This window comes from Tachypleus tridentatus, chromosome 1 (assembly GCF_004210375.1).
Source record: "Tachypleus tridentatus isolate NWPU-2018 chromosome 1, ASM421037v1, whole genome shotgun sequence".
Classification (NCBI taxonomy): domain Eukaryota; kingdom Metazoa; phylum Arthropoda; class Merostomata; order Xiphosura; family Limulidae; genus Tachypleus; species Tachypleus tridentatus.
In genome coordinates, this window is record NC_134825.1 from 99,273,153 (window position 1) to 99,339,491 (window position 66,339).

General features: G+C 33.9%; 1 protein-coding gene and 1 long non-coding RNA gene across 2 annotated transcripts; one reads left to right on the forward strand and one right to left on the reverse strand.

Moving 5' to 3' along the window:
• Positions 1 to 6,817: 6,817 nt before the first annotated feature.
• LOC143256782 (uncharacterized) lies at positions 6,818 to 56,838 on the forward strand. Its single transcript, XM_076514450.1, has 4 exons — positions 6,818 to 7,186; positions 43,886 to 44,009; positions 44,803 to 47,221; positions 56,090 to 56,838. Exons 3-4 carry the CDS (start codon positions 44,834 to 44,836, stop codon positions 56,282 to 56,284), a joined length of 2,583 nt encoding a protein of 860 aa, XP_076370565.1. The 5' UTR covers positions 6,818 to 7,186; positions 43,886 to 44,009; positions 44,803 to 44,833; the 3' UTR covers positions 56,285 to 56,838.
• On the reverse strand, positions 25,042 to 25,544 carry LOC143252962 (uncharacterized). Its single transcript, XR_013029281.1, has 2 exons — positions 25,406 to 25,544; positions 25,042 to 25,286 (listed from the first exon to the last, which is right to left on the reverse strand). It is a non-coding gene; the product is annotated as an uncharacterized LOC143252962 (long non-coding RNA).
• Positions 56,839 to 66,339: the final 9,501 nt, after the last annotated feature.

Below are 66,339 nucleotides of genomic sequence, written 5' to 3' on the forward strand. Positions count from 1 at the left end.
TGTTTGTATTTTGAATTTCGCGCAAAGCTACACAAGGGCTAACTGCGCTATTAACAAAGATTCTGTTAATTATTTAAATAAATTTTAGAGTATCAGCTCAAAGGGAAAAAAAATAAAGATTTCTAACAGAAAGTTTAACTAGGATACTAAATATTTCGAAACTCTTCGTCATGTTGTGTTATCCGATATCAGGTTTAAATTTTTCCGCAAGACTTGTTGTCGGGAAATGTTACGCAGAGAATAAATCGAACATGGATAAACAGCGAAAGACACTTTCAAAAGTGCTCGGATTATAGAGTTTCTATTTAAAATTAAATATAAGGTAGTGTTATATAATCATTTCACTAATTTTTCCAGTTTACACCATAACAACCGTTCTCAAGTAATTTGCTAATAAAAGTAGCGTCTCAACCAAGATTGTCTGTTAAATCCCAGGTGGCCTGAAAAACCATCATATTGGGTAAAGAGCCTCAGTGGTCATTCTTAATTTCACTCAATTTCTTATTTATAATAATATATAATAAACAGCTGCACAAATATGTTGAAAATTTTCCTAAATAAATAAACAATTTAAGGTGGTTATAGAATGTTAAATTTACGAATATTTCAGTCGTTACAATACTACCTCTACTTTAAAACGCGATACAAGGTAAATACAAAGTAAATGAATCGATATTAGTAGATTGTCCCTGAAGAAGAAAGGTCTACCTTTCGAAAGTGCTCGGGTTATAAGGGTTTCTATTTCAGTTTCGATATTAGCAGAATATTTGACGGAAACATCTCATGTTATAAAGTGGAGTAATACTAAATTGATAAAATAAGTACAATTTAAAATTGAACTAAACATCATAGAAACTACTGAAATTGAAAAAAAAAAACAAAGACATAATATTAAACAAGGAAGAAGGTCCAGGATTACAAATAACAAAGTAATGGACAGATATGTTGTGACTATGAGTAGTTTAAGCCTATATGGCGTTACTGATATATACATAATTATGTAAGTACATAAGTCCCTATTATGCCTTTATCGTTACCCATGAAGATGATGTCATAGAAAACCAAAAGATAGGAAGCATTTTTAAGGGCAAGCTATTATTTTTAATTATTTAATGTGTAATGAATTTAACGTTGCATTCCTTTTAATGGTAAATAAACTTAATATTTGTTTGTTTTTAGAGCAAAATTCATTTCAGCTATCTATCCATCATGGGGAGTCCAACTCCAGATTTTGGCATTGTAAATCTACAAACTTAATGCCGTCCAACAAAGGGGACCCAGCATGACCAAGTATGTTAAGACGTTCGACTCGTAATCCGAGGGTCGCGGGTTCGAATCCCGGTCGCACCAAACATGCTTGCCCTTTCAGCCGTGGGGCGTTATAACGTGACGGTCAATCCCACTATTCGTTGGTAAAAGAGTAGCCCAAGAGTTGACGGTGGGTGGTGATGACTAGCTGCCTTCCCTCTTGTCTTACACTTCTAAAGTAGGGACGGCTAGCACAGATAGCCCTCGAATAGCTTTGTGCGGGATGAAAACACAAACAAACAAACTTTTTCTTGTTCCTGGGCAAAAAGTGTTATTTCCCAATTGTTTATGCCTAAAGTAAATGGAAAAGATCTATTTTTCTCTTCAAACTTTGCTTTTGTGACTTGGGTTATGAACTTTTGAATTTACCTATTTTCCAGAACATTTCAGGTAGATTCAGTGCTGAGTAGCTGATAGAGAATTTTCTCGGACATACAAGAATTTTCAAAACTTTTTAAAATGTTGTAGAACATACAAGAATTTTCAAAACCTTTTAGAATTTTCTATAACTTTCCTTAGTAATATGTATACAGGGGCTCATCACTCACCACTTCAGTTTAGTTCTAGTTGCCTAAGTGAACACATAGACTTATCTGATTTTATCATAAATGGCTTCAAGAAGCTGCAAGCATTCTCCAGACGAATTTTGCTATGCATGTGGCTAATTTATCAAGACAAGAGCGAAAAAGTATTCTGTGACAGCATTTACTAAAATGTGTGAAGCCTACAAGGTATATTTCTGCATGCCTGTAGGAGATCAAGACAAACACTAAGCACCTTATTTTACCTGCAAACACTGCAAAAAAACTAAAAGATGAGATACAATTTTTACTTGCTTGAATAGTAAGATTTTATATTATACAAATTTTAGACCCTTTTACAATGTAAATATCCTTTGGTGCACCTCAAAGAGGAATATAACAGCATCAATACCTTGCTAGATGCCTTGAAGTATGAAGAGCATGGCTGGGAGGTTATTGGAGATTTCAAACTGGTGACATTCCTTATGTGTCTAAGTTTCCCTGTTATCTTGGCCTTTGGGACAGCAGGGACACCGCAGCGCACTACAACAGGAAGCACTGGCCACAACGGACCGAGTTCTCTGTGGGGAGGCACAATGTCAAGTGTGAGCTACTAGTGGACCTCTAGAAGGTGTTGTTCCCACCACTGCATATAAAATTGGGTCTTATGGAACAATTTGTCAAAGCTCTTGATAAGGAGTCTGCAGCCTTTAAGTACCTTCGAGACTTTTTCCCTAAGTTGTCTGAGGCAAAGGTCAAAGCTGATGTCTTTCTTGTACCACAAATAAATATCCTGGAGTGCATAGAATTCCCCAAAAGCTCAGTTGGAAGGAGAAAAAACTTGAAACAGTTTTGTCGCAGTGGTTCGGGGCTTCTTAGGCAATTACAAGGCCGAAATTTATGTGGAACTGGTTGATGCTCTGGTGAAGAACTACGGCAAAATGAGCTGCAGGATGCCCCTGAAAGTCCATATCCTTGATTCTAATCTTGATAAATTCAAGGAGAATATGGGAGCATACTCAGAGAAACAAGGCGAGCACTTCCACCAAGATGTACTGAACCTTGAACGCCACTATCAAGGAGCGTATAACGAAAACATCATGAGCGACAATATGTGGGAGCTGATACGTGAAAGTGATTTACATTACGATTGCATATCTCGAGAAACTACTTCTTCTAAACATTTTTGTTCATTTTCGTATAACTTTAGTATAAATACAAGTAAATCTTGATTTATTTGTTGTTTTATTCAGACCTTATGTGAATGAAAATGTGCAAATTTACCTGTTTTTACATAGAAAATGGGTTAATTTCTAAATTTCATTATCCAGGTCACAAAACAAAGTTTGAAGGGAATAATGGCCATTTTCTGTAATTTTACAACATAAGCAATTAAAAAATAACAGATACTATTCAGGAACAAAATTTGTGTTACATAATGTTATAATTTTAGGAAACATAGCCATTAAAGTCTGTTATTAAGCCACAGAGACAGAGTTCAATCAGACCAAAGGAACAATAAATAGCAAACCAGACATCAATCACATAGGAATTGATTGAAAGTTATGGAGCAAATTTATTTGGAAATACTCCACCTTACTCAAACGAGATTAGGATATTAGTAAATGAAATCCATTGACACATCCTAGGGTTTGTTGACAAAAAACCTTGAAGTGCGTTAATTTGCATTAGTTTTACACGACAGTTGTTAGATATGATTTAGTAATTATAGGAGGAAGTTTATCTCGAGAGATGAAGAAAGAAGAGGTATTGATGCAAACAACAGGTGAGCATAAATATTCAGCAAGAAGAAAATTGGAAATTACACTAACTGTAGGAAGCTTCTCCATACCTCACGATATGTGGGTAATAGATATAAAAGGAAAGTGCATATTGGGAACTGAATTGATGTAAAGACAAGAATGCAATGAACTAGCTTCACAGCCTACGGATGCGCACTACATACCAATTATAATATCACAGGTAGAAATTTCAGTGACTATATGGAGTGATAATCATATTATTACTAAGAAGTGGAATATTCACACCAGTAATTATTGGGAATAAGCCTTCATCTAATGATTAAGATGGAGTATAACCAAAACACTGGAATGACTTGAGGGAATTAATGGATGGAAGAGTTGTCGTGGATAAAAAAAATCGAATATGTCACACATCACTTTACCTGTTATAAAATGTAAAGTTGCTATGATATTAATGCTGATAAGACCAGATTTCATCAATATAACATGGTATGACTGAACTTCAAGATTAATTAGGTGTTGTAAAAAATCAGATGCTGCAATTAAATGAACCAATATGTTTTTTACAGAATAAAGAAGGACAGACAGTCAAATCAAGGCTCGTCCACCATTATCATCTTAAGAAGTGCATCAGTGAGAAAAAGGCCAACTAGGTACCTCCAGAAAATAATTTGAAAGTGGAAAGTCAACTTGCTGAAAAGCCAAGAATCCCTGATTACTTCTATAGGGTCACCAAGTAGTGAATTCTCTCTCACACACACACCTCAATAAGAACGTCCTCTGGTAATAAAATAGCCAGTGATGATAAGAGCTCATTCAATTTGTATATCATGGCCTCGAAAGATAAAATCACCAAAAAACTCTTAATGAATGAGGAGTTTAGGTTAATTTGTGTTTTAGAATTATCTAAGGTACTTCACAATCCAGGAAAGGAACAGTGTTGTGAACTATATTTTCAATATTATAATTTTGATGTATGCTATAAGGAGTTACTAATTTGTTTGAAGACACTAAAATTAGAAAATTCATAAGCGTAGACCTCTAATGCTCAAATATATCATGATGGTGTAATAATTAAACATTTTGCGGAATTTAAAGAATAAGAGTACGTTGCACATATGTGTAATCAGTGTGTGAAGATTCAATGAGTGTTTTAGTTCTATTCTGCTGTTAAGTTACTCGATGAGTTATTTTTTATCCTTCATAGCTGAGTAAGTTAGGCGTAGACACCATTTAGTTTGAAACATTGTTTGTGAATTACAACTTGTGTCAAAGTGAACTAGTTTATAGAAAACATCACAGAAGAAATAAATTAATTCTTTATGGACTAAACTTTGCATTATTTACACCAAATAATTTAAAATAACATATTTAATAGATTATAAATATGTGGTAATGTCCTGTACATGAAAGTAATGCCTAATTTGCAAATATCTGAGATTAGATATCATGTATAGATTATTTACATATCGTGTAAATAATTCAGATTGGTAAACAAGAGAAAAAGAGAATATTTAACGGAAAATTTGTCTCATTCACTCTGCTAAAGGTAACTACAGGAGATATTTAAACAAGAAATGTTATCTTTATAGCATGTTGTATGGCTGAATACGACTTCTATCGCATTGCCTAACTTCTTGAAACTTTTCAGTAACTGTCTTAGGTATTTTAAAATTTTCCATTAATGAGGTTAAACAGGAGAAGTTGTAAGTTTATAAATATCTTTCGACACTGAAAGTCCTTTTTCATCATAAGTTTGATAATAGTTTCCTTCAAACTTCAACTATAGTATGTGGCAAAATAGATATACGTAATATTGATCTCCTATGAGGTTGCATTAATTAGCTATGCAATAAATAACTAGTATTGTCAGAATCGCTCAGACATTGAAGTAATGAGGTGTTATTCTCATGTTTCATCTATTTCCGTTGTCAAGGCTTTCACCCTCATCACCTCTTTACAAAATTGCATGTATAGCATTTACTGATGAGAGTAATGAAAGTAGTGTAGTTAAATAAATGTAAACTTTATATATTGATTCTAGTTCTAGACAAGTCACATGAAACCTAGGTTTCTTTTAAATTGATATTTTGTTATGTATGAGTAACATATACTAATCCCTTGTTAGTCCATTTTGTCATATGTGCCGCCATGCTGGAACACGATGACGTAAATGTTTCAGTGAGTTCACACATCATCGGATTTACTAATAATTATACAAACTTCATCTCATATTATTTCATGAGTAATTATCCAGAAAAATACGATATGAATAACTTATAGATCTGCAAACTTTAATGGCGGCTTATTTCAGGCATTATGAAATGGAATGAACACGACGCACTCTTATATGTAATTAATCTTGTGCAAATTTTATTCTAATTTTACTTTATATAATGTTAAGTGGATATTTTGTAAATCTGGAACTGGAGAGAGTTGCTAACTATCTAGTATAACATTTCATTAAGTTTATGTTGGGCGCAGATAGCCTAGTTGCTTTGCGCCATAAAACGCCAAACAAACCACTCCAGTTTATGTTATTTGTTAGAGTAGCAAAATTCGCCATAAATTCTGACGGACACCAGGGTTCTAAAACCTTGAACAATTTTGTATAAAGAGCGCATACTTATAAAGCATATTGTTCACTAGCGCCCTCTAATCACAACCTGTGCTAAAGTTAATTTATCATTGTTTAATAAAACATATAGAAAAGCATTATAATGGAAATATCACACACATTAATGTATGATCACTGGTATTTTTACTATGAAGACTTGCTTCTCTTCATTTCTCTATGTCCTTATCTGGCAATTTTTTGTAGCCAAACGTATATGCTTTTATGGTGTTAAAACGATTGAACTAGATAAATTATGTTAGAATAAGAAATAAAAATCTAAGCCCTCAGTTGAGAATATATATAATTAATTTTATGTCAAAATATATGAATCTTACACCGTAAGTGAACATTTTTTATATAATCGCGTTAAGAGCAACATGTTTATTGGTTGCATGTGTTTTTGTTCATGTCACGGAGCAAACTTTCTATAATCCTACCCGGTATTCTCAACCGTTATGCCTTGTAGTTACTGAATTTTTTTTTTTTTTGTATGGTGTCACCTGCTCTAACTATTCATTTTAAGGGGCGTTTCTATTGCAAGAGCTGGCATAAACCGCTAAGAAGTAAAGGTCATTTCCTGCTCCAGTTTCACTTTCCTGGAGGTGCTAACCAGACCAGACTAATCACTCTCTCATGCGTATTTAATCAGATACTGAGCTCGTGGTTTGAAAATTCTCACACAATTTTTGAAACATTATAGTTCGAAGTGCGCGTGCTATCACGGATATAATAATTTGTATTTTTCAAAAGAAAAAGAAATAGCAAAAACTAACTTTATATACGTCTTTGTTCCAACTATTTAGAGACGAAAATGAAAATAGTCCTAGCAAAGGAATCATAGTAAACTCGGTGACGTAAATAACTATGTAACCGGTTAATTGGTTTGCCTGGCTAAAAAAGAAGAAAGTTAGTGAAACTGTTATCACTGAGTTAGAAACCTGTTCTCCATGGACCGCCCAATTATCAGTGGATTCAATGTGAGTTTTAATAGCTTTAGAACAGTTATAATCTTACATACTACATTAGCAATAGTCCATTTATTTTAATACATTCTTTATATATATATATATAAAGTTACAGCTAACTTGAAAATAGTATAGAAATGCCTTCTTTCACGTTGATAACTTATTTATAGAAACTTTGCTATCAACGATACAGAACTCACATTATTTCGAAATTACAGTTTATACAGAATTTATACAAAATAATTGAGTATATAAATAAATAAATAAATATAACATTCAATAATGTTTAATACATAATTGATCATACAGTATAGATTTTTGTCCCAGATAACCCAATCTATCTTTTCAGAAAAACCGTAATTTGTTTAAAAGTATATTTCTGCATTGAAATCAACTATTAACATAATAAACTCGCTTCGTGTATAGTTCTTCAACCTAGTTTATTTTAATGCAAAGCTACACAGTGGGCTATTTGCACCGTATTCCCGTAGGAAATTTAACTTCGGGTTTTAACGTTGTAAGTCCCTATACTTATTTTGTCTCATCGGAAGACTTCATCCTAGACCTTAGAGGTTCAGTTAAAAAAAACAAAATTTTAATTGGGGGCCTGGCTTCTTTGTATCATTAATAAATACTGTTAATTTTTCAGTGAGCGCTTATTGATTAATTATAAGCCTGCGATTTGACTAAACCAATTAAATAAATCGTTTTAAACATAATTAAAAATAAAAGAAATGTTTATTTGTTGTTGTTTTTTTAATTTCGCGTAAAGCTACACAAAAGCTATCTGCGCTAACCGTCTCTAATTTAGCAGTGTAAGACTAGAGGGAAGGCAGCTAGTCATCACCCCCCACCGCCAACTCTTGGGCTACTCTCTTACCAACGAATAGTGGGATTGATCGTCACTTTATAAAGTCCCCATAGCTGAAAGGGCGAGTATGTTTGGTGCGACGAGGTCTCAAACCCGTGACCATCAGATTACGAGTCGATAAAAGAAATGTGATATAGATAAAAACAATAATACCATTCTACATCCAAAATAAATTTTAAAAAGTAAATAGGAAAAACGATACAATAATTGACTTCGTTGACGTTAAGCACAAAGCTGCTTAACAGGTATAGAAGAAACTCGGTTTCTAGCGTCGTAAGGTTGCAAATATACCCCTGTACCACTAGAGGCGTAACAAATGATAGCGTAAAAAATAAAATATAATTCTTAAGCTTTTGATCTGAAATTTCTTTTTCATTTTTAATATGAATAACATTATGTTTTTCATTTAGGTTTATATGATATTTTTTAGTTTTATCGCAATCTATTTTGAATTTTATAGGATACCACTCCGGCCTTTACACTGATTAATATTAACTTCTGATCAAAACAAGTTTCATACATGGGTCAGAATTAAATAGCAACTCGGTAATAAGTATAGTTTATTGAATATGTTCTCGCGCGCTTCCATTTTTGAATATGATACCATTATTTTGGGATTGAAAGCTCAAAATAAACGACAAATTGCTCCTATTTACAGTAATTTGAGGCTGCATTACTCTTGAACGCTAAGTGTTGGCTAATAACTTCATTAAAGCTTCTCAGCTGTGATTTAAAAAAAAAAAAAGGTTGATGAAGTAATTGGGCAGAAGCCTTTCCATTAGTCCTAATATTTGTAAAAGCATGAAAGCTGATGAAAATCATGAATATATAAACTGTCAGGAAAAAAAAACACCAAAAATGTAAGGATATCATGTGTATTATTTTATTTTACAATCGAAAAAAATTATCACTTATAATATATTCCACTTGACCTCTGGAGCCTGAAAGTCACTTTTTATTGCTTCTTGACCTCAGAAAGACTAAGCCAACCTGAGTAATACCTACAGTCATTTCAAAGTCTGATATATATTCAAATATGGTATATAATCTAGGCTAGATGTCATTAACGTAAAGCATTTTTCATCAAATATGAATTCAATAATGTTATTGCTGTGTCATTCAGAACGATCGCTGATTATACGCAACTCTTGTTTGACGCGTCTATTGAGATATGCGTGGAACGTAACACAAGTTCAATAGCCCTTGGGTAGTTTAGTCGCATTTTTTGAAGGCTGAACACCTATATAGCAACATAAAATATTGTATTCATGTTGTGGGAGAAAAGGAAATACATTATAGCTTTTTACAAACGAATTTAAGAAGTTACAATAACATAACTTTTTAAACTTATCGTACATGGTTTTAGTGTTAATTGAATGCGATAAAAGGCATTGGAGGCAAAGTTAAACATATAAATATATTAAAAATAATCTTAAACCTAAGTTTAATGTGAATTAACAAGACGTTTAGTGTCCGTATTCTCTATTTATGGTAAAGTTACTAATGCTATCTGCTGCCGTCTCTATTTTTGAGCTATTAACCAAAAGAAAGACAGCAGGGGCGTAGCCAGAAATGGCCATTTTGGGAGGGGTGAGTTTGAGTGCTTGATGCAAGCGCCGCAGAAGCAAAGCTATGCTAGGGGGGTACGAGGGCATAAAAACATTAATCATAAATAAATATATAGGCCTATATATATAATATATAACTTAAAGTCATCAGGCCCAGCAAAGTAGGCCTACAGTCCTGTCATCAACATATAAAATATAGAGTCACTCAGGAGAGTGCAAAATATATGTATAGTGTCTATAATATGTATTCAAATATCATGAACAGTGTATGTTCAGATTCCCTGGATTTGAAGAATTAACTTCACAAATAAACACTGGGTGGCACCGTGGCAAGCTGGCAGACCACGGCACTAACCAAGTACCATTGGCGCCATCTATAATGAATCATTCATTGGCGACAATGATACTGTGAATGTGATGTTGACAAACAGAAGATGCGATAAACAATCATTTACTATACCAAGCCTGAAAAAGCTAAAGACACAACATAGGTTTTTTAAACCCATTCATGAGGCTGAACCTGATCAATCTGCTGCAGCCAATCAGGTTGAATCAGAATTGTCAGCTGAATTGTCAGAGTCATCACCGTGGCCTTCTACCAATGCTGCCACTACCACCTCAGGTACAGTTTGGGACATTATAAATTACATTTCTGATTATGTTAGCATTGGTAAACAGGTAAGTCGACTCCTCATTATATTAATTTTGTATTAAAAATCATGCAAACACCCTCCATCGTTGGCTTTCACAGTGGAAATGGCTACTCTACAGTCAACATGCAAAGGGTGCTTTCTGCAAGTACTGCTGTCTTTTTACTCCTGATGGTGCTGGTGTTGGGACAACCTGTGAGATTTCCATATACAAACTGGAAGATTGTTTGTTTGTTTGATTTTTAGAATTTCGCACAAAGCTACTCGAGGGCTATCTGTGCTAGCCGTCCCTAATTTAGCAGTGTAAGACTAGAGGGAAGGCAGCTAGTCATCACCACCCACCGCCAACTCTTGGGCTACTCTTTTACCAACGAATAGTGGGATTGACCGTCACATTATACACCCCCACGGCTGAGAGGGCGAGCATGTTTAGCGCAACGCGGGCGCGAACCCGCGACCCTCGGATTACGAGTCGCACGCCTTATGCGCTTGGCCATGCCAGGCCCAAACTGGAAGAAGGCTATTGAAGACTTCAAGGCACATGAATTAAACAGTATCACCAAGACAGCAAAGAAAAAGCTAACAATATTCTACGGGTCGTAAACACAAGTTCATCTGTGCACTTGCAGCTTGATGCAACTTACAAGCATGAAATTGAACAGAACTGGCAATATTTAATGCCTATTATTGATACTGTATTGCTGTGTGGGAGACAGAGTTTAGCTTTGAGGGGAAAATATGATTCTGGTCAAATGTTTGTTGGTGAAACTGATGAGGAGCCCATCAATAATAATGGGAATTTTCGGGCAATTTTGCGCTAGAGAGCAAAGGGTGATGTCAAGCTTTCAGCAAGCCTTAAGAATACAAAGAGGAATGCTACGTATCTGAGTCCTCAAATTCAAAATGAAATTATTAATGCCTGTAATACTCATGTATTACATGATATTAGATATTTGAATGCCAATGACAACTCTGTTGCAATGAGTGAAGATTTTTTGCAATTTATACCTGTTTATGATGTGATAGGCAGAAACTTGGCTGATGTTATCATAACCAATCTGACAAAATATGGTTTTGACATGACTTACCTGCGAGGACAATAGTACGACGGTGCTACTTCAATGAGTGGGAAATTCAATGGTGCACAGAAACACGTAACTGATAAATTCCCACTTGCACACGATGTACACTGCAGTGCCCATTCCCTAGACTTGGCAATTTCTGATGCTTGTAAAGAAGTTCCGGTGCGAAATTGCATGGAAGTAATTTTTTGCATTGTAAACTTTCTCAATACACCCAAACGAAAGCACGTTTTGGCTCTTTCGATGGAGAATAAAGCACCTGAATTGAAAAAAAAAAATTGAAAGGTCTCTGCCCCACCCGGTTGGTTGAGAGGCATGACTCAGTCATTGTCTTTTTGGAATTAATCCATACAGTTGCAAATGCCCTTGAAACCATATCAGGATAGCAAGGCAGAGATTCTGCCACGCAAGCCAATCATTTGTTGTGTTCTATATTACAGCCATAATTCATCAGCACTCTACTTAACATTGCTAAGTTGTTGTTTTTTTTCAGTTTACCTCTGTGCAGCTTACTGCAGCAACAGAACATTGATTTAGGTGTTGCGATGCATCACGCAGAAAGAGTGGAATATTTAATCACTTTCTTTCACGAATCTGTGACCGTCTGTTCAGTCACAAAACTCTCCTTAAGAACTTCATGTGCCTACTACCATCAGAATCTACCACAGAACGGTCAGAACCTACAGCACAACAATGTGACCAAATTAAAGAGTTGGTCAATATATACAAGGCTGACATTAACAGCACTTCACTAGCTGCAGTAGGTGAACTTAGGGTTTGGTACAAATCACTTGCGAACAACAGACCAAAAAATGTCATAAATGCATATGCAATGTGCAATACAGAAATGTTCCCAGTTATTTCTAGACTGTTGAAGGTATTTGCCATGCTGCCTGTGTCAACGAGCTCAGTAGAGTGTTCGTTTTCAACTTTGAGAAGACTAAAAACGTGTTTGAGAAATACCACCACTGAAGGTCGATTGAATGGCCTGGCCTCATTATACATTCACCGTGATATTGAAGTTGAACCAAACTGTGTTGTACATGTCCTGGCAAGAACGAACAGGCGTTTGAGCCTTTCAAAGGTATTCGATTGTATTTCTCTAGTTCTGACAAAACTTGTTGTATTAAAAGAGTGTTCAATCATAAATTTGCATTTGAGCATTTGTTGTGCGTGAAATTATCTGCCATGCGAACACGGATCTTTAAGAAACTTCACAGATGGCAACTGAACTTGACTAAAATGTTTGGGTCCATGGGGGGTTAACCCCAACCCCCCTCTGGCTACGCCCCTAAAAAACAGTCAACAACATTCTGTCATTCATCCTTCACACTGAATGAGGGATTGGCTGATACAATGAAAAATGGGGTTTCTTAATTATACAGTATACAATCTCAATGTATCGCATTATATTACTAAAACCACACAGTTATTTAGGTTGTGGGCTTATAGTTAACTGTAAACAACATATTTATTACTGACGAATATATTAACTTCTCAGGTCTCAAAAAAAGATGGGCCTTAAATGGCATTAAAATTTCATCCTGCAACTTGACGCTAAATTAAAAGAACATGTGAAAACTAAAAGAGATCAGGTTAGAACTCTGAGATTTATCTTTCATAACAAGCGGTAATTCTGAAGCATAATTTATTTTCTAAGCGTTATTTTGTTATTGTTTGCGACTGAAATTATCGTCATGCAAACTTGCCCAGTGAGTCAACTTAACAAATTCGCCGTGCGTATGCTAATGGTTTACTGAACAGGGAACCAGTTACTATAAAATGGTGGAGCTGTTACAAGGAAATCTCGTAGATTTATTAGAAAAAATATTTACTTATACAGACTGTTTGAAGTTGAATTATTAACTGTTCAAGTTGGATAAAGTTCTTGTTTGATGTGTGAAGTTTATTAGGTTAGTTTTATGTTTAAAACTTTAAACTATTCAAATCGTTTGAAATATGGCAGCTGGCTTTTCTATTTAGAAATGAATCCTTAGTTCGCTTAACTTGAGTGTTGTAAAGCGTAATAACGAAATATTAAACTAATAACGGAGTATCATCACGTTAGTTTGATTTCAGTATTATGTAGCTGGATGTGCTAGAAGGGTTAATGATTAATTTCAGAGTTTTACGTGGTTTGATGTTGGATTGTTAGAAAGTTTAATGGAGAAGGTCTACTTTGTTTAGTTGCAGTCTGTTATACAGTTTGATATCGCGATGACAGACATAGTAATAAGTTTGTTTGTTTTTAATTTAATTTCGCGCAAAGCTACTCGAGGGCTGTCTGCGCTAGCCGTCCCTAATTTAGCAGTGTAGGAGTGGAGGGAAGGCAGCTAGTTATCATCACCACCACCAACTCTTGGTCTACTCTTTTACCAAAGAATAGTACAGTATAACGTCCGCATGGCTGAAAGGACGTGCATGTTTGGTGCGACGGGGATTCGAACCCATGACCATCAGATTACGAATTGAGCACCTTAACTACCTAGCCATACCAGGCTCATGGGAATAAGAGAGATCATGAACTACTTTTGTTTTAGAGATTTGTATACTTTGGTACTGAAATATTAAACATGATAAAGTGTAGGTTTTCTTCTTTGTAAACATAACGCGAGTATTGTTATAGAACTTTCCTCTGAGCCACTAGAAGGCGATAATGAGGAGGATCGTGAATTTTATTTGATTTCAAAGTGAATATGACTTGATTCAAAATATATGGACAAGTGAACTGTAAAGGCCGTGAGATTTTTTGATTATAGAGTTTTATACGCCTTGGTATTGGAACACTGGATTAACTATGGAGACCATTCAGTTTGATGCCAAAGTTAGAGGCAAGGTAACACTCAACGTCCGAAGTTCATGTTCTGTTCTTACAAGTTTTTACAATTAAATATATAGTGGCAGTGTGATGATATTTTGATTAACAGCTGCTTTTCTTAGCTTAAAAGCAAGATATTTTAGCAGTTTGAATTTTTCCCGGAAACTGAGGATGATGCGGAATAAACTAAAGGTAGGCACATCATCACACTCATTTGAATGAAGGTTTGACACTAATGGTTGACTCAACATGTCGCTTGTTGCCCCTCAGGCACGTAAGTTCACATGCCACTAGTGAAATATTTAATGGGTGTTGTTTGTGTTTAAAATTGAATATCACTTTTAACATATTTTATCTGAACTTGTTGGTATGGTTGTTTCATTATTTTCTTCTTAATCATATTATATGAAGTAGTGTCTGAGTAGGTGAAGATTAAAGCAACAGTTTTCTGTAAAATGTGTAATATAACAACATATGGGGTTTACAGTTTTGAGAGTTTTTTATTTAGTTTAGGCTATTTAGAAACGATATTGAAAAACAATTCGTTTCTAACTATTTGTTTAATTTTATCAATTTCAGGTTAAAAATATTTTGTTTCTCTGATATTTTAACCCTTTTGTACGTTTTGGTTTTAACCAAATTTTATTTAAAAGTTGAAGGATTGAAACTTTCAGTCCAGTGAAAGTCGGTTTATAATACATGCTTGTAGTGCATTGGATATTTAAGAAATGAATATGTAAGCATGAGAATTTGTCATTCTGTTGATTTTCAGTAGTAAACCTTATAATAGGATATTTATCATTTCAAATTTCCATTGATTCTACCGTGAAATGTAAAGCAAGGTTATTTCATTGCAAAACGTAAATGGTTTTAAAAGCATCACCAGTGGCACAGCTTGAAACCGAGTTTGTCGTGTCGACCTCCAGTTTCTTTTGTATCATCCTTTATTCCAGAAAATAATTACAACTTAACATATTAGAATCTCATTAACTTAACAGTAAGATGGAGTGATTCCCCCATGCCTTTAAAAAAGAACAAGACATGAACTTCGATTGTGGAATTGTATACATTTGATATTGGATAATTATAGAGTTTTTATATTATGATTGTGTGTTATTTAATGGCCAAATTTTACCACTTCGCTTGATGTTCGAGTTTCATGTATTTTGATATCAAAATATCATATAATTTAACAACTGAATAACACCCCGTTTACTTGTTGTTGGAATGTTGTACAAATTCAAAGAATAGCACTATGTGTTGATTAAATAAGACACCCAACCTCAGTAAAGCATCCCTATCTGAAGTTTTTCTTGGTTCATTAACTCATTGAATTTTTTTTTTATCTTTCTTAACGGTGATTCACATTTTGGTAGGAGCTTAGTAGCTACTTGATACAGCTAACAGTAAGTATCAAACAACTGGTGATACAAATAAAATCTAAAGAAAAGGGTGATTCATTTACAGACTTCTTGTAGTGATTTTTGTCACACGACGTTTTATATTCATAAGGATACGCCCCATAGGAGCTCAGTAGTTAGTTAATATACTTACAACGCTGAAATCCAGAGTTCGAATATTCGCAGCAATCAGAGCACAGTTAAACCATCGTGATTTTTTGCATTAATCAAACATAATAACATATTTGTTAAATTAAATAAAATTCTGTGAAAAAAGTTAAACATGTTTGAAGGCGCTGCTATTTCATTCCTAGTTTTCGTGATAAAAAATAAAAGTAGAAACCATTCCATACACATCTAGAATAATAACTTTGTAAAATATCTAAACAGAAATGTTCAATATTTCTATGTAGACAAAATGGTTATATTACGGAAACTTGATCTCTCTCTGAATAACACACAAATGTACTGGCAAAAGTCGATCAGTCTATCCCAATAATAATAAAACTTTATGAAATGAATAATAAATACTGTACATGATATAACCAACTATAAGAAAAACTATTTATAGCTACGAGAAAAGCTTCTTTATTAGAAAGTTTCTCCTATACCGGAGTTCAGAAAAACAGATAAACTCAGTATTCTTAAGACAATTATCTACTTGTTGGTGATAAAAATTTATTTCACAAACGATTTCTTTCTTTTGTTTTGAATTTCGCGCAAAGCTACTCGAGGGCTATCTGCGCCAGCCGTCCCTAATTTAGCAGTGTAAGACTGGAGGGAAGGCAACTAGTCATCACCACCCACCGCCAACTCTTGACTTGATCTACTCCTTTACCAACAAATAGTAGGATTTAAAGTAACATTATAACGCCTCCACGGCTGATAAGAGCGAGCATTTGTGGTGCGACCGAGATTCGAACACGCGACCTTCAGATTACAAGTCGAACGCCTTAACACACTTGGCCATGCCGGACCAAATTCTAATGATCTCGTCCGGGATTTGAACACGGGACCTTTCGCACCCATTTCCCTAGACCATCGAGCCGTTTCATAAACGAAACATTAGCGTATCTAAACAACCATTATGTTTCAAATAGTACCCAACTACCTTTTTTTTTTAGAAATGTCATTCTGTGTTGATTCATACAGTACAAATCTAGTTTTCAAAGGGTTTCGTAACGATAAAAAGAGTTAGTTAAAATGACATGCTACATAAGTAAACCAAATAGTTATAATGTTGTTTGAGATTCGCTCTCAGTAAAACAAGAAGTAAATATTCTTCGACGCACTCTTATAGCAGTAATGCTTACAAGTGATAGTCATAACAAAAATTACACTAATGTTTTTCAAATGATAAATACTTGAGAAACATCTTGTTTAAATTTATTTCTACATAATTTAAGTTACTCTATATATTACTAGAAAAGAATGTGATTTTGCCTGTTATACAGTCGAATGCGCGAGAATATAAGGCGACGTAAAAAGAATTAAAAAGCAAGATTTCATGACAAAATTGTTTTTTAGCGAAGATAAACAACAGGACTGATGTAGTTAAACTTACTTAGCTGTAGATCACCATTTACAGCTTGTTGAAAACGATCACCTTCAAAGTCAATGTAGTCAAAGATGGCCATTCAGTCATGAATATAGTGTCTGAACCTGTGGAGTAAACGTCTAATCATGTGTAATACTAAGTTAACTGAAATTCTGCCTCATTCTCCAGTGAAAGCAACACCAAGGCCATTGATGTCACGTGGTAGGCTAAAGAGATTATGTTGTCTATGGAACTATCAGTGACCTCTCAGATCTCCTGTTCAAGATAGTCTATAACCTACATTAGAATAAAGTTTGGTTCAAATACACCCATAAAAGCTATAAACAAGATCCAGTACCATATTAATGTAATATATATCAGGAAGTTCGACCCTCGAAATTTTTATAAGATCTGTACATCCATTCATTGCTGATTATAACTGAACAGCTACAACAGTAACCATATTCAGTTACATTGATCTTATTATATTATCTAGCTCTAACACTTCATGTACACGCATGAGCTCTCTTATCGTTAGATGAGAACGGAAACTTTGACTTATTTGTGGCATGTACACATATTCGAAGCGTACATTTCATATGGGTATATTTTCAACGTAAAAGTTTAAATAACATCATTCGTCATTTGTAACCCAAATTAGACATCAAAGATTACTCGAATTGTTTTTTCTACTATTACAAAACTCCTAGAAAGAAGATTTGGAGTATTAATGCGCGTATATTATCGTAAGATGAAAATGGCGACAAACAAATAAGTTAAAGGAACCATAACTGGTTTGTTTGAAATTTCGCGAAAAGCTACACTAGGGCTATCTACTCTAGCCGTTCCTAATTTAATAGTGGAAGACTAGAGGGAGGGGACCTATTCATTGCCATCCACCGCCAACTCTTCGACTACACTTTTACCAATGAATAATGGGAATTTATCATTACATTATAACGCCCCACCGGCTTGAAAGGCGCACATGTTTGGTACACAGGAATTCTAACCCGCGGCCTCAAATTGCTCAACCTTAACCACTTGGCCATGCAAGGCTGATACCATAATAACAGAAAGCACAACAGGATACGTTATAAACAATAAGCAAACTAAATTATTCAAAGAAATAACAAGTCTTAACAAATCTCCTTCGGAGAACACAAGAAAGCACAGTATTAGTTTGTTACGAAGCAAAAGAAAACGCAGCACAATGTGTGTGAAGATATAAAATCTGATAAGTCTTAATTTATGAACTTACCGGCTATTACTGCCTAACATGTTGTAGAAAAATTTCCAGCTACTGGAGCCAAGACATTTTTCTTGTTTGTTTGTTTATTTTGTTTCGTTGAGACAAAGAACAACAGTAATGTTTCTGTTCAAACTCTGCTGGTCAGGTGATTAAGACACTCGACTTGTAATCCGAGGGTCACGGGTTCGAACACCCATCGCACCAAATATGTTCGCCCTTTCAGTCGTGGAAGCGTTACACATTGAGGGGAATCCCAATATTCGTTGGTAAAAGTATAGCCCAAGAGTTGGCGGTGGGTGGTGATGACTGCCTTCCCTTTAGTCTCACACTGCTAATTTAGGGACGGCTAACCCTCGTGTAGCTTTGCGCGAAATTCAAAACAAATCAAGCTCTGCTACTTTTACATAAAAATAATAAAAAAAAGGGTCTGGTCATCTGTAATTCCAAACTACGTACGTCATTGGTCAGTCTTCATGATAATGTTACTTTAGGTAACATTATAGCCGAGTTATTGGAACATGGATTAACTTTGGAGTGCGAAGTTGTTTTATAGACCTTTTTAATTTTAAATCCTATTCACAAAAGCACCACCTAAATGTCACTAAAATACGCAAAAGCTTTGCAAAAAATCTAACTGAATATATCTTAATTGAAATATATTCATACATTACTTATAGGATGGTTCACAGTGCTTTCTAATTATTACAATGCGAAAGCCAAGTTATTTCAATGTGGACATCGTCAAGTAAGAGTTACATTCAACTCTAACCTGATGATGATGATAAGCTACTAATGTTATAATTATTAAAATAAGAACACTGTAAAAGTTGCTTTTATTTTGTATTTGATTTACTTATTAAGTTCAATAGGTTCCTTACTGAACATAAAACTCATAAAATGGAGTATTCCAGCAATTTGGCCCGGCATGGCCAAGCGTGTTAAGGCGTGCAACTCGTAATTTGAGGGTCGCGAGTTTGCATCCCCGTCGTGCCAATCATGCTCGCTCTTTCAGTCGTGGGGGCGTTATAATGTTACGATCAATCCCACTATTCGTTGGTAAAATAGTAGCCCAAGAGTTGGCGGTGGGTGGTGATGACTAGCTGCCTTCCCTCTAGTCTTACACTGCTGAATTAGGGACAGCTAGCGCAGATAGCCCTCGTATAGCTTTGTGCGAAATTCAAAAACCAACAAAACCTTCCAACAATTTAAAATAATTATAAACTACTAAAACTGAAAATAACTTACTGAAGCTGTCTGATCTTCTAAGGTAGAAGATAAGTGTCACGTTAAAAACTGCAGTAAGCATTCATGAAGTAGAACAGTATTAGCTGAAAATTGAATTGCACAAGAAGTGCCTAAAAACCTTAAATAAAGTGAAGGTCTATTAAACTACAGTTCATATCATAATATCAAACTAATCTTCTAAATAATTTTTACTCTAAATACTCATTCTAGAGTTTTCTTAGCTGTACAAAATATCTCCTATAATTATGATATAAAACACTTTGAGGTCTAGTACTTCCAATGGTTTTTTTTAAAAACTAATGTTTATTTCTATTTTATTCAGCTACATTTCAAAAATCTATATTCAGAATGCTATGAATTTGTTTAACTTTAGAAACAATGGATTATACATTTTATTTTTACATAAATGTAATTTGTTTTATATGAAAAATATTTTAATTAAGTAAAACAAAAAGATTTTAAAACCAAAAGCTACAAGCAAAATAGGTCCAAACTATAATAAAACTACTCTATTCTGGAAATTTGCAATATTCATTAGGCACAAATGGTATGTCTTTCATGGTAAAGTATTAACATGCATTGATATTTGTGACAGAATTATGTGTATGTAATTTTGTACATATCTCCATGATTTTGCATTGAGTAATGAAGAATAATGAACGGCCTCGAGCATACTGAGTGCTTTGTAGGTGAGCCTATTATATTCATACTACACACTTGTAGACGTTACGATGATACTTCATTTAGAGTAACGTTAAACGATATGTTTAATCGTGTTCATGTTTAGCACAGTTAGTGTTAGGTTTAGTGGCTCGAGGTTTGATATCTAATGTACCCTGAGTGCAGAGTTTGGAATTTTCTTTAAAAAATTAACAACGGCAATTTTCTTATATTGATCCAGATTTTGATTAAACAGCTAGTAAAGAAATGATGTTATATACCTCAATGTATTTACGTGTTTATCTTTACACAACAACTTTATTTATTTTCGTAACCCTTATAAGGAGTATTTCTGGGAGTATTTCAGGTGAGTGTTAACACATTTTGTTCTATTGCACTGAGCAGTTACTCTTTACACTTTTCCATATTTATTTTAAACATTTCTAAAACAACACGTTCATCCGTATGCTATCAGTTGCTCATTGCCAAACGCTTTTCGTTCAACTAAAACACTAAAATAAATACTGCCTTGGTTGTAAATGACACTTTTTTGTATAGCTCGTGTGTGTATTGTATATAATACATTAATAAACGTTTGTAAAATGACTGAATATGTTTGATAACAATATTGCTTTTTATTTTAATTAGTTTTACGGGTAGTTGGTTAGCTTACTCTGTGTGTCTCAAAAAAGTACTAATAGCTTGAAATAACATTGAAATTGCGTTTTAATTAGTAGTTAAGCAAACTATCTAGTATCGAAAGTCACTGTATTTTAAATGAGTCCTGTCCTTCATGTTTATTCGAAATACAAACCATATCCTCACAGTTAAATGTATGTGCCTATGCTTCGAACATATATGTGTCAAATTCTAACTCATCAGATTTATATTGTCTGCTTATGGTTAATGTTTCTCGTAATGCTTTCCAGAGTAAAAAGCCTTGGTCACTGACAACCCTGAAAATGATTTTATAGCCTAAAATGCTCTTATTCTCTTGAAACTAATGCATGTGTCTCAGTACGAGTTAAAAGAAAGTCTTAAGTGCTACAGGTTTCGTTACGACTTAAAATTGATATCATGTTAAAAATATACAAGAAAATAACCTCCAACATTTGGTTTTTATTCTTGAATGCCGGTAATATAATTTACTAAAGTTCAAGAACAGGGATATCGTGACAAAGCAAGCAATTCTGAAGGTCAGTAGTACTGTAAAAACAACGTTCCAAAAATGCGTATGTTATTTATACTGCTTTTCTTCGTTGTTGTTCGTGCTTAGTTTGATGGTTACAATAAATACCAATGTCCAAAAACACCTAAGTGACAATCTTCTTCAAAGGACAACAAGAACATTCTTAGACCACATATCTTGTCAAACTTTCCACAGACTCAACTTTTCATGTATATTAGTTTCCAAGATCGCTTGTAAGAAGACTGAAGCAAACTAACTGCTAGAGGGAGCTTGACCACGAGGGAGAATGGGATTGCCGTTATTCCAGTTTTTTTTGGCTATTTATTTTATGCCAACTGTTGATTTTGAGGTGTAGTTGGACGCTTGGAAACGTCTAACTTCTGAATCTTTATGAACTTTGAATCATTGTTTGTTCTTTTGTTGATAGTATCAGGAGATTTGAGCAGCTATTTGGATGAGTGGATTGCTTTTTAGTTGCTTGCTTAGGATTGCCTTAACGTTCTTTTGTACAAGTGTTCTCACTTTCTTAGAAAACATTTGCAATACTGCCGAATGCTCACGGATTTATATAAACATGAAATTAAAAGTAAAATTTATATAAAAGGTAAATAGAAAGAAATTAAAAGTTAAACAGTGTCCAAAAACCAGACAAAAAAAACGTAAAAAGATGTAAACAATTCTATGGCCCGTGAAAAGCTAAAAACACATTCAAACTAGACAGTTTCACCACTGCCAATGAGACAAGTCGATGTCAAGGGTAAACACCGAGAAAAAAATATATAAAATGGAGCTGTCGCTCACATTCGTAACGACGACACGAAAGTAAAATGTGTGGAATACTGACTTGAATGTCATAAAAGCCACATATTGGTGGATCAGTCCCATATAAAAGAATATGATGTGTTAAAAACTGTAACGAATACGTAGCCCACATAAGATAACTCTCTCCTTCTTATTCTTATGGAAACTAGTCGACCAAAACATAACAGTTGGTTTAAACTGGTGAAACGCGTTATGAAGCTTCTCTCCCCAAATCAACTGCCAACTGGCCCTGATGACAGGTCCATAGTCCATAAATGAAACAGGCAAGTGTGTGACAGCGCCAGAGTAGCGGTCTTAGCAGCAGTCTCAGCAAGTTCGTTTCCTCAAACACCAACATAGACAGCACGTATCCAGAAAAACTGAATATAAACGGAAGATATAGAAAAATGGGCCAGTTGTTTTTAAATATGGATGAGAATAGGATGAGAACTAACGTTAAACGATATCAGGGCTAGAAGGGTCAGTATAAGTAGCACAATCAGTGTACTGCGTAGCTTCTATGTGATCCAGGGCAAGGGAAGTGATATACAGCTTGGCTGTGAACACAGAAACTACAGAGGAAATCCTACGAGCAACCACTGAGCCACAATAAACCAAAGCAAAGCCCACGGAGTCACTTGATTTAGAAATATCCGAAAAACTGGAACAAAATAATGGTTCGAAAGATGGTTAGCAAAGAAAAGACAATACTTCCAATCTGGAATATCTGTCTTTTTCAGATTACTCAAGAAAGGTCACAGATGAGAATGGTAATGAGCAATGGTGAGACGGGCTGGTCATTGGAATCAGCAACGTCATCCAATGACACACTCAATTCAGCCAGTTGTACTTAGATATGAAGATCAAAAATGAGGAATTGTAAACCGTCTATTCCGAAGAATCGTAACCCACCGAGAAAGGTTGACCCAACCACAGATTGGATGTTATGGTAATGGTCGAAGCTTGGTAGTACAGTGTAAAGAAAGATGCAAATGGCAGAGATAACGAAAAAGTTCATAGGACTCGGCGTACAACTTCTGGACCGTAAAAGTGTGGAAGGCTCCAGTGCAGACCCAAAACTCTAGATGATGAACATGGTCCAATATCTTCAAGTGAAAGCCATAAACCAGAAACCAATAGTCCAGTTTGATTCAAATGAAAGGTCATGAAATCTCCTTGAATCAAATACATAAGTACTAATTATGTCGCAATGTGCAAATCATTTTTGTTTGCTTTTTCAAAAGCAAAATGTCTTCTCTGTGTAATTGTCTAATCTGTTGTCAAAATACTTCCGTTTTGGAACATTTGCATTCACTGTGCATACTAAATGAAATATTAACTTATTTCTTAATTTGTTTATCTCATGATCATATTCTGTGACAAATTAATTGATATATGCATATTTTAGGAAATAATTTATAATGTACCGTAGTTATGTGTTCACTTTTTTTAGAAACATAACAAAAGGCGAAGTGATAGAAGGCTATTCTACTTATACCGGCATGGCCAGGTGGGTTAAGGAGTGCGACTCGTAATCTGAGGGTCGCGGGCTCTCATCCCTGTCTCACTAAACATGTTCGCCTTTTCAGCCGTGGGGGCGTTATAATGTGACGGTCAATCCCACTATTCGTTGATAAAAGAGTAGCACAAGAGTTGGCGGTGGGTGGTGATGACTAGCTGCCTTCCCATTAGTCTTACACTGCAAAATTAAGGACGGCTAGGACAGATAGCCCTCGAGTAGCTTTGCGCGAAATTCAAAAACAAACAAACAATCTACTTATACAGTGTCTCGCTGGGCCAGCAGTAAGTTTGCAGATTTACAACGCTAAAATCAGGGGTTCAGTTTCTCTCTGTGAACACAGCAGATAGCCCGATGTGGCTTTGCTATAAGAAAACACACACACTCTACCTATACAATAACATTCATTCATATAAAAAATCGAAACGTCACTCTTTTTCTCCTATTTATATATTGTTCTTCTTGTTAATTTTACTTTCCAATAAAAAGAAAAAATCTAACCTTTTGCAGATATCCCATCATTAATCAAACTATTTCACAAACTTATAACGCTAAGAAAAAATCTGTCAAAGAACAAGTTTTCATCTAGGCTTTTAAAGCTTAAATTTATTAACCCTAACTTTCAAGGTTATATTTGTAATTTTTTCATTCTAACATTCAAACAAATATACCATAAGGAGATTTTCTAAACCCCTAAGAATTTTGAGCCCCTGAATTTACCCCTTCTTAATTATTCGGTGCTACAAAGACAACTAATCGAAAATTTTAAGCCTCTCCTTCACAGTTCAGCTGTTCAACAAAGATTATTTTAATAATCCATCAATGAACTCTTTCCAAAATGCATGGTTACAGTAAGTTTGTGATAATAGTGACCAAAACTGCACTTCCATACTCTAAAGACTAAGTGGCTTCTCGCCAGTTTTTTACAAGGCTATAATAACCTTGTTCTTAAATTCAAAACTTCTATCAATAACTCTTTTCTTTTTGCTACAGCTAAGCATTTTTCGGAAGTCTTTATGATTTTATCATTATCTCACAGCTTAATCATCGTCAAACTGGAAATAAAAAATGGTATAATGTTCTGAGGAATTTAACGAATAAAAAGAACAACAACCCGACATTTCAACAAGTTAACTCAACGTTATGTAAAAACACTTGTACAAAATGATTGACCTAACTCAGTAAATCATCGTATTCCTCGTTTATTGATTAAAATCTTCAAAATATTGTCATTTTCTGATTGATAGTTTAAGTCTTACGTTACCTAAGAACCTTACATATAATTTGATCTCGTTTATTTTTTTTCTACACCAGTTACATAAGTTCTGTACAAAGTTACATAAGTCAAATAATTTGACCATGCATTTGTTAATATAATCGAGTCAACAAAATGCCTATCCATACAATGTGTGTAGATAATGAAGTATATTTTCTTCTTCTTCTGAATGTTGTATTGGACATCTCGCATTAGTTTGGCACATCATCCAACAGACTATTCTTTTACTTGACAGAGGTATTTCTGGCTAATTAACATTGGGATAGAAAAGACATACAAAATGTCTGTATTTTAAATTTCTGCAGTCAAAAAATAAAAACAGAAGGATAAACCATCTTCGAAATCACACTCAAACAATATACTCACCGTTGGATAACGCTGACTATGGAACTTTGCATTATTAAAACTTGACCAAGGACACCAGATAATTGGATGTAATATGAAAACAACTTGCTTATTCCCAGCACTGTAACACACGTGATTATGTGCGAAGGAGAGATGTATGCTCTCTGTTTTAGATGTGGAAGACCGATAAAACATGAGACTTGTGCACCTGTATAACAGTGTATGGAAGTTAAAGGACAAACCTGAAATATTGACTTTGAGGTGACCTATACATTCTTACATATTGGAGAATATTTTTGTTCCGCATTTTGTAATGAGGTAGAGAAATAATGTAAAAGTATTCTGCGTTTTTTGTTTGTTTCTTTGTTTTTCAGTACTGTAAAGGATAGTAGTAGTAAAGTTTGTTGGTTTGTATAAAATGTTCGCTCAAAGTTGTAAAAAGCTATTTGTGTACGGCCGTCTGTAATTTTGAACAGACAAACTAAATTACAGGAAAGCTAGACTACCTTATCAAACAGTTGGATATAGCCGTCACTTTTATAGTGTACCCACGGACCCAGAGTGCATAGAGCGTTTTATTGCAACCAGTCATGAATCACGAATCCTCGGAATCACAGTTGTGGGACCACAGCTACTAGATCACAGTACCGGAACAACAATTAACTTATTCAAATAAGCTAACCAACATATCTGTAGAGACATTCAAATCAGCTTGCCCCCATTTCTGAAGAGACATTTCTATTACATAGAGTAAACTTCAAAATACCAATATAATGTTTCAAAGTAAAGTTAAATATTGTGGATACTGTTTGTCAAACAATCTATCTCTTTATATACATGTCGTAAAAATTATATCATAAGAATTGTCCAAATATTTTCCATTGTTTTCTAAAAACATTTATCTATATTATTGTATCACTTAGCAAACTCCAAGAGAAGATTTGGTTTGTTTTGAATTTCGCGGAAAGCTACTCGAGGGCTATTTATATATAATTTAGCAGTGTAAGGTTAGAGGAAAGGACACTAGTCATCACCACTTACTGCCAATTCTTGGGCTACTCTTTTTACCAACGAACAGTGATATTGACCATCACGTTATAATGCCCCATGGCGGAAAGGGCGAGTATGTTTGGTGTGACGGGTATTCGATTACGGGTCGAGCGTCCTAACCACCTGGCCATGCAGGGCTTCGAGAGAAGGTAATATTCAAGTATCCCTGGAGTGTTGTAGACGTCGTTTCAATCCCCATGAGGCCTACATCAGGTCAGTTAATATACTAGTCAAAAATTTAGTGAATGTTCAAGTTTTTCAATATTTCTTGCCTTTTAACACAAATAAAAAAGCAAAAAAAAAAAAAACATTATATCTGAGAATAACTTCTCCTGTGAGGGATGTTCTACTTTTGAATAGTTAGGTCAGAGTGGTAGCCAAGGGTGTTCCAAGTGGACCCGACCCCCTGAAGAAATTTGGGCATATTGATCACATATTATTTTTTAGCTTTTATGTATAATAAACTTGTTTTGTATCATTTAATTAAAAAAAAATTCTATAAACACTATTAAATTTACTTGATTTGTTTTAATATCCATTTTACTAATAATTTAAATCAATTTTAGTTTTTTAAATTGCTGCCCCCTCTTAAAAAAGTTTTCCCCTTCCCTCCCCCGAGTGAAAAAGCTGGCTACGCCACTGAATTAAGAATTGCCTTGGGCCATGTCAGTTCCAAACAAGTCACTGATGGCGCGGCGGGTAGCATTTTGCAGCGACACATACGCCGTTGTATTATGATATGTAAATCGTTCTCAGTGTATCATAAATTCTTTTTGTTATTATAAAAATATTTTAAAGGAAAAGTGCTTGACTGTGTCCTTTTTTGGTTTTGTGTTTTTTTAGCATTGAAGGCTGAGCAAGATGTCGCAAAAGAGTAGATAAGTTTAACCTGACTTTGCGAGCACTAGTATCTAATTAAAATCTCTTATACAAGTTTGAGTGCTTCGCAGAGCATTAAATAACATTTTCCAACACCATAAAAAATGTAGTGTCCTTAGAAATGAGTTACTTTCAGTGGAGTTCTGCTTGAGAACAAAAGATGTGTCTTTGGAACTGACACGACAACTGGTAATTTATTAAATCACACAGAAGCAAGAATATTTTGTTGTGGTATGCAATTTACAATGCATAATGTGATGTATATATATTATATAAGTAAGAAAATAATTATAATACTATAAATTACATGGATTACATATGTAGACAATTAAATCAGACTATGTTTGCATTGTATGCATTAAATCCTATATTCGTATGCATATTTATTGATAAAAATATAAGTGTGTGTGTGAAGTAATTTGTGTATAAGTGAAAAATTAAACAGTTTTCAATATAATTTCATGTACATTTCTGTGGTCTTATAAATCTTAATTTCAATAACATCATTGTACATTTTGTTTTTCGTAATAAAATATAAATATTTTGCACCATTGACGGATCATTTTTTCTTTCTTTTTGCTCTAGAAAACAACAACAACAACGAACTTATTATCATTATTTCTTATTACTCACTACAGCCCCTCAGTGGCACAGCGGTAACTCTTAGGACTAGAAACTGGTTTTCGATACCCGTGGTGGGCAAAGCACAAATAGTTCATTGTGTAGTTTTGTGCTTAATTACAAAGAAACGTACTCACTGCAAAAAAAAAAAAAAGAAGAGAGAGTTTGTTTGAATTTCGCGCAAAGCTACTCGAGAGCTATTTGTGCTAGCCGTCCCTAATCTGGGAGTGTAAGGCTAGAGAAAAGGCAACTAGTCATCACCACCCACCGCCAACTCTTGGGCTACTCTTTTATCAACGCATAGTGGGATTGACCGTCACATTATAATGCCCCTACGGCTGAAAGAGCGAGCATGTTTGGTGCGACGAGGATTCGAACCCTCAAATTACGAGTCGAACGCCTTAACCCACCTGGCCATGCCGGGTCTGAAAGAGAGAGAGAGAAAGTAATGCTTTGTTACTCTTACAAAAAGCTGCACGTTTTATAAAATGTTGCTACATGAGAAAAATAGAGACAAGAAATCCTGTATGTGAAAGTAAATAGAGATATAAATTTGTCTAAGTTGTTTGTTTCCTTTACTACGGGCATTACAAGTAGATCAGCTATATATGGACGAGAGCACCATAAGGGTAGTTATAACACAATGGTTTGAAACCGGTAAAACAAACGAAATGAGTAAGATGTTTAAAACAACACATCCTAAAGCGCAAGGAATACCTATTGTAACTCTCAATAAACAAAGTTTAGGTGTTTGTCTGATATAATTTAGACAGTTCGTTTGGTTTAACGCAAAACTATATAAAGAAATATTTGGTTTCTGTCCACCGAGAATACTCAAGTTCCCAATTCTTGCGATTCAACTCCATAAAGGTTTCGCTGACCCACGTTAAGACTAGACAAACCGAGAGTTACATATGAATGTTTTAGGTGACTATGGTACTGTTCGATACAAACAAATTACTACGGATACTTAATACAGGATGTGGTGTGTATGATTTAAACACAGCTTGAAAATGAATTAATTTCATTGCCCTTTCAAGTAATATTACAACTTTTTAATTTCATGCTAAAATATGTGCTGGCTAATTTGTATTAATAACCCCATAAATAGCTGAAAGTTAACACATTGAATTGTATCACCTCTCACCAATACCTAGGTTGTTTGTTTGTTTCATTCACGCTAAAGGGCAATCGGCTAATAGTGGTCCCTAATTTGGAACTAGTAGAAAAAAACTAGTCAGCATCATCCATCGCCAACTCTTGGGCCACTGCTCTCTGCAAGAAAAAGTAATATTTGACTGTCACTTTTACAGTGTACCTACGTTCCAAAGTGTGAATCTTGTTTAACTGTCAACTGGATGTAAATCAGGAACTCTATGGTTTACACTCCTAACAACCTTTTGTGCTCGACTTCTGTTGGTTAAAAACAACGGATATCGTTCGGTGGAGGTAAGATAGAGGTAGCAAAATTCTGTTAACTACCTACTCTTCTATAGAATTACACTTAGGAGCAAAGATTCGTGAGAGCAATTATCCTCCTTCTATAATCGGATCATTTTATCAAACTAGTGCTAATAAAATGGTAAAGGAAAAACTCCAGGTAATAAGACTAAATAAGAAAAGTATAACTGCATTCGAATCAACATATATATGAAACTATACATGCCGTATCATTTACTATTAAATCAATAAATCGTAAATACTTCACCTTTTTTTTGTCAGGTGTAGTTTTCAACATGTGTCTACGAAAGTTAACTAAAATCTTTCAATATTACATTATTTTTGCATCTATGTTTGTAGAAAACTTTAACCGTGAAGTGTCTATGTTTTCCTGTTTGTACCATAATCAGTAGTTAATTCTCTTACGAATATCTGTTATGTTGCTCCGTTTCACATACATCTGTCAACAATATATGTTGTATTTCAAATTATCCAGAAGTTATCAGATTACCACATACTTTCAGTCCTTTTACTATATTTATGAGCAGATAACATTTATCGTCTACACGAGTGGCAATTTTAGTCCTAACATACACATTTAATGTTTACAAGCCTGGCAATTTCATTCCTAACAAACAAATTTATTATTTACCCGACTAGTTTTCTTAATATCAAGTAATTTCAATCCATACACATTTATTGTTTTATTGTTTACACGACTGTTTTTTTTTTAATATCAAGTAATTTAAATCCTTTTATTATCTTTATGAACACATAGCGTTTAGTTTTTCTAAAAGTTGACTTTTCCAAAGGTTATAATTGTTTGTTTGTTTCTTTGAAATTAAGTACAAAGCTACACACTGGGCCATTTGTGTTCTGCAATCCAGGGTATCGAAACCCAGTCCCTGGCGTTGTAAGTCCGTAGACATGCCTCCGTGCCACTAGGGGAGGGTGATCCAAGACAGTATTTAACGTTTCCATTACTGGTTTTCATTACATGTTGGAATTGCGTATAGACTAGAGTATTTTATATTTGTTTTTAGCAAATACTTTGAATCCATGTTAAAGTTAAGTCCACATGCATGCGCGTGTTTATGCATGACCTCAATATCATACACTTTTTCCTCGTCATGAAGTAACTGATTATCTTGCTCTTCTGAAATAACCAGTGTAAAAGATTCTACCAGACAATAGTTAACATATTTTGAATAGGAAAAGCATGAGTGTGCACACACACGCACACATATATACTTTATAAACGTCATCCCTGTCAGAAAACATAAGTATACCAACTGTAATGATACATGATCCAAATGAAAGCTAGTATTAAGATTTGATAATTTATAAATAAATGAATGAATTATTAAGGGTATAAGAGGTTAACAGTTGTTTGTAATTTTATTATTTAATGTGATACTTTCCTTGGCCTAAATTCATGTAAGTAGAGAGTGGTCATTTGGATGTAGTATCATAGCAGCATGTGGTATGTGGTAGACGTACTAGAGTTACAGTCGGCGGACAGGTAGGTTCAATATTTATTAATATTGCGAAAATTTGCAGTAAACTTCTTTTCTCTTTCACTTAACGTCATTGTTATAAATGTTATAATAGCTTATCTCAATTGACGTAATTGTTATAACATATTACAAATTCCATCTCAATAGACGTCATTGTTTTAAATGTTATAATAGCTTATCTTAATAGACATAATTGTTATAACATATTACAAGTTCCCTCTCAATAGACGTCATTGTTATAAATGTTACAATAGCTTATCTCAATAGACATAATTGTTATAACATATTACAAGTTACCTCTCAATAGACGTCATTGTTATAGCATATTACGAGATTCCTCTCAATAGAAGTCACTGCCATAACTCGTGTGGACCTGATGTATACAAGTTATTAGTGTTCGGGACTGTGAATCTGAGAATCTTTGGTTCGCGACCCGTTGCCGCAAACATAGCGAACATAACGTTCTGTATTTGGGTTCGTAGATGTGTTATATCCTCTGTTGTGCCAAACATGCTCGCCCTTTCAGCCGTGAGGGCGTTATAATGTGACGGTCAATCCCACTATTCGTTGGTAAAAGAGTAGCCCAAGAGTTGGCGGTGGGTGGTGATGACTAGCTGCCTTCCCTCTAGTCTTACACTGCTAAATTAGGGACGGCTAGCACAGATAGGCCTCGAGTAGCTTTGTGCGAAATTCAAAAACAAACAGATGTGTTATAAGAGTGACAGCTATATTTCAGTATTCTATAAACTAGTTCAAGATTTAGCGATGGATGTTTCCGACTAACTGATTTTCCTCTGGCTTATCATTTCGAAATTAGGGAAGTTTGGCACAAATAACGTCTGTGTGGCTTTGTGCGAATAACAAACTAGTTATAAAAGGCTGCGTTAAGGTCCCTCTCAAGCCGTCATTGTTGAAACACGCTACAATAAACCTTCGCTCCATCTTAACATGCGTCATTGTTATTATATTACACTTAACTTTATCCTAACTAAGAAGATATCCTGATATTCTGTCACTTGGCAAAAAAAATTCATCTAAATACCAATACATTTAAAATTTTTACAATATTTCAAAACACGTTCCATCGTAACCAAAAATATAAGTAGAGTTGTAATAACACCATACAACCAACTCAATCCAAACCCTCAGTATGTTTATAGCTGTTACAACACCTTAAAGTAAGTTCCATTGAAACCAAAAACATACATGTAGCTATTATAACACGTTACAGAGAACACTATCCAAACCACAAATATAATGGGAACTGTTACAACATCCAAAGCATCAGTATTTTTGTATTTGTTACAATACTCTAAAACACATCCCATTCAAATCAAGAATTTACATGTAATAGTTATAAACCATACAATAAATTCTATCAATTCTATCTATGTTTCATATATAATTCTGTTTTAACAACGTGATCAAAAGTGAATGTATCAGAATTACAATACGATACAAGGACTTATTTTTAGTATTATATATTTGACAGTGCTGAATAATACCTCATGTAGCCTATTACTCATTAGGTGCGCGAGTATTACTATTGCGTATTATAATTCATCCCGGACAAGCCTCCATTTTATTATATTACGTATTACAAATTACCTCGGAGAAGCCTCCAATTTATTACGCTACGTATTATGATTTCAAATAGCCTGAAAGCGAGTTATACTTTAATTTGAATTTAGAAGCTAATTAAATGTCGTGATGCATCAAATTTATATTTGCCAACAAAATTGACAGAAAGATTTTTTTCTTAATATGAATATATTTTAATATACAAACAATAATACCATATATAATAATGGTTATTACAAATAATGATTCATATATAAAATTTTTACAAACAATATTGAGTCTTCTATCTGGTATGAACCTGGATTTTTTTGTCGACGGTTTACGATGAGGAAATTAATTATGAGATGATATAGGTACACCTCACTTAACGAAGAGCTAGCTAGCTCTTCGTTGATCACAGGTAAATTGTTCGCAGCTGAAGTTATTCAAAAAAGAACTTCAGAAGATACTCTGAAGATTTGTAGGAATCAATGGTAGCCTTTTATAAGCTAAAAGAGAATTTGACAATGCGTATATATGCATTTAAAAACATAATTATATTGATGCATATATATATATATATACATTATAATTTATTTCAAACGAGTCTCCGATTTATTGTATTACGTATTACGATTTCAAATAAAATTTCAAAAATTTTAATTCTAATTAACAAAGTAATTAAATGTTAATATGTATCAAATTTATGATGTTTGTCAACAAGATTGATATACACAATTTTCTTTCTTAATGCAAATATATTGTAATATACAAATAATAATACAATTTATAATAACAGTTATTGCAAATATTAGTTTATATGCAAGAGTTTTACAAACTTAGAACCAATACTGATTGTTATATCTAGTCTAGAACTGAATATTTTATCGACGATCCAGGCCCACGACGACCAAATTAATTCTAAGTTGATATTGATACACTTTGCTTAAGCTAGCTGGTTCGGTTGGCGTAACGCCGCTTATAAGCTGACTTTTCCGACGAAGATATTTAACGTCCTCATTGAAATACTAATTCTAAAGTTTATTAACTCAAGTTGAACGATTTGTAATGTTCGAAATATATAAATGTTCCTGGTACAATTCTGTAGTTTCCGATTAATAGGCACTAATCACAATTATAGCTTCCTAGATCTATAGCACATTGACTGTAGGTGACTCATTAATAATCTTCTTCTGTCTCTCGCTAGCTGCTTTTCGTGCGAATGACGTGAGACTTTACAACTTTCAACAATTTTCAAGCATATTTTCGTAAAGAAATTTTGTTGGTTCTTACATTGAGAATCTTCTACAAATTTCGAGAACAGGTGGGACTCGCGTAATACACAACCAACAAATACGTCATAGGCAAAAAGAAAACTGGACTAAAACAAGCGTAGGTCTTAAAATAAACGTATAATGGTCTATCTATTACACCTCCCTACTTAAAGAATTAAAAATTGGCATTAGACTATTTTTAATTAAAATATTAATCACACACACACATATACATTGATAACAATTTATTAAAAACAATACATTGTCAAAGAATTATACAATTTCAAAAATCATGACAGCGTATAACACAGTTAATACAAATAACCTTGTATAATAAAATTAGATAGCACGTGAAAATACCTAAACACAAATACTATCTTGTTGGTTTAACACAATCAATAATCACACCACTAAAACGTTCTTCAAGAGTTAAGTTAGGTTTCAAAGGAGTAACGAAAATTTTCTGGTTATATTTTACAACAAATTTACAAGTAAAACAAATTTTACAAAACCAGGAAACACCTTGCTCAATTTTTGGCCAAAAGAAATGTCTCATAATTTTATCATATGTGTTGTTCACACTTATATGTCCTCTCGTGGGAAGTTCATGGGTAATCTTCAATATTTCCAAATGATATGCTTTTGATACAAGGCCTGGCATGGCCGAGCGCGATAAGGCATGCGCTCGGAATCTGAGGGTCGCGGGTTCGCATCCGAGTCGCGCTAAACATGCTCGCCCTCCCAGCCGTGGGGGCATTATAATGTGACGGTTAATCCCACTTTTCGTTGGTAAAAGAGTAGCCCAAGAGTTGGCGGTGGGTGGTGATGACTAGCTGCCTTCCCTCTAGCCTTACACTACTAAATTAGGGACGGCTAGCACAGATAGCCCTCGAGTAGCTTTGTGCGAATTTCAAAACAAACAAACAAACAAACAAAACAAGCTTTTGATACAACAATTTGATAAACCACAGCCCCGTCCTCTGAAGCTGGTGCATTTGGTAGTATCCATTTTCTCATAAGCACACCATTTTTGTGAAAGAAAGAGAGAGTGGTACAAGCTTATTGTACTTTACCAGTTAAAACACTTTGTAATAATAATGACCATTTTTAGTAGGCCATTCCATGGTTTGGGCAACCTTCTCAAAACGTTGGAAAAATTTATCAACTTTATTTTCATTAAATGGGGTATTTTAATATATCAATTCAGTTCAGAGTTGTCATTTTGCCTTAGCCGATCGAAATGAAGTCTAATTTCCATTTCTTTCAGGTTAATTTCTTTCTCAACTTTGATTCAAGTTTGTTCGGCCTCGAGGCGTTTGCTTTCTCTTTCAGTTTCTGTAGAAGTTCACTCTTTCTCGGTTTTGATATGGGCTTGTTCAAGCTTGATTTGTTTGCGTTTTTGCTGAATTACTGACTTATTTTTATCACTCAACTCTGATTCGCTAGTAGAGACATTATAACTTCCTCAAACAACAAATCATCAACAACTATTTTTTAAATAATACGCTTTTTTATTTCATTTTTCTTAGCGATTTTTTAACACGTAGTTCTAAAACTTAGGCAATTTCGAGCATTTTACTTATGTTATATCTTTCTAGTTATTTGAGGAAGGCTGATTATAGAAAATCTTGATGGCACTCATTAATATAAATTGAATTAAGATTTGGATTTTAATTTAGAATGAATTCTGTCTCTCTTTCAGATCTCGAGCTGTATTATAACTTATCTCAGAGAAGCTTTCAATTTATTATTTTACGTATTACGATTTCAAATAACCTGAAGCTGAGTTAAATTGTAATATAAGTTAGAAGTTAATTAATCATAGAGATATATCAACTTTATAACATTTGCCAATAAGACAGATACACACACTTTTCTTTATACAAATATCTTTTAATATACAAACAATAACACAATAACGGGTCCCCCACTGGTACAGCGGTAAGGCTACGGACTTACAACGCTAAAATCAGGGGTTCGATTTCCGTCGATGGACTCAGCAGATAGACCAATGTGGTTTTGCTATAAGAAAATATACACACGCATACAATAACAGCTGTTACAAATAATTATTCAAATAATGATTTATATACGAAAGGTTTACAATCAATTCCGATTCTTCTATACGATTCGGAACTTTCTTGATATTTTATCGAAAGTTCACGACAAGCGAATTGATTTTGAGTTGATGTGAGTACAGCTCACTATGATGGAGCTGTCTAGCTCTTCACAGGTAACTTTTTCACAGCCGAAGATATACAATGTCTTCATAGAAATGCTAACGTCTGAAGTTAATCCGATGAAGTTAAATGGTTTGTATTGTACAAAATATATAAAGGTTCCTTCACAAATATCTGGTTTTTCGATTAATAAGCTTTAATAACAAGGTTTATAGTATACCAACTGTGGCAACCCAACACTACAAAATGTCTCTCCACGTGTTGCGATGTCTACGTTTTGAAATCGTCAGGCGAAATTCTAGAAATTTCAGCTACGGCAACAATACTGGTATTTAAATATATACATTGTTGGTTATTACGTTCGAGAATCTTTTACAAACTTAGTTAATAGGCGGAAATTTTGCAAAACACATTTAAAAGTGCAAGATACATGTATTTCTAAATATTTGTATATATTTAACTAAAAACTAAAACAAGCATCGATATATATATATAGTAGTAAGTCCAAAAATAGACCTGCTGCATGTCTTTCTTCAGCCGTGAATAACAAAGTATGATGTCTTAAAACAGATGAAAATCCACAATACAAAGATCATTGGCAAAAACAGTCCACGTGTCTCAGGTAACAGTAAGCAGCATAATTAAAGAGGATCTCCATCTTGAAATGAGACAACATAGCACAGGTTTAAGAAAATAAGGCTTCTAGTTATACCACCCATTCAACCATAACATAGCTTAATCAGCTGTAGAATTAGATGTATTTTGTTTACTCACGACGGCTGGTATCGGCATTAAAACTTTAATTAAAATAAAGTACAAAACAACGTTTTGACCTTCTTAGGTCATCTTTAAGCTAACAAAATATTTTGTTATATCTTATACGAAGATGTACTGGTCAACTTGCCAGATACATCACCTATGGATTTCTTCAGTATCAGATTGCTGAAATATATCTTAAGAAAACATACTAGATGTATTATGGAAAGCATTCAGGGACAAATGATGTTCTTTGGACATCACAGCTTAATAACAGATTCTGATTCTTTTGAAATGGAAACTACGCTGCAATGCTACTGCTAAGTTTCATGGTCGTCAGGTACGACCAAACGTGGCTTCAGAGACTATAATGACCTGGAGAGAAATTAAATTGTTTTGATATAACGTAATCATCTTTCTCTAAATAACTTTCAATATAGCCAAGGATCAAACACACACACAGAGTTAAATGGCCTCCTTAGAAATTTTAGAAGTCACAGAGAAAATTCTAAGAATATCGTAAACTGTAGTAACAACAAAATGATACTTCTTCACTTGTTGGGAGAATACGGTGTGGTCAATCTTGTTATACTTCTGAATAAAGCATAACAGAGCTCATAATTGATTGTATACTTGTTGGTATAACATTACATAGCTGATTTCTAATCACTTATTCAACGAAAATGATAGAACTGATAGTAATAAACTTTCTCTTTCTAAGAGGGTTAACATAGCTATTATTTTCATAGAATGTGACATATTTATTAACTTTTTCATAATCGTAAAAAATAGCTGCTAGGTTATACAAATGCTTATATAGAGTGATATAACTGTCATATTCAAGAAGTGTGTAAAATACCTACATTTTTAACAAGAAAAATTGATGAGAAAATATGAATTAAAAAGGAGCGTTACTGGTTGAAAGTTAACGAAACAAACTTTTATTAATTACATATTTTGGGATTCAAGGGATACAAAATTGTAAGTAGTGGCAGCGCCAGGATATTTTCGTTGGGTTTGTTTGTTTGTTTGAATTTCGCACAAAGCTACTCGAGGGGTATCTGTGCTAGCCGTCCCTAATTTAGTAGTGTAAGACTAGAGGGAAGGCAGCTAGTCATCACCATCCACCGCCAACTCTTGAGCTACTCTTTTACCAACGAATAGTGAGACTGACCGTCATATTATAACGCCCCCACGGCTGAAAGGGCGAGCATGCTTGGTGTGACGGGGATGCGAACCCGCGACCCTCAGATTACGAGTCGCACGCCTTAACACGCTTGGCCATGCCGAGCCCATTTTCGTTGGGGGAGGTTGAGGTAAACTGTGGAGGGGCTTCCCAAAATGCCATTAATATGAAGCATAGATGGTAAATTATAATAATGTAAATAACAAGGTGCATTTCAGAAAGGTGTGCTATTTTGAACTACGTTTTCAATGCAGTTTACATTGGAAACTCATACTCTGATTAATAATTTTATGCTCTTTAATCGATACTGTTTTTAAATCAAATAAAAAGCCTATTTACAAAAAACTGACATTTGTCACAGGTCAGAAAACGTAGATAGTCGAGTAGGTACAAAGTGTCATACGCCAATGATATTTAAAGACCAAAAAAGGTTGAAAATACAGAAAATCCGAATTGAATATTAAAAAACACACACCATAAAAACGAAATGTTATAAAGCCTGCGTTTTCATAATTAAAACTTGGTTGAGTTTAGACAAACAAGATCTTACATATTTAAAACACTGAAAGTGTTTTAGGTTGTTAAATTACTGTTAAAAGGTAGACATAATTAATTTTTTTGTAACTAGTTATTTATAAGCTACACTGCTGGCCAAAATCTTAAGGCCAATGAACATAAAGAAAAAATATGCATTTTGCGTTGTTAGACTCAAACACATATTTGAGTAGAACTTCGAAAGTAGGCCTGGCATGGGCTAGCGCGTAAGGCGTGCGACTCGTAATCCGAGGGTCGCGGGTTCGCGCCCGCGTCGCGCTAAACATGCTCGCCCTCCCAGCCGTGGGGGTGTATAATGTGACGGTCAATCCCACTATTCGTTGGTAAAAGAGTAGCCCAAAAGTTGGCGGTGGGTGGTGATGACTAGCTGCCTTCCCTCTAGTCTTACACTGTTAAATTAGGGACGGCTAGCACAGATAGCTCTCGAGTAGCTTTATGCGAAATTCCAAAACAAACAAACAAACAGCTTCGAAAGATGAAAGTAAGAAAAGGGAAAATAGAAATAAAAAACTCTTTTAGCATTTAATAGGGAAATGTGAACACTATGAATTACTCTAAATACTAGTTGGTCAAAAGTTTAAGACCATACTGAAAAGAAGTGTTAATCGGTAAGCACGTGACGAAATTTAGCCACTTGTGTTCAAGCATTAGTGTTGCCAACATCTCCCACTGAAATCTCCTGTGTTACATTAGGTAAAAACATGGCAAAGGCTAAAACGTTGACAGAGTTTCAACGTGGCAGAATTTTCGAGCTGCAAAAACAAGGTTTCTCTCAACGTGCTATCACTGGTGAGATTGGGTGCAGTAAAACTGCTATTGCAAATTTCTTAAAAGACCCTGAGGGATACGGAACGAAAATTTCAAGTGGTCGGCCCAAGAGAATTTCGCCGGCGTTGAACAGGAGAATTCGATGGGTTGTCCGGCAAGACATCATCCGATCGTCGAATCAGATTAAGGCCCTTACGGACGCAGAATGCAGCTCAAGAACAATAAGACAGCATCTACGAGAGAAAGGCTTTAAAAACCGTAAACGTCTTTAAAGGCCACACCACGAAACAGCTCAGTTAAACTTTGCTGAGAAGTACCAAATATGGGACGTAGAAAAGTGGAAGAAAGTCTTGTTCTCTGATGAGAAAAAATTTAATTTGGATGGTCCAGATGGCTTCCAACGTTACTGGCAAGATAAGGATATCTCACCGGCGACATTTTCTACCAGACACAGTGGAGAAGGTTCCATCATGATCTGGGGTGCTTTCTCCTTCCATGCAACAATGAAGCTTCAGGTTATACAGGGGCGTCAAACAGCAGCTGGCTACATTGGCATGTTGGAGAGAGCATCCTTATTGACTGAAGGTCCTCGCTTGTATGGAAATGACAGGATCTTTCACCAGGACAACGCTGCAATCCACAATGCCTGCAGGACAAAAGACTTTTTCATGGCGAATAACGTGATTCTTTTGGACCATCCAGCGTGTTCGCCCGAACTCAACCCCATTGAAAATGTTTATGGGTGGATGGCAAGGGCAGTTTATAGAAATGGACGTCAATTCCAAACATTGAATGATCTTCGTGAAGCCATCTTCACCATTTGGAATAACATTCCAGCCAGCCTTCTGCAAACGCTCATATCGACCATCCCAAAGCGAATGTTTGAAGTTATTTGTAATGAAGGCCGTGCAACTCACTACTGAAACCTCTTGTTGGGCATTTCTACCCTGTTTAGGACTTCTTTTTGGTATGGTCTTAAACTTTTGACCAGCTAGTATTTAGGCTAATTTCGTAGTGTTCACATTTTCCCTATTAAATGTTAAAAAAGTTTTTTATTTCTATTTTCCCTTTTCTTATTTTCGTCTTTCGAAGCTCTACTTAAATAAGTGGTTGAGTCTAACAACGCAAAATGCATATTTTTTCTTTATGTTCATTGGCCTTAAGATTTTGGCCACCAGTGTATCTAGGACACTTGTATTATATTTATCCCTCCCTAAAAAACACTGACAACAAGTATCTGATTTAGACCACTAGGCCGTTGCAGGTTGCGTATATACTTAAAAGGCCCGATTTTTTTACAAATTGAGATCGGGTGAGGCTACCCTAAAAAATGTCATTATATAGGTGAGTACTTTTAAATAATGTTAAATAGCGGTGATACAATACCTAACTTACATCCTAGAAACGCTGTGGGTGAAATACTACCTTCTTTTTTTTTTAACCAAGCAGCGTAAATGATTTGTGTCATGGCTTATTTTATTACTATCTCTGTATTTATATACATATACATTTTACCAAAAATAAAACACTTCATTGTTCTTATAAATCGTTGTTTACTAATGTATTATTAAAATATGCACATTTTCGAAAATAATTCCACTTTTAATGACGGATTAAGTAAAGTGATTTACTGAGGCATAAAATATTAAAAAACATTTTTCTTGCCAAAACATGTTCAAAAAACGGGTGACACAGGTTTCCAAAGTGATGAAACCGTTGCAGCTACTCAAAATGATTTGCTTTTACTCCATTAATGAGTTTATATTGCTAAAATATACATTATCAGAGCGCTTTCTAGTATGAATGAATAGAACAAATAACCTTTTTAAACTGACGTAAGTCTTAGAAATAGTTGACAGTTCTGATGAATTAAAAAGGCGTTACCTGTATCTAAATTTGACATTCTAAAATATTTTTGTAACAAACGAAAAACAACATTTAATGTGTTGAAGAAGACCAGAATTAAAGAAAGATATTACCAGTGACGAAAATGTATCATGGTTGTAGTCACACTCAAATATCTTGGGTACATTTAATCGACGTATTAAATTCTCTACGTTATACAAAATAATATGATTTATATAATGGTTTAAAATCCATTCTAATTTCAAAAATTACAGAAACATCGCAGTAATCGAAGAAAGGTAAATTCCTCGTCTAAATGTACGTGATCATCCGCGTACCTATTTCATCAGATATTTTTGTTTCGTGCTAGTATTATTCTGGTTTAGCAAGTAAAGACTTCTTTTTCTATGTTTTTATTTCACTAAGAACCAGGAACTTCAACTAGTACATTGATGCTCTTAATATTTTCCTATTTTCTTAGAGATGGGGGTAGAGGGAAATAATGAAACATAAATACAACGTTTAGTAAGTAAGCATGCGTGTAATAAAATTATATTAAAATTAATTCATTAATCATAATGTAAAATTGTATAAAATTAGCTGTGAAAAATATTTGTAAAGTTTAGGTTCTAATAACAAATATAAATAAACGTCACATCCAAGATACGTTTTTACCAACTCACCACCTTTGAAACTAAATCAAGTTACACTTTACTTCCTATAGAACTGAAAAAATGATAAAAGTGAAAAACACGCGATACATTTCAATTATAGAAATGTTTTTCATATTTTTCTGTCATATTTAAATGTTGGTAAAATAACAGCTGCTCTTACAGTTCATAAATAAAATATATTAGTTTTAATTACACCGTATGTTGAACCTAACTGCCTTGGAACAAGGCTTTTAAACGACCACTGAGGTCTATATAATAAAGAGTTATATTTTTCACTGCTATGTAATAATTACAAATTAGTTTATATCTTACTTCAGCCACCCCTCGGTGGTCTCAGCAGATGGCATGATCTGGCTTTGCTATAAGAAAACACACACACTTAATTCAGCTGCTAATTTGTTGCCATCTTCAGAAAAGTCCTGGAAAGCACTAGATGTGGTGACAGAAGACAGAATTAGACAATGATTAATATCTGATCATGACGACTTTGCCTTTAAGTACTTATAAGACTATAAGTTATAATGAATGAGTTCTTGGGTTGTATTGCTCGTCATTGAGAGACGCCTTACAGCAATCCACGCACATTTCGAACCTTGGTATATACACATCACAATATGTATAACTTGACAATTGTAATAAAGACCAGAGAATAAATTCAGTTCAGTAATTCCTCTTTAAAAGTCGAAGTTAACGAGAAAAAAAATGAAAAAATTTAATATTAGCTGAGACTTGATAGATGTTTCACTGTTATAGCAACGAATCATCGTGCCCTGGGGTTCTCTTCAATCAGTGATTTCTTTCATAACTACGTTCATGGCCAAAAAATACATTTTTTTTTCCAAAACTTTGCTACAACAAATCCCGTTAAACGGATACTTTTGCACATAATACATCTGTACGGCAACTTGTCATGCTGCACCTTGTTGAACAAGGTCAAAATATATCTTTTATAATACCTCTATCTAACTACCATGTTAAATAGAAATAAATAAAAGTATTCTTGTACACAGTATACGTACATAAAAATTTACAATGCTGCATGCATCACGTCAAACTGAAATGGTTATCTTGTATAGTATATATATGTAGAAATTTATCATGCTACAATAAAAATAAACATACATTTCAAGTTTTCCCTGCTGCAATTTGTCAAAATAAACTCGTTGCCTTGGGTGGTATACTTACGCTGAAATTTGCCACGTTACAAAAAATTTGATTTGATTTTCGCACAAAGCTACTCAAGGGCTATCTGTGCTAGCCGTCCCTAATTTAACAGTGTAAGACTAGAGGGAAGGCAGCTACTCATCACCACCCACCGCCAACTCTTGGGCTACTCTTTTACCAATGAATAGTGGTATTGATCGTCACATTATAATACCCCCACGGCTGAAAGGGCGAGCATATTTGGCGCGACTGGGATGCGAACCCGCGATCCTCAGATTACGAGTCGCACGACTTAACACGCTTGGCCATCCCGGGCCCTCGTTACAAAGAAAGGTAAAGTTATTATAGTAGATAGAACAAATATGTAGACATTTAGTAGCCTGGCTGGTGCATCTTGCCAAATTGAAATCGTTACCTGGTGAAGTACATTTATATAAAAGTCTATCACGCTTATAAGAAAATTAAAAGGGGTACAGTTCATAATATGCGTAGGTAGAAACATCGCTGAATCTAGTCAAGCTGAAATAGTGGCATTGTGTGGTATATCCATGTAGAAATCTACCATCTTACAAAGATAAATAAACGTATTTCTCTACATAGTAAACGCACGTATAAATTTACTCTTTACAGCTTGTCGAGAAAAATTCTCAGCAAGCAATACATTAAAAGAAAATCATCTTTTACATGATGAAGAATCAAGATTTTTGAGACTGTACAAACATTGACTTTTCTCTTAAACGCGAAAGATTGGTTAACAATTACCAAACAAATTTCACAAAGATTCAGGAACTTAGTTATCGAAGGATAAGCCTGACCTAATTCAAATTTTTCTCTAAATAATTCTTCTCTCGAATAAAATTTCCAACGATTAGCATGTAAAGTTTTTAATTTGGTAATAAAATAATTATCTAAATTTAAACTAATACATTTTTTATCTCTACAGGAATAACCGTAATTTTAACTGGTGTGTCAAATGTGGTTTCAAGGTTATACTCTCAACATATAAGTGTACGTATGTTTATTTCCTTATAGGAAAACCACATCGGGCTATGTGCTGTGTCCATAAAGGGAAATCAAACCGCTGATTTTACTGTTGTAAATCCGTAGACTTACTGCTGTTCCAGTGGAGGACATTTCTCAGTGCTTTAGTCTGAAAGTACGTTTATGTTTAATTTAATAGTTATTATATAACGTGGTACCAAGAAAATCTCAGTGTCATTCATAATTACTAACTTTTATTATTTTGAAGCATTTTGAAGAGATAAGGCTCCAAAGATTACAGAGTAACGAAAAATTACATCTTCAGTGAACTTAATCATGCAACCACTCAAGTGAAAAGTATACTCTGATGGATTGATTTCAACACTAGAAAAAGTTTTATTTTTGATAATTTTAAAATATAATTATAATTATAGGCGAAAACTAGTCGCTTAAATAGAAATTTACTTTAAATGTTAAAACTTTCATAATAATTAGAATTAATTACCTCTTTTGTTGTTATTATTATAAAATTATTGATATAACTAAAAGGTTTAAAAAGACCATTAAACTATCTTTTCAGTACCATGCTTCATTTTAATGTTTCAAGCAAACTGTTTAAGCATATTAATTAATTGTATATTTTGGTTGTTAATAAATCTGTCTACGTAAAAATCTATCATGTTTTTCAAGGTAGTGTTGATACCAATTATTTAATATTGCAGTTACTAACGAAAGATTCTTATCTGCGTCAATGAACTTCTGGTGGTAAGGACATTGAAACAATTTGTTGTAGTTCCAAATAACAGGTTTGATTTTTGTAAACCTGCCTTCGTTTCATTCTATTATTTCAAAGAACTTAATATCCATATATCATGGAATATTATGAAATAAAATTGCTAGATATTGATTTTGCACACGTGTAAATTAAGAGCGTCTAAGAAATGTCACAACTTTTATTTCCTATCTAGACAAAAGTAGACAAACATTCAAGTGACCGTGATGCTGAAACTCTTGTTAAACCATTGGCAAGAGCATAGGAAGAAACCTTCTAGAATACTGACTGATGACCCATTGTATTCAACAAGCACCTCTGAAGGAAGTCGAAATGCAAAAAAATTCTATTCAGTTAGTCGAATAAATCCTATCTATGAAGATTCTGAGGGTAGTGAGTTAGCTGCCAGAAAATCAACTGATAATGAAAACAAGAATAGTGCCAAAGAAAGCAATTCTGATAAAAGTCCAAAGGTTGCTGAAAGGAAGAGTAAAAGTTCCCGTTTACCATCTCCCAAATTATTGAAAGATATAATAGAAACCCCTCCACATTTTCTAAATCGAAAACTGTCTTTACCTTTTCCTGAAGAATTACAAAAAGACTCCAGCTTTCTAGAGGTTTCTAGCAGTGAATTTACATCTTTTGACACGAAAAATTCTTTAAAAGAGAATAATAAAGATTCCATGCAAGAGAATGAACCCGATTTTAGTCACACTAAAATTTCTGAACACTTATCAACGTCGTCAGAAACAGAAATTAAAAATGAACTACTAAACAAAAGTGAAACTGTTCATAGTAACTCTAGCAAGAAAAAAGAAGAAGATTTACCCGATGACGAACAGGACCTTTCTAGAAGTGCAACAGTAAAAAAATATCTTAACGAAACAGAAAACAGCTTTATCCATGGTCTAAATTCCGACCACGAAAATATGCAAAGTTTATGTAATGAGAAATTTAGCATAAAAAAAAACTCAAATAAAGAACTTTTAAAAGCCGACCAAACTAGTCCCTCATTAGCCAACGTTTACACCGAAAATGTTGACAAACAACACGAGGAAGAGAAAGTAATGAGTTTTATTAATGCTTATTTCGAAAAAATAAAAGAACCACAATGCTCAAAAGTTTCCGATAATGCCAACGAAAAGTCCATAAATAATTCGCAAAAAACCAAACTTGTTGATGATCTTGAAGGCGTTAGTTCCGAAGTTACCAGTAGTGAAGAACTGGTGCGACTTGATAAAAGTAATATTTCAGCATCAGGAAAATCAAAAACGTCCAGGAAAGAGTCTGAGAAAATAGAATCAATACATAATAATAAAGGTTTTGGTGGAATTCTTAAAAATAATTTTAACTCTTCAACAGGATACAAGAAAACTGATGTTATACACAGGTATAAAAAATCTACAAATAAAATAAACTTAATAGGTAATAAGAAATTCAATGCAAACGTAAAAACACAGCTTGATACTCAGAAGCATCAGTTAATCCCAAGTCGGTCTGACAGTCATCAGAAATATTTTACAGAGGAAAAGTTAGGAACACGTTTCCTGCTCAATAAGGAACAATTAGGCGAGTTGAATGACGAAGCTCAAAATAACAGGAAAATTACACCGACTTCTGATTGTTTGGTGAGTTGTCCCACTTGTGGGTTTCAAAACCAGCCAGATCCTCCACAATCTGTTCGTCAGTCCAGTTCTGACTTTAGCGGGATCACTCGTGGAGATCAAGTGTCTACAGACAGTTTTGATCCTGGTGTACATTCAGAAAGCTTATTTTACGGTGATGAAAAGCACACTCGACTTGATTCTTCACAAGATGAAGATAATTTTTCACCCCCAAATCGACACACACTTACAGCAAAACTGTGTAATAACTGTAAATTACACCGACATTCTGAAAAGTTCAACAAAACATATGAAGATTATTATAAAAGCGTTCAAGATTCTATGACACGCATGCATCCTGATGATTCAGAAGGTTTCACTGACTGTCAGAGTGAGTCCAGCAACAGCTTCTGTCGTCACTGTCACAGAGAAAGACGATTGTCACTACAACAAGTGCACAGACATAAAATCCTTAAAAGTCCTCTGAAAGACAAAACATTTAGTCATACAAGAGGGTTCCATCATCTGGAAACTCGGCATTCACCAGAAGGATCTGCTCTTGATTTTGGTCAAGAAAAACTAAGCAGTAGTAATATCATTGAGGAAAGTGCAAGCTTTCAGCAGCTACCTTACAACACGTCTTCCAAAATTCCATGCACTTGTCAAAGATGTACTTTGAACAATAGACTTTTAACACAAAGCTTGATGGATATTTCTAGAGAATCTCTTCAAAATCACTTGTGGGATCCAGTGGAATCTCTATGTACATGCTCCTTTGACATGGACCACCGAAGGCGAGTTAAGTTTACTGAAGATAGCCCACACACCCATTACAATTTTACCAATTCTGACATAAACGTTGTCAGACTTGGAACTCATGTGAATGATGAATCTACAACAGATCCTATTAAACATCCTTATTATAAGAAGAACGATTGCAAATCAAAAGAACTAAATGAAAACTACACGGGGAATACGAAACTACAAGGGTCCTCATCTCCAACAGAATCAGTAAGTTGGGGTTTATTCATTTAATTGAAATATTCTTACAAAACAAGGAAATGTTTCTTCAAGTTATAATTAGTCATTTTTGGGCGTAAGAATCGAGAGAGCAGATGGGGAGAGAGGTTAAAGATACCATTTTCTGCTATTTCCTACATTCTGACATATACACAAATGGGAGTGTCTAGAGGAATTACTTATTTTTCTCATATACTTAAAAACAGGGGCGTAGCCAATGGGGGTTTGGAGGTTCACCCTCCCCATGGACCCAAATTTTGTAGTCAAGTTCAGTTGCCATCTGTGAAGTTTCTTAAAGATCCGTGTTTGCATGGCAGATAATTTCACACACAACAAATAGTCAAATGCAAATTTTTAGTGATTGAATACTCTTTTAACACAGCAAGTTTTGTCAGAACTAGACAAATACAATCGAATATCTATGAAAGGCTCAAACGCCTGTTCATTCTTGCCAGAACATATACAACAATGTTTAGTTCAACTTTAATATCACGGTGAATGTGTAATGAGGCCAGGCCATTCAATCGACCTTCAGTGGTGGTATTTCTCAAACACGTTTTGAGTCTTCTCAAAGATGAAAACGAACACTCTACTGAGCTCGTTGACACAGGCAGCATGGCAAATACCTTCAACAGTCTAGAAATAACTGGGAACATTTCTGTATTGCACATTGTATATGCATATATGACATTTTTTGGTCTGTGGTTCGCAAGTGATTTGTACCAAACCCTAAGTTCACCTACTGCAGCTAGTGAAGTGCTGTTAATGTCAGCCTTGTGTATATTGTCCAACTCTTTAATTTGGTCACATTGTGCTGTAGGTTCTGACCGTTCTGTGGTAGATTCTGATGGTAGTAGACACATGAAGTTCTTAAGGAGAGTTTTGTGACTGAACAGACGATCACAGATTCGTGAAAGAAAGTGATCAACAAATTGAACAAATACGAAAGTACTCCTCAGGGCTGTCTTTTAGCTTGAATTGGCATAATGATGTCAATTTGAAGCTCACTACACAGAGTTTGAGGCTCACAGAAAGTGTTAAATTCATTCACAGTATTATTTCTGAGTGAACGGATTATATCTTCCACTATTTCTGCATGATGCATCGCAGCACCTAAATCAATGTTCTGTTGCTGCAGTAAGTTGCACAGAGGTAAACTGAAAAAAAAAAAAACAATTTAGCAATGTAAAGTAAAGTGATGATGAATTATGGCTGTAATATAGAACACAACAATTGATTGGCTTGCGTGGCAGAATCTCTGTCTTGCCATCCTGATACGGTTTCAAGGGCATCTACAACTGTATGGATTAATTCCAAAAGGACAATCACTGAGTCATGCCTCTCAACCCACCGGGTGGGGCAGAGACCTTTCAAACTTTTTTTTCGATTCAGGTGCTTTATTCTCCACAGAAAGAGCCAAAACGTACTTTCGTTTGGGTGTATTGAGAAAGTTTTCAATGCTAGAAATTACTCCCATGCAATTTCACACAGGAACTTCTTTACAAGCATCAGAAATTGCCAAGTTTAGGGAATGGGCACTGCAGTGTACATAGTTTGCAAGTGGGAATTTATCAGTTATGTGTTTCTGGGCACCATTGAATTTCCCACTCATTGAAGTAGCACCGTCGTAGCCTTGTCCTCGCAGGTAAGCCATGTCAAAACCATATTTTGTCAGATTGGTTATAATAACATCAGCCAAGTTTCTGCCTATCACATCAAAAACAGGTGTAAATTGCAAAAAAATCTTCTCTCATTGCAACAGAGTTGCCATTGGCATGCAAATATCTAACACACAGCAAAAACTGTTCAATGCCTGAAATATCTGTTGTTTCATGAACTAATATTGAGAAACACTTTGCAGCATTAATCCTGTTGATCAAAGCATCAAGAACATGAGTATCACAGGCATTAATGATTTCATTTTGAATTTGAGGACTCAGATACGTAGCATTCCTCTTTGTATTCTTAAGGCTTGACATCACCCTTTGCCCTGTTGCGCAAAATTACCCGAAAATTCCCATCATTATTGATGGGCTCCTCATCAGTTTCACCAACAAACATTGGACCAGAATCATATTTTCCCCTCAAAGCAAAATCCCACACAGCAATACAGAATCAATAATAGGCATTAAATATTGACGGTTCTGTTCAATTTTTTGCTTGTAAGTTGCATCAAACTGCAAGTGCACAGATGAACTTGTGTTTACGACCCGAAGAAAATTGTTAGCTTTTTCTTTGCTGTCGTGGTGGTACTGCTCAATTCATGTGCCTTGAAGTTTTCAACAGCCTTCTTCCAGTTTGTGTATGGAAATCTCATAGGTTGTTCCAATTTCTGGCTTCCAACACCAGCACCATCAGGAGCAAAAAGACAGCAGTACTTGCAGAAAGCACCCTTTGCATGTTGACTGTAGAGTAGCCATCTCCACTGTGAAATCCAACGATGGAGGGTGTTTGCATGATTTTTAATACAAAATTAATATAATGAGGAGTCGACTTACCTGTTTACCAATGCTAACATCATCAGAAATGTAATTTCTAATGTCCCAAACTGTACCTGAGGTGGTAGTGGCAGCATTGGTAGAAGGCCATGGTGATGACTCTAACAATTCAGTTGACAATTCTGATTCAACTTGATTGGCTGCAGCAGATTGATCAGGTTCAGCCTCATGAATGGGTTTAAAGAACCTATGTTGTGTCTTTAGCTTTATCAGGCTTGACATTGTGTATGATTGTTTATCGCAACTTCTGTTTGTCAACGTCACATTCACAGTACAATTGGCGCCAATGGTACTAGATTAGTGCCGTGGTGCTGCTAGCCTGCCACGGTGCCACCCACTGTTTATTTGTGAAGTTAATTCTTGAAACCCAGGGAATCTGTACATACACTGTTCATAATATTTGAATACAGATGATATATACTATACATATATTTTGCACTCTCCTGAGTTACTCTATATTTTATATATTGATGACAGGACTGTAGGCCTTCTTTGCTGGGCCAGATAACTTTAAGTTATACATTATATATATTGTTGTTGTTGTTTTGAATTAAGCACAAAGCTACACAATAGGCTATCTGTGCTTTGCCCACCACGGGTATCGAAACCCTGTTTTTAGCGTTGTAAGTCCGCAGACATACCGCTGAGCCACTGGGGGGCATATTATATATAAAGGCCTATATATTTATTTATGATTAAAAATAAGACGAACGCCTCAGTGTGCCACTCTGAACTTTGCCAAAAAGGCGGTCTCAGAGTGCATAATTCAGGCTTTTATTTTATGTTTTTATTAAAAAATTTCCCGATGGGGCATGCCCTCAGACCCTCTAACATGTCTTTGCGCCTGCGGCGCTTGCATCAAGCATTCAAACTAACCCCCCAAATGGCCATTTCTGGCTACGTCTCTGCTTAAAAATCACTGCCTGATGGGTCTTACCCCATGAATGTTCGCAGGGAAGGGGGAGAAGGGTCACTTGTATTCACCTAGAAAATGTTTGTTTTTGAATTTTGCGCAAAGCTACACGAGGGCTATCTGCGCTAGCCGTCCCTAATTTAGCTGTGTAAGTAAGACAAGCGGAAAGACAGCTAGTCATCACTATCCACCTCCAACTTTTGGGCTACTCTTTTACCAACGAATAGTGGGATTGACCGTCACATTATAACGCCCCTGCGGCTGAAAGTGCGAGCATGTTTGGTGTGACCGGGATTCGAACCCGCGACCCTCAGATTACGAGTCGAACGTCTTAACTCTCCTGGCTATGCCGGGCCGTAAAACCTAGTAATTTTTCTGTAAACTGATCTGACTGTATGTTCATACGTATATATCTGTACATACAATTACTAGGAATAAATAAGTGTCACGATAGAATTTGAAAAGCTTTAGGTATACTAAATGAAAATGCTTTGTTTATGAAATAATGTTTTATGCTGTTAAAATTGTAATTAAGTGTAAGCTATAGCAGATACTTACAATCTTTGGAACGTGGCGTCATAATACTGGTCTCTTTTTAACCATTGTTTGTAAGTACCTGTGTCCTACTTTACCGTAGTTCACTTCATCATATAAATACTGTCATAAAAACAGGTTTTATTTCATTTTCGTAAAATAGAGCACAACAGGGAGTTGATGAGCTATCTCTGACTAGAATACTGGCGAGTATCCAAAGTAGATTATTGTCGACAAACTTGTTTTGTCTCTTGTGAACACTTAAGTTGATTAGTAACCTACTACCTCAAGATGAAAGGGAGGTTTCATTGGTAACACTGTCTTAGCAGAGAAGAGAAATGAAGTCGTCTTTGTGTCCCTCTGCCGTGAAATTAGTCATACTGAAAAGTATTTTTGAAGCTTTCGATTAAGAATAATATTTAATAAAAAATAATATTTTTCTTACATTTAGAGTACTACATCACTTCCATAAAGCTTATTTTACATCGACTCTATCTTGAAAAACAACAGATGACTACTGTTTTAACGTGAATTGATCTTTCATCATACCAGCCAAACGGAAGAGTCCTGGTGTTACACATAAAACCTCTATGACATTGGATATAGCAGATGTAATACAGTTGGCATATCCTTCTTTACTTTCATTCGCAAGTTACTATAATACCCAAACTCTACAGTAACGCTATTTAGAATGAATAAAAATGGCTGGAAATGGTTTCTGTAGGGAAAAACGGTAGTTGAAATTCGTCAAATGAAATTAAACATGCTTTAATATTATATAAATATAGGTGGCATAAATATCGACTAAACTTATTATGGTTATTTCATGGTCACGTAAAATATGTTACCGAATTTGTCTCATTGATTTACTAATACAAGAATTAAGGGCTTAGATGAATTATAAATGAAAATCGACACTAGAAGGTGTTGAAGACAAAGATGACATGGCAGGTAGCGTTTAGTTAGTGTTAGCCTGGCGGTAAAAGTTCAAGGTTCGTGAAGAAATACATAGATTATATAAGTAATTATAAACCCCAATCTATCATAGGATTACATACTTGTCATTTGATTATACGGCAATAGTATATCTGCTGTACAATAAATAATGTGTATCATCGCTACATATTCTTCAAATCTATCGATATGTTAGTTCACCATGATGAGTGAAAAAGAACCATATATAATATACATGAATTGTTACACATTTTTCTCAAATTTTTTGTGCCCTATTTGATTTAAAAATTATATGAAAATGTCTTCATAGTTTTAAAATGTTTATTCGACATTTCGCTAGTTTTCGTGACGCCTTAAATGCTAAGTTTGGTTTGATTTGTTTGAATTTTGCACAAAGATAGACGAGGGCTATCTACACTAATCGTCATTAATTTAGCAGTTATAGACTAGAGGGAAGACACCTAGTCAACATTACCCAACGTCAACTAGTGGGTTACTCTTTTACCAATGAATAGTGAGATTGACCGTCATATTATAACCCTCCCCTAGGTCCAAAAAAGCGAGCGTGTTTGGTGTGAGTGGACTTCAAATTTGTGTTCCGCAGACTGTGAGGACAGTGATCTGAAGACCACTTACATTTGGAGAAAGTCCACTTCAAAATACATACGTTTTGGGTATGGCCCAATTTGGAGGAACTGGCTATTTTTGTTCATCGCACAGGATGTCATCTTTAACACATTTGATATATGAGGTATTCATTGTTCTTGGAAGAGATGTGGTCTTCTTAGAAAGGCAAAATTTTAGGTGTTTAGTAACCTCATGTTGAGTCATTTCCACATTTTTTTTGTCTGATATTAAACCTGAAGAGGAAAGAATGTAGAGCTGTTTTCATTAATAGCTTGATTTCTGAGAAGTTTGTGACTAATATCTGTACAAATTATTCCATGTTATACACGTATTTATATATACGTATATAAGATGTGAAGTGAACAACTACTTTTTTGGTTTTGGGGATGAAAACCTTACCTTTAGAAACTCACTTTTACATTTTATTGTAACTTTGTACCCACAAAGAAGATTTAGAAACTGAACTACTTAAAGAATGTAGTACTATCTAGAAGTTCAGCCCAACCATCATAGATGGGGCTTTTATTAAAGTTTAAAACCTTACAAAATATTATATTAAACCTAGCCTTAGACCAACATTCCATTTTATACCCCCTTTAATAACTTGATAATTGACATTAAAACTTGAAATAAAATAAACATCTTTTTACCTAACCCTAAATACCTTCTACTAAAGGAACAAAACAAAACATATACATAGTATCCCATATAAATGTTTTAAGAAATATATTGGACAAATATCACATTTCTTGTAAATAAAACATAAAAAGAATATAAAGTGGAGAAGAATTTCAGATATCTTTTTAACATGTCATCCATTTGAATCTGGCCACAAAATACCTTGTAACAAAACTTTTTCCCTACACTACACTGAAACTAAAAAGAAAAGATCTTATTAAGAAATTATAATATGATTAAACCAAATGATCTTTATATAAACTGTGACAATATCTCTGGCAACTTTAACCATATTTGGTTACGTTTATTCAAGGACTATAGATTTGACCAGCCTTGACCTTTATCTATAACCCTGTCACTTGGTGAAAACATTTATTTTCTATACATTTTTGTGTCTTCTGTCTTTTTACTTATACATAAACCATGAACTACTGAATTAAAGACTATACTTGAAGAATACAGGCAAATATTCTGTCGAAACGTGTTGTACGTTCTCCAAAAAGTAGGTTACTACATTATATTTATAACTCGTTGTTTGCCAGCTCATTGTTATGTTAGCCGAATATTGTTCTTTACTCAAGCATTAAAAGGAGTGGTTACTTAGCTTAATGTTTTAAGTTTAATTATTATTTTATCTAATATGTTTAAAATCAGTAATTATTTTATTCTATATTTAAACCGATAAATAAGGTACAGCACATTTTATGTAATACTAAAGTTAACATACAGTTAATAGAAAAAGCTGAAATTTATAATTTGAATGTTGACATGGAAGAAACTGTAATGAACGGACAGAAGCTGATGTAAAAGAAACGACAATACGGAAACTTGAGCCACAGCAGAGTATGTACAAAAAAAAACATAATATCTAAAGGTGGTCGTTAGAGCCAATGGTATCCGTGATCCATTGGTAAAAATAAAAAGTAAACAAATATTATGAATTATAGAACAGATAAGAAGATCCAGCTTTTGTGTTTGTTAGAATATGTGCAGATTTCTTGTTTTTTAATGTGAGATACACTTATTAGACACGGTACGACAATGTTTATAAATGTTAGATGTGCAAAAACTCAACACAGTATTCACATTTCCTAGTTTGGTGTTCAGCCAAGGATAATCATGAGAATCACGTGAATGTGATTTTTAATTAAAATGTTATTTGAGATGTGCATATTCTGTAGTAAAAGAGTGATGGAAACAATAATATCATTGCTTAACATTTTTATTGTTAATGAATAACTAGTTTCATATAAAGTGTTGTAAGATTTAGCTACACGCCGCTGCACTTTATTATTTGTATTGTGAGAAAGTACAATATCATTATAAAACATAAACGTATTTTTAAACAACAAACAGGAAAGTCGGAGAAAATTAGCAAGAAACGGTGAAAACAAAAGTGACAATAAGGCTAACGAAGCAAAGAGAAAATAAAACCTAAATGGAAACTGATAAAGAACTTCGAAACAAAAGTCACTCAAAGCTCAACTTAAAATACATGAACTAAAATCAGGGATACCACAAAATACAATTATAACTTGTCTAAGAAGTAGAAACAGGCCACATGTCGAATACCTGAACTTCGTATTGAGCTCATAGTGTAAGTTTTTTCACTCGTAATATAAGAAGTGATGTGGTTTTGTTTTGAATTTCGCCCAAAGTTACACGAGGGCTATCTGCTCTAGATGTCCCTCATTTAGCGGCGTAAGACCAAAGAGAAGGCAGCTAGCCATCACCATCCATCGCCAACTCTTAGGCTACTCTTTTATCAACGAATAGTGGAATTGATCGTCACATTATAATGCCCCCACGCTTGAAGGGGCGAGCGTGTTGGGTGTGAAGGGAATTTGAACTCGCGATCTTCGGATTACGAATCGAACATTTTAACCCACCTGGCCATGCCTGGCTGCTTATTATTTAGTTTTGTACTTAAAAACAAGGAAAACAAACCGATCGACCGAGGGACGAATAAAAAGGGACTTTCGAATACTTTCTCAAATGGGTTGTGTATAAAACCAAATACTATAACAAAAAAAAAGAGAGAGAGAAGATTATGGTACTTTTTAGATGTGTTCTTGTCCGTCCTTAACCAAATTTCAAACGTCAGTGTCCACTCTCTTGGTCTCTACCAATGAAGTCATTTTGGATCGTACTTTCATTCTTCGGTTCAGAATAAACTTTAAAAAACAAATATTTTAGGACAATGAAGAGAAAGGAAATTAGTAAATTTAGGTAATAACGGAAGGTTTATTTGATCTAATTTAGTGTAAAATTTCAAAATTTAATCCAATAAACAGTTGAAACGTTATTCGTTTATCAAAATTTAACGAAATTCGTGTTTCATATCATGTTATCAGATACGTACAGTATTTCTTAAGCAGTTTATAACCAAACTATCACATAGTTTTGACAGATTTAGTATGTTTATCGTCATGAAGCTGTACAGAAACTGAAGTATACGTTTTGTATAGAATATATATAATAAAACGATTTTCGTGTGCATGAATATTATAGAAAGTTAATATAAACTTCTAGGAATCAGACAGTAACTGTCATTTTTCTAACGGAGCAATATGTGAGAAATTACATGTTCAGAAAATTTTACATAACACAAACATGTATATATTTAAATACAAATATAACAGTTTTTTGTTACAGGTAGAAGATCTGATTGAAAGTTACCCGTGGAGAGTAGGAAGATGGGAAATATTTTATCACAAAGAGAATCTTCGTATACGTCGCAAGAGGGCAGTGTTTATGGGAATAATGGCAATTATTATAATTATTGTAATAGGAATAACAGTTGCAGTTGTTCTAGCGTGTCTTCGTCGAAAACACTCGAAAGTTGTGTAGCTTGTTTATTCTTTGTATTATGATTATTTTAGGTTAAGGAACAGATTAATATTTGGCGTCATGCCATCTCAGAGGTTCAGAGAGCCCTTGGCCACTTCTATCTTTTAAGACCCTTGGCAATAATAATAATAATTAAATATTATGACATACGAAAACAAAATAAGACAGTTGTTAGCCCAAAAGAAAAGTTAAACATAATTTTAATATATTTATTAACATTGTTTGACATTTAATACATGCATTTCTAGCCTTTTCTATGCATAAAATCAAGTCACCAAACTTAACAAATACAAATAAAAGTGTGTAAATTTGAGGCCCTCTGCAAACTTGATGCCTGCGAAATGGCACTCCTGCTCCTCTAATTGGCCCTATTTGCAGTGGAGTATAGAGTTACCTTTTTTAAATGTTATTGAATTGATATACATTCATGAAAAGAATAGATTTTAGAAATTACTCCAGAGCACGTTTTAAGGTCCTATGTGTAGTTACTGAACTAAATGCCTTCTTGAGTATCGTGCCATCTATGACCCGGTTGTGAAATCGAAATCTTTTGAAAAACCGTTTCAACCTTCTTCGGTCATCGTCAGGTTCATCTATGATATTTCACAAACGATATAAATTCTCAACAATGTCATCAATGACATCTATGATATTTCACATATGATGACATCTTATTTTATAGGTTTTTTTTGTATATATTGATTATCTGATCACGCTTTGAAACTTATTATGTATGTAACTCCTATTTAAAAAACTAATCTATTTCTTCCTTTTACACAAAAAATATCAATTTAAAAGTTGTTTTGTTTGTTTTAACTATAACATTTATTAATCAACTTTCCTGGTAAGTATTAGGAGTTCTGAACTTTGACACTGGAGGGTGACAAAAGCGCCATTTAGTCATATGTTGATTCTTTAGTACTATGGTAATTAAAAAAATTGTAAACTGTGAAAAAAAAAGTTCATTGAAATGTTAAGTCAGTTTTTAGACATTTATATCCACGGTGCTTTTTTAAATTAAAAATATAAAAAGTAATTTAGGAGGAATTATGCTGTAACCTTAGTTATAAATAATTGGTTATCTATATGCATACAAGGAATTTTTGGGTTAAATTTTCTATACTTCGCTAGATATTTTTCCAGTAATTCGACGATTTTAGTCTTGTTTCATTAGTGTAATGTGTTAATAATTTTGTAATTAAGATAAGATCTTTTAAACATGAAATAAATAAATAAATTATTCTTTAAATAAACAGTTTCACAGAAAGGGGATATTAGACCCACATTTTGCTAATAATAGTAAAACATAAGAAGCATAAAATGAGTCTTCAAAGTTCTGAACTTGAAATTACAGTTAAACAATAGTCAAGCTCATTTATAATTGTTACTTTGTGTTCAAAATAGCTACCCAAAATTCTTACAAGCACATTGAGCGTTAATTATTCTTTAACCACTACAGTTATTAATTAAAACTTCGTTTATGATATGTCATGCCAGTTATGTGAGAAAATTGGTTTAACTTTGAAATATTTTGGAGATTCAGTCAAAGCACTGTTTAGGCCTAAGATTATGTTGGAACTGTAGATTAAATTTCTTACTCCTCTTAAACTGCCAATCGTAAATTTCAGATGCCAACCCTACTATCTTTCTTGCATTGTTTTTGAAGGAGTGACACTAGTAATTCCCCCATTTACTTAATTTTTGGAAAAAAGTTTTTCTTTACTTATTTTAAATAATGCAGTGTTTCAAAAGGTGGGTTGTATTTATAACCAACTTCTAAATACAATGAGGTTCCATCCGTAATATTTATTGATTATCTATTATTGGCTGGTAATTCTTGTTTTACCTTGTACTTGAGAGTTCTAAAGAAACACCAATTTTCTATTCAAAAACTAACTTTAAGGAGTAATGATAACATCGTTTATACTAGAATTATGATTTTTTTTCATTACTACTAATTACTAATAATACTAATGAAAGAGAATGATCTGTTTGAAACTATGTCACCTCAGTGAAATTCATTGGTACCATTGTTTTGGTTATTGAGTTAAAGTCTAACTAAAAAGAAGCAGAAGAAAGCAGAACAAGAAATTTAAGCTTTTTACTATGATATGTTTATACGTTCCCAGAACTTGTGACTGAGTCATTACCTAGATGTTGTTATAATAGCAAACACTGCATAGTATTGTAAAATTCTGATTACCAACTGAAAATATATTTTAACTATGATTTCGATGAACATTCCGAACCATCCCTCCACAGGCAGCGATATTGTCTGCCTGATGGTAAGAGAGTAATCAGTGATAATCCATTTCGAGATATACATTGTCTTAAAGATTTATTGTGTGAAGCAGAACCTGTTTTTTACTTTACATTTTCACGTTCTTGTTAAGAAATTATCTTCTCAGCTTCCGCTTTATTCCCCATTCGAGAAAATTATATATTAGAATGCAATATTTTTTGTAATTAAAATAATAAAATCAGAAGGTAAGCACACTACCATTACATTTTCAAACGAAGCACCCTCGTATCACAAACCAAAGGTGTTTATCTTATAGCAAAGCCATGTTGGGCTATCTGCTGAGTATACCGAAGGGAATCGAACCCCTGATTTTAGCGTTGTAAATCTGTACACCTACTGCTGTACCAGCGGAAGACACCTTGGTATCACAATGGTAACATATACTTTTTATTCTTGAATATCTTGATTTACAGAGTTTAAAAAGAGGTTAAATTATTCAGATTTTAAATCATTTTATTTATTAATACATTTTAAAACAATTTAGCAGAAATGAACTTATAATAAGGAAGTTTAAAAGTCAATTTGGTTTTTGAGAGAGAAATCACATTTTTTAAAAAGTGATCTTTCAACTTCTTTCTTCCTTTCATATACATGGCAGAGGTATTTAGTATTCTAATAGCACGAGAGTCTAACCTATATATATTTCTGAATATTTCTCCACATATCTTACCGTACCATATGAATATTGTTTTTTAAGTTAGTCTTATCATTTTGACAGTGAGTTAAAATCCTTTAGTTAAACCTAAGCCTAACGTTATAATACTTCGTATAAAGGAAATCAAACCTAACTCAAAATCATCCTTTTTTGATAAACTACGAGAAGAAACATCTATAATAACATTAGAAACGCAACTCAATGACTCTGGTCACCGTCCTTTTACTAATCTAGTTACTAAGGTTAAAACTGAAAGGTTAGTTCCTGTCCTTATTCTTGAGGAGGGATGGGGGATTATTACTAGCCTGTCAAGTATTTACCTAATGAAAGAGCATAGTTCGCAAAACAAGAAACAGAACCTGTATCCCATACATGTTAAAATTAGCCTATGATTTCTAAAAAGTGTCGACACATTTGTGTAGAAATAACTTAAAGTTCAGGGAGTTCGTACACATCCGTTAACCTTTCATATGAAAGGAATAATGTTTTGAATTTTAATAAAGTATATATAAAGTATATCTGAATTTACGCCATTATATTACCGATGATTCTAGTAAGAAAGCGCGGCATAATATTAAAGGTGACTGTTCGAACTGCCTTCTTCGGGAGACTAATAAAGTTAAAATAGTGGCGAAAACAGCGTAACATTGTGCTAAATTAATAAAAAAATTGTTCGAACTGGAAGTATGTATTTACTATTATATATGTGTGTGTATAGAGAGAAAGCTTTTCAAATTCTTGTTTAGTTCTCTTAGAATTCGCTTTTAGACTTTGGGTATTTTATAAAAAATTACATACGAAAAACACAACTTAAAGCACTAAACCAACTTAACAGGAACTTTCAGGGATATCCGCTTTACTCATTGGATGTGTTTTAATAACGACATCATTTTATATTTTCATAATTCTGATAATCTTATTCATAGATTTTATCATAAAATGTGTTATATCTAAAAATATGAACTGTCTTTAGGATGTTTTTCTTAACGTAATTCTGAAATTACTTCAAACTAAAATAAGCGTGATCGAGTGAAGATATATATATATATATATGTTCAGACTGACACTTCACACTCACACACACACACACACATATATATATATACGAAAAGGAGTCATTAGAACAACATGTTTTCAAGTGCTCTTCGTCAGGTGAAATATTAAACTCAAATAATAGAGAATGTTATTCAAAGAAACATGAGCACATGAAACTGCTTGAAAATCTATTGTTAGAATTAACCCCAGTACATAATTATGTGTACGTATGAATTATGAAGATCTGAACATCTCTTTTCAACCTGATTGCTACTTTATTAAAGCACTAAAGTATGTTAAAATTAAACATCTCAGAAATTAATAATGTAATACAGCTATAAAACAGAAACAATGAAACGGTAACATGATTAATGATAACCCAATGTGGCTTTGTCATAAGAAACACACACACACACTTGTTTAATAACCTTAGTAACACCGTACGCCTATAACGTCACTTGTTTTCTAAAATATATATAGCCTCAGTGAAAACTATAAAGTAAATGTTAACATGTAAAAAATGAAGTTTTTTGTTAAGAACTCATTTACTGTTGTACACAATAAAAATATAGTGAAATGGTAAGGTTGTATTTTAAGTTATTGCACGATGTTTGGAGATATTATTATGAAAAATCCATCCTTGAAAACAAATTATTAATTAAACCATTTCGCGAGGGGCTCAATACAATATGCACTAGTTAAGTATTGATACTATAGTTTTTGAGGCATTATGTGTACCTCTACAAAATTTAGTACACTTTTTGTAAATATTGCATTTTGTTGTATATAAGAATCAGACTTTTAATGAAATAGTTTTACTAAAGACAAGTTTGTGAAAATTTAGAGTCTGGTTAGTTACTAGTCCGAGTATGAAATGATTTTTATGTTAGGATTAAAAACTATTCTTCGTCCCATAAATCTCAATATTATTTGTATAACCTATATAACCTTATAAATACATTTTAAACGTTTGTTTATCATTTAAACTTATAAATTTTGCTTGTTATTATCTTTACTCTAACTAAATGGAGTCTATTAATTTGACCGATGTCGTAACTACCATAGCAGTTAGGAAATAAATATATATATATTATGTTTTTTTATTCTAGAATGACTACAAATTATTAAGCGAAAACACAACCGTTTAGTCTAAATATCCTAAATCTCGTAACATTATACAATTATAATATATTTATTATTTTTAGTATATTGACCTTCTAATCCTTCCTGGCTAACATTACAAACCTTGCATTGATGCTGTGCACGTACACGCATGTCACAGCATCTAATAATATAAAACTGACCTTTAGTCTTTACAGAGTGGCCTGTTTTGACGTTATTTCATGGATTAGTAGTATTTGGTAAAATGCAGTTAGATTTCTATTATTATACATTATTATTACTCTTTACAAATAAGTTCTTAAACTCATTTTTCTTATAACATAAAAGGGTGAATAAATAAGTTTAGCAAGCAATTATATCTTCTAGTTACCATTACTTTTGTACTCGTTTACTGATTACCGTAGGTTGGTAAGCCTTTTCAAATTTTGCACGTGGAGGATGTGAAACGAAGTAATTATTTTTAGGTTTTATATTTAGATTTTGAATAAGTAAAAAAATCATAAATAACTACATCGATACCATAGAATTCCACTATAATTTATCAAGCTTAGTAATTAAGCTGTAAGCTGTATTTTATCTTTAAAAATTTGTAATTTTGAGCAGACTAAAGACACAACCTATCTGCTTGAAATTTCGGTTTGGAGAAACGAGATGGCTTCCAGTATTTTAAAAGGGCTGAAAAAGTGAGTAGAGGAACATTCTGATCTTTCGATTGGTTATTCACATATGATATATTGAAGTGAATACATATAAGGAACTGTTTCGAAAATAGAAAGAGGTGAGTAGAGCCATTGTGTTTGATTCAGTACGTAAGTCATGCCTCAACAAACATAAAAGATATGAAGTTCTTATTTTGTCAGTATTAGTAATTTTAGTTTCCAATTCGTATGAAACTACATATTTAGTATTTTGACATCCTAAACATAATTTGAACCAATGCAGAATTTAACATACCACGTGACATACAAAAATGTTATTTTAATATTTATTTTTAAATTAATAAATCAACTAATATATATTACTAAATCTTGACATGTAATCTACAATTTGATACCAAACTAATTGAATTAATTCATAAAATAGTAGTTTAAATAACAAAATTTTGAATGTCGCTCTGAAATGTTCTTACAATCTTTATATTGTATTTTATTCATAAAATGTACAGAGGTTTGTTTTGTTTTGAATTTCGCGCAAAGCTACAAGAGGGTTATCTGTGCTAGGCGTCCCTAATTTTGTAGTGTAAGGCTAGAGGGAAGACAGCTAATCAGCACCTCCCACCGTCAACTCTAAGGCTACTCTTTTACCAACGAATAGTGGGATTGACCGCACATTATAACGTCCTCAAACGATCCTTGAATAACGAGTCGAGTACGTTAGCCACCTGCAAGTCAACAAATGCTATGACATAGTCTTTGACTTGTGATCCATCGCGATAATTTTAATCGATGATCTTACAAACTGTGGTAACAATACTCTTAGTAGCATCACTAGTCTATAGTAATACTATCCTTATTAATAGCATCTGCCTCTGCAAGACGTATAAAAACAAAAAATATATAACGTAGATAACATTAAAATAACAATTTAATCTTCTACTTATAAAGCGAAATTGTAATTGTGATAATTTTAAATAAACCTTATTGAAATTAGATTAAATGATTAATTCTAAGACATTGATTATTTCTATAAAGTTGATAACACATTGTTGTCCTTTAGTGGTTCGCTCATGAACTATCTGTACACTTAACCAAGGTGCTTTCTGGTTTTATTTCGTGAACCTATGATTCCATAGTCTCTATTCCCCCTCCTGCCCGAGGAATCCAACAGCACGCGATTTTTGAAGTAATGCTCCAACTACTTACTGCATGGATGACAAATTTGAAGTCAAACGATAAGAATGTTTATATTTATTTCCACTTATCTATTTTAAAAAAGTAAATGCCTCTGAAATATATAAAGTATCATATATAGTGGTTTTGATATTATCTACAAATGTCGAACCGGATGCAACTTGATGCTTAGCGTACTATTCAAATAATCTAAGATTCGAGCCCACTATATGCTACTTAATAATATGCTCTGCAATTTAAGTTGTAGTCTGTGGGTTTCCCTGGCTGGTTGTTCTTCTTCTGCTCTGCAGTTCTTAATTAAAGAAGAATACGTCTCAGCCTTAAACTTGCTGACCTGGCCGTTTAGACCATGTGTCCCATAATTTGCCATTCGGGTTGGAAATACCAAATACCTAAATATGTGAAGTATATACGGCAGCTTTGTTCTGCGAAAATATAAATAATCAGATAATTTTGCTTCCCTTAAGTCTGTGTTTTTAAATAAAATATTGGTTAAAACAATAAAAGGCTCAAGAAAACGTTAGTTTGTATTCCGTTACGCACTTTTACCAACAATTTTATAGAAGAACAACAAATGAAAACACATATTCCTATGATGTGTAATAGTTGTATTAAATAATTTTATTAAGAAGCAGATCTCTTAAAGTTATCTAACTTTTAACAATTTAGAGAGGCTTTATTTCATGGTTCTGTGCAATTAAATAGATAGAAATTATCATAAAACATCAACTTTTCTTAATAAAGCATTTACATCCATAATGATGGCTTGAAAGAGACAGTTCTCGCTTTTGTACGAATAAAAAGTTATTATTACTATAAACTACATTTACAGTTCAGAATTTAAAAAGAATCTGCATATACAAACCGTAACTAAGCTGGCTAAAATATAGTTTTACGAATGAAATTAAAGCCATGCCAAGGGGGTTATTCATAATTATTAATAGCGTTTGATCAAAAGTAAACTAATTACATAGATCAAATTAAAAAAGTAGTTTATAAGCTCATAAAACCAATCCTGTATATAAACTGGGAAATAAGTAAATAATGTTCTAAATCGATACACAAGAAAACTCAAATCTGAGTACTGTGGATCCTTATTACCCCTTATCAACAACAATCGTCCAAATAATATATCACGAGGTTCAACAACTAACAGTAATTAAGTTATATTTTATTGCTACTTTGATAAAATTTACATGCCTATTATTTTTATCTTTTTTCGTTTATATGATAGTTGTCTCTAGTCTTGCCCCCAAGTGGCACAGCGGAACGTCTACGGACTTAAAACACTATTATCTAGTGTGTTTTTTTACCCGTGGTGGCCAGAACACAGAGAGCCAATTGTATAGCTTTGTGCTTAACTGCAAACAAACTCTTACTCTTACTATAGAAACGTGTAATCTCCTATTTTTCAAGTTTAGTTGAAGAAAAAAATGTAAAGTACATATCTCATATAACTCTTTATTTGATATACTTTACCTTACTATTTAGCATACACAAATAGATATAAGTACATTTACATGTTAATAGTTTGTATTTCTTTACACGTTAATATTTCACAAGGACAAAGCAAATAATAATAATAGTTTATGGATCATCAGCACAGTTCCAAACGATAAATAATAATACAGAGTTGTGTCTTAGTAGCAGTAAATAACACGATGTAACAAATTTTTTACTTTTTCTTGTTCCTGGCAGAAAGTGTTATTTCCCAATTGCTTATGCCTAAAGTAAATGGAAAAGATCCGTTTTTTTCTCTTCAAACTTTGCTTTTGTGACCTTGGAGCGTATAATGAAAACATGATGGGAGACTATATTTGAGGGCTGATACGTGAAAGTGGTTTACATTACAGTCGCAAGTCTCGAAAAACGACTCACTTCTAAACATTTTTGTTCATTCTTGTATAACTTTAGTATAAATACAATTTCAGAGGTGCAGCTGACGAGAAAATCTCATACTACCCCAACCAAAGAGACCTCAATGACTTGGTCAGAGATCTTGGTCTGAAAAAGTCGAGTGCCGAGCTTTTGACATCTGGGCTCAAGGAGTGGGATTTGTTAGATGAAAGTGTGCAAGTTGCAAGTTACTTCTAAACATTTTTGTTCATTTTTATATAACTTTAATATAAATACATGTAAATCCTGATTCATATATTGTTTTATGTAAATGAAAATGGGCAAATTTGCCCGTTTTTACATAGAAATAGGTGAATTCCTAAATTTCATTTTCAGGTCACAAAAGCAAAGTTTGAAGGGAATAATGGTTATTTTTGTACTTTTACAACACAAGCAATTAAGAAATAACACATACTATTCAGGAACAAAATTTATGTTACATAATGTAATGATTATAACATTTTTAAGGAGGAAAGGAGCGATAAATGCTGGGGCTTAGTCAATGGAAGCATAGGAACCTACTGTCTTTATATGTATGTGCGCTTTTGAATATATTTATACATCACTAAACCACCCCGCCACCACACCTTATTAATGTTTTATTGCTTCTTACACCTATGATCAGAGAGAAGAGGTTCAGAAAGGACGGTGCAGACGAACACCCCTATATTATGAAGTCTCAAAAGGTCATTTTCCCCCAAATTTATGAAATGTTTATAGGGATCAAAATAGTAAACGCATCATATGAAACCTGGGATTATATTCGTTTGTGCATTCCTTTTGCTATAGTAATCAAATGGCAGTCAAAGAAAATGTTTACTCCAACTTTATATCCAAGACCCTAATCCATAGATAACACATCCCCAGCAACCAATTAGCAACCTTTATAGAATTCAGTACCACCAAAACTAACTTTATGTTCAATAACCAAAACTACCTACAAATAAATGGCCTATGTATGGGGAATTCCGTGTCACCAGTTCTAGCTAACATTTTTATGACATAGATTGAATCACAAGCGATCAATTCAGCCTTACACCCGCCACTATACTAGTACAGGTATGTTGATGATACAATTGTCGGATTCACATTTACAGAAAACACACTTAGTTTTTTTAATCACGTTAACTCGATACACCCCAACATTAAGTTCACTTGTGAACAGAAATAAAACTAACCAAATAGCATTTTTTAA

Coding starts and splice junctions, on each gene's coding strand:
- LOC143256782 (XM_076514450.1), top strand. CDS start 44,834: ATGCTGAAACTCTTGTTAAACCATTGGCAAGAGCATAGGAAGAAACCT. Junction 47,222..56,089: donor CCTCATCTCCAACAGAATCA/GTAAGTTGGGGT, acceptor TTTTTGTTACAG/GTAGAAGATCTGATTGAAAG.